We start from the raw sequence: 72,089 nt of genomic DNA, 5'->3' as shown, positions 1-72,089 counted from the left end.
TGTGTGTGTGTGTGTGTGTGTGTGCATGTGGAAGTATCTGTGTTCATTGCCAGACTAGTATCTCAATTTACAACAAAAACTGCAGTCGATATTTTAATTTTAGGATTCTTTTGCCTGCAGATGACCAAGAAAATCCTCCAAAATGAAGCTAAAATACATAGCAGCGGGTTATTTTGTAATTTGCATCTGCTCGTGTGTGCGATTTGGCATCCACAGGAGACACAGCTGCTGACGATATGACAAGTGTGACATTTACAAATAAATCTCTGGGGACTGTGAGAAAGCAGAGGCACATTTTCTTCCCCGACAAACTTTGATGAAAGCCAAGATGACACAATTGATCTTCTCCCGCTGCTTGTCTTGCCGTTTGTGTTGGCATCTGCTTTCTGTGTCAGTTTCCTTCTTGTCACTTCAAGTCTTAATGCGCAACCGTCAGGCAGGCGGACTGATCTTTGTCCATGTATGCATCCATCCTGCCAAAACAGCTGAGAACAAGGTCTTGATTGCTTGTGCTCTTTCCAGACCATGTTTCACCAGATGGGTCCCTATCCATTTTAACAGAAGCTCTGTCTTTAGTCTTCCAGTTATTTTTTTCCCCGTCTATTAATAGTTTTCAGTCACATGACCTGTGCAGCACCCTGGACAGCAAAAACATGATGGTCAGTTAAATTAACTGTACCACTTTAGCCTGTCAATTTTCCAGCTGTTTCAAACCAAAAATACTTAAATAGTTTTTTAACATGGTTGAAGGGTGCTTCTAACTTTTCTTTACCTCTAAAATGTTCATTTATTGGCCATTCTTCTTCTATCCACAGACTTCTGGCATCAGTAAAATCAGTTGTAAAGTTCTGCCAGAGCCATGTTTTATACGCATCTCGTGTACAAGTCCTCCCCTTGTCCATGCATTACTTGATATAATAATAATAATAATAAGTGCTGAACAGCTATTTGAAGAGAAAAAAGATAAATAAATGAAAACAATACAGTTTGAAAACTGATCAAACAAAAGGGAATAGCAGTAAGAACCAACAAAAAAAATAGAATTAAGACACATAGGATATGGTGAACAAGTGGGTCTTTTAAGGTAGCTTTAAAAACCTCCACAGAGCATGCCTGCCTAATATCTTGAGGGAGGTTCTTCCACAAAGATGGAGCACGAAAAGAAAAACCACGGTCCCCAACAGTTTTTTTTTTCTGGCTTTAGGAACTTTTAGAAGGACCAAGTGTCCTGATATCAGAGAGCATGGGATGGAACATAGAGGTGCTAAAGGTCAGAGATATGAAGGCGCCAAACTATTTAAAGCCTTGTAGGTGAGCAGCAGGACCTTAAAAGCTACTCAAACCTGACAAGGCAACCAGTGAAGAGATGTCAGTTCTGGGGTAATGTGCTCAAATTTCCCAGGTTTGGTTAAAATGCAGGCAGCTACATTTCGTAGTTCGTGTTTGTATCTTCAGCATGGACGAATAACTAATACTCCAATTTTTAAAGGTATAGCACGGGAAATTTTTAGTTGTAAAAGCAATGGTAACAAAAATAGTCTGACACTAGCTACCTACCAACTAAAATCCAAGACTGGTTAGTCTTTCTTGCAGACCAAGTCGACAGCCATTGGTGCATCCAGTGTAACAACTTCCAATGTGATTTTTGGTTGAACAATCCTGGTAGAAATACTAAAGGGAAGCACTGGAAGAAAGTCCTGTCAAGTGTAAATGGCATCTATATGGATTAAGCGTAAGAGTACTGGTACAGTAAGCTTTTATAATCCAACCTCCTGTTATATAAGGAAGATTTTTTTTCTACTCCTGCACATGCTTTAAACTGGGCCATTATATCCCATGAATGCAGTAAACCCAGTGGGTTGTGGTTAGCCTTGTGGGTGATCAAAAAATAAAACAGCCTTCACACGGAGTGTCCCTCAGAAATCCGTGATTGAAACCAAAAGAATAACATGCTTTCATAGCAATACTGGAATCCTTCAGGACTTTCCGGAAAGCAAAGAAACCTTTAAAGAACTTCACTTGCTGGGGAGAGTGGTTCATGTGCCTTGGAGCATGCTCTTACCCTGTAATTTCTTCAAAAAGCTTTTCTTTTCACATGTGGGGTCTTGTGGCCTATTGGCTGAGTTCACAGTAATTATGACTGCAGTAGAGAATGTCTGGAAATGCCTGAAAAGATCAGATTCATCAGTTTGAGGGCTGAAAAATAAGTAAAATTATATATCAGTAGAGGCAGAGGAGCAATTTCCTCCCAGCCCACATAAGCAGTTACACAGAGAACTGAAGCATCATTGATGCACTATGTATATGTAGTGCATCAATGTGTATTTTGAGAGAGAGAGAGAGAAAGTAAAATTAAATATCCCTCACATACCCGAGTCATGCTTGCAGAAGCACTAATCAGGAATCATCAGAAAACTGCTAAAACGTTGTTTTACATTTTCAGCCTTCTCTGTATCCCAAATATGGGATTAGTTCATTATAGTTATTTGTACTTTATGTAGACAGACTTCTTTCCCAACAATCTGTTACTGCTGACAGAAACCATACTGCCATCATCCTTGCAGCAAGGACTGTACGGAAAGATGCAGTCATGTGGCCGTGTCCCCTTGCCTGCTGCCATCTGGAGACGCTGTCAAATACAGACTGACTATCTGTGATTAGAGCTGGATCTGCAGCCAAACAGTCATATTCTTAGTGCACGGGTTGGACATGATGTTTGTCCGGATGTTCAGAGTTCATGTAGTGGGGCATTCTTAACCCAATCTGTCAGTTCCACAGTCCCATGAGCTCAGTCCTTTCACCTTTCCTGCCATGCTGTCAGCTCCGGGTACACAACAAGGCAGAACAAGTTTAGAGAACAGGAGACATTCCAGGTGGCCTTCTGTGTGTGTGTGAGTCTCCTTGTTTTTTCAGGTGTTTGCTTTTTCAACCTTAAAGCCAAAGCGCACTGACATGAGGCACAACTAATCATTGCTTATTCAAAGAAGTCACCAGAGAGGGGGGCTAATTATGAACTGTGTGACTAAAATACAAAAAGGGGAAAGAGGAAATTTAATTTAGGGAAGTAGCAAAATCATAAAGAGAGCTAAAAGGTCATGTATTAATACATCCAAGAAGGATGGACTTAAATCACCGTGCATTGTCTTTCATGTCATTGGTTATATTAGACATATATTAGTATTAGCTTATGAACAGTTGTTAGTTATTTAGTTTAAGTCCTGTAATATATTCTGTTGTATATCTTGAATTATCTGTAAGTAAACTTTTGAAGTACACAACTTCAAATCAAACAAGAGATAAATGCAGACTTTCAGCTTTACTTCAAGGGGTGTTGAACAATTATTGCATTACGTTTTTAGGAATTACAGCCATTTTTATGCACAGTCCCCCATTTTCACAGGCTCAAAATTAATTGGACAATAGACCGACAAACCATTGGCCAGGTAGGACCGGTTCCCTTGTCATCCCATAGCCAGTGAAACAAATTAAAGGTCAGAAGATTATTCCGAATGTTGAACTTGCATTTGCATTTGTTTTCACTGGTATTTTCAATAAGTGTGGCCAATTCTACAAACTGGTACAATCTTAAAAAAGAAGGACTGGACTAGAGATCCCCACACCAGCAGGCCTGAAAGACCACAGAAGAAGTAAAGTGGATGATTGCAGAAGAAAAACCCTTTACAACAAGTCAACAGCACTTTGGAGGAGGTAGGCGTATCATTGGAAAACAGTCTACAGTCTCTCTGCAATCTACAATCAAGAGATGCATTCATGAATGAAAATACCTGCAAAAACTATTTTACACTGCTCTTCTCTTATTGTCTTCAACTTCCTTTTTCAGCATTTTTTACCCCTCGGTTGTAAAAGGGTGATGAGTTCTTTCGTCACCCTGCTGAGTGGGCGGGTGAGCAGGCGGGCGGGTGGTGTGGACGCCTATGTTTGTGAATTTGATCATTTGAGAACGAGGCAACGTAGGAGCTTCAAATTTACATCTTAGGTGCATCTACTAAAACTCTTAGACGGGTTCAAATCTCAGTGACCTCCACCTCAAGGTCAAAGGTCAGGTTTTGTGAAAATCTTGTGAATGAGTCATAAAAGAGGTCACCTGGCTTTTCAACTGCATACTATAGGTGTGAGGCTGAGGAGTAGCACTGGCTGTTGTCAGTATTTTTTCTCTCATCCATTAGGAATGTTACTGATATCACTTACATAGTTAATTGGTTTTAATTTCTTCCAGCAGTTTGAAAAAGCAAAATGGTTTTTAAAAGAAAGACAAACATTAAGGTGGATGTAGATTGTTGGCATCTTGTCCTACCAGCTCTATTAGTGTCAACTGAAAAGCAACATGCCACTAAAAGAAAACATGATCAACTCATAATGAATACCTACTCCCTTCTGCAGGAGTTAACACTGATAGGAATTACAGCTCAGGGGCTCTGCCTATGAGAGCGCAGTTGGGGATAATGAGGATGTCTTGTTTAGAGGGAGTGTGGATAACACAGTCGAAAGAAATAAACACTGTAGGTATCATTAGTCCTCCCCCCAAAAGAACGCACCGCCAGGGGAACAACAGCATATGAAACAAAGAAGAAAGTGGCATCTAGTCATCAGATCCTCTGAGAACTATTGAAAGAACAAAAGTCTATAAATAGGAAAAGGTGAGGGTGAAGGAGCGCTCGGCTCAGTCTCTCTCCCCGTCTCCCTGTGCGTTTAGCCCCGAGGCTCAGATGTTTGAGTCCAAATCAGGGCAAATTACGATAAGCCTGGGGCTAATTTTGTACACGCACAGTTTCCTGCGTCTTTGTGGTTTTTAAACTGTGATTCTTTTTTTTTTAAATAGAATGAGAGAAATTGTGTGGTGAAAATAGGAAGGATTCAAATTCCTCTCAATAGTTGTTCATTTATTATTATCAGACAGGACTTAATTTTAGGTGGCCATCTGCCTCCCACTAATTAGTCATTTTCATTTTATCGTCTTGGAGGAAGACACCGATTGAGTCATCTTGGGTCAAAACCATCTATTTGTTCATGTTGAATGTGTCATTTCAGAGACTTCAAGAAGAAACACAGGAGAGCTTTTTGCCCCACAAACGTCTATCCACAGCTCTGTATGTGATTTCCCAAGGTTCCCTGATTTCCCTGTTCCTGAGCTGCACCGTGCCATTTGATTACAGCTTATCTAAGCTGCACAACAGAGCAAAAATCAAATTGGATTGGTTTGGTTCTTATTGTTTGCGCACAGTCCACCTGCTACACAGACAAACTACAGTGTAATTTGGCACTGACATACGATCCCTCTCCAAGTTGAGTGAGCGAGCATCTGAGCTCTTGTATTTGAGCGGTTCCAACAGTAGGAAACTTTTAATATAATAAGCCTTTGTGCTCCGGGAAGAACAGTGTCTTCTCTGATCTAGTCTTTACTTTAACAGTATGGAAAATAATTAGTTTTATGAGCCTCACTTGGATTACAGAATTTCAGGCATATTACCGAGAGAAGAAAAACACAGTTAAATGGGCGGCTGAATTCATGTATTCTGGCTTTAGCGACACTTATCCATGCAGTTAGTATTGATGTGAGCTGCACAGTTTGGGAAATTTAGCTGGGATTAATAGGGTTAAATGGCACGTGTCTTGTGCTGCTCAAAACTACAAAAAAAGAAAGAAAGAAATAAAAACAAAAAAATCCAAAACTTGGCCAGAAATTTTATGTAGGAACTATTTTTTTTCTACCAAACTTCATACACAAACTGTATCACTCTTCAGGAAAAGTGTGCTCTACCTGTAATGCGACACAGAATGAGAGAAACAGAATAACAGGAATCAACCATTAATTGTGATCTCTCTGAGCTGAACTGTAACATTAGTTGGCTATATGTGTATTTTGGTCGATGGGTGTAGATGGTAAAAAAGAAAATTGCTGCTACAGGAAAATGCTGGGTTTATAGAATCATTACTGATTCTGGAAAGAGACACCGACATCAGCTCTGTGGCACTTCGTGCACCACGTGTGCCATCTGGTTGCATTAAATTCAGGAGAAGGCAGACACTTCTACGGCTCATATCTTCCAATTCTTAGTCAACTCGCATCAAAACTCTGAAGGTGGATGGATAGCACTACAGGCAGAAGGAAAAAACTGTGAATTTGATTTTAGGGGGAACTGTTCCTTTATGGCCCCAGTCACGAAAGCCTAAAGAGAGGTCAGCAGAGGTGGCATAAAATCCAAATATATTCTTTACCAAAGCAGAAGTGCAGATACTTTAAAAATACTCTGGTAAAAATTCAAGAACTGGATGGAAGTCTTTACTCGAGTAAAGTAAAAGCTCTGAACTGTACTGTGTACTCAGTGTAAGAAAGTAAAAACAGCTCTGGAAGACGTTTCTACCATCTGTTTTGTGTTTTTTGCAAAACTAACTGAACCTTGTGCTATTTCAATAAAATAATAAAATAATAGCAGTACATGGGAATAAAACCTTTTTAACTTTACCTCCACGCCTTAATAGAAAATAAATACTGTTAGGGATTAAAGAAATAGAAATTTCCCTCAGATGCATTAAACCAAAAGTAACAATCCTGTTTTGAGTAGAAAGTACAAATACTTGAGTAAAAATGTGTGTTTGGGGTGGGGGGGAATAAAAAGTTGCCCAAAACTAAATACTTGAGTAAAGTAAAGGTACCTGAAAATTCAGTAAAGTACAGTAACAAAGTATTTGTACAGCAGTTCCTCCAACCAGTCAGCAAGTGGTTGCAAACAGGGCGATTGCTACCAGGCTGAAGCAGTCGCCTGTAGTTTATAAGGAACACACCAGCTACTTACTGGCTCGTAGTAAAAGTTCTAATTGCAACACAACTCAGAACTGGAGAAAATTTGCCTTCAGTATTAAAGCTGTGTCTTGCAGCTGCTGACAACTTGTTTGTGTTGCACATTTAACAAATTCATTACTGCTTGGAGAGTAGTTGGCAAGCGTTTGCAGATTAGGTTGGCATCTTCCACGCAAACTACAGGCAACCTTAGCAGTCTGCTATTAGTCGGAGCAACTGCAAGGTGATTTTCACCTTATACATCTTTACAATTTCATGTCATAGCAACCTTTTACCAACTCATCAGGCATACATCTTCTTCCCTAGTGAACTGCGGTTTCCAGGGGGTTGCTAGCGGGTTTGTAGGCCTGTGTGAGTGGAGCCTAAGAACACATCTTGCAAACAGACAATAAGAATCAGGAACTGAAAGAATCACCCTTACCACTTTGAAAACTTTCTTATATTTTGTTGTCACCGAGACGCACAAAGCAAGTAGTTATTATAATTTAATGCTTTAATGTCACTTTTAGGATTCCCCTCGGCGGTAGATCACTCAGACTTCATTCTCGTCTGTGGATGTGGCTACGTGACGAGACAAGCCCACAGTCCATTTTCTGCTTATTCTGGAACTTTCTGCATCAGATGCATCAATTAGATATGAAAGCTGATGCAGAAGTTTGTATCATGTACTTGTGTTTGTATTGCAATGAGATGAGCCCTTTTGGCAAATGTGCACCATATTTTAGAGTTGACAAATAAATGTACTTAATTAATATCCTAACCACTGTCGTTGTAACATCAGGCTGGGTGCCACATTACCCCGAGAGACCCGTAACCCACTCACCATGCATTATATGCTCCCAGACCGGCACCCTTAAACAGATGAGATGTTTGTTCCAGTGAACTGGCCAGCAGCCACCACAGCTCAGTGCTGCAGTGAAGAGGGAAAATAATGACATGTCATCTGATAATGGCTGCATTGCTGACGAACTAGGCCTTTTAATGGATTTATAATTAATGCTTGTGTGTTGGCCGATGCCGCTGATGGCTGCCGAGAGGCAGGATAATGTTCTGGAACTACAAAGTCGTTTTAGATCAGTGTGGATCAAGCTGGGGCCACAGAATCAGAGATAAGAGCTGCATTTTTATTCTGTGAGAGGTGCTGGGCTGGCAGTTGAAGCCCAGAGAGCTTTCTGTCCTTCTTCTATCCCCCCACCCGCCTTCCTCCGCCCTTAACCAGGACATTAGAGGCCAATGACTCCACAGGCTGCTCAATACTTATCACTTTAAGGACAGAGGGTCATTATGGCTCAGGTTTTTTAGGTCAGTGATTCATACCTGAACAACACAGTCACATAATTGGTCCACGCGGCCGGTGAAATTTTTCATTCAATAAACTTCAACATCCACATTTGTTACAATAGCCGAGTCAAGATAAGGGAGTTTGTGAATTGAAGTGTAAGGTTATATTTTGGACTGCACCCCCTTCAAAACTATCTTTTTAATGAGTTGGGATGAAACGCAGAGTCAGTCAAAGGTTTTTGTGGCTGTCTGGTCTCCTTTGCTACGGAGCGCTGCACAAAGAAATACTTGAGAGGATTGCTGATTCTTTGATATTTTTTTAACTGCTGTTGAGCATATTTAAATCATGGTTAATCAGAGGGTCCATACCCCTGCCAAAAAAAAAAAATGTCACAAAGTTTCATTTTAATTCATCTGGGATCTGTATCTAAGTAAACACATTTACGTCAACCAGACTTTAGTACATGCAAATAGCCAAATTATAAAGATTTATTTAATAATTATTTCTATTTGTGCTTCATGAAAGGTGATCTATTAATATTCATATGGTAGCAATTAGTCAGATTTTCTTCTGGCTATGACCCTGAACCAATAGTCAGACCTGTGTGATTTATGCCAACACAGAATTATGGATATGAGGATGGATGTAGCCTTCAATTTTGAAAGAAAAGCCCAGGCATGAATGATTTTCTTAGTGTAAAATAGGTATAAATGAGATAAACAAAGCTTTGCTTTATGATATATGGGACATCTGGCTTCAAAGGACCAGGATGGCCATGGCAGAAATGCTTAATATGAGGTTTTAAAATGGTAGACCAGTGGATAACATCATTTTATTAGAGTCTGTGTTGGCAAACTTCATTTACTTAGAAAACAGATGATGCTGGAAGTGGAATTCCACAATGATCCCTGTGGCTTGCAAAGCAGGTAAAAGTCAAGTTAATGCAGTACACATGTGTCTGTGCCTTTATAATCTAATCATGTCTAATGACTGGATGCAAACCTCTTCCTGTGAAGCAATTTAAAATCCAGCACATATAATGATTGCATGGAGTTGAGTCCTGCTACACTACTGCTACTTATCTAACATTTCCCTCTTCTTCTTCTGCTGGGAGATCATCTGCTTCCATCCACTAGCATCCTACCTCTACGTCACATCAACCCTCTGCATATCCTCCTTCACTACTCCATGAACCTCCTCTGAGGTCTTTTTCTCCTCCACCTGCCTGGCAGCTCCATATTTAACATCCTTTGCCCAATATATCCACTATCCCTCCTCTGCACATGTCTAAACCATCTACAACCTTGCCTCTCTTACTTAGTCTGCAAACCACTCACCCTGAGCAGTGCCTCCGATTTCTAATCCTGGAAGGAAGATCTCAGCACTCCTTACATCAATCAATCAATCAAAATTTATTTATATAGCACATTTTTAAAGACCGAAGTACACCAAAGTGCTTTCCAGTAAAATCATGATACAGATAAAAATCACAATATAAAATATAAATTACAGATATAAATAAAATATAAAATAATTACATAATCTAAATGCAAAGCCAGATGTAAATTACTCTAATTCGCCTTGAATGCCAGGTTAAACAAATACTGATTTAAAAGGCTGAATGGAATCTGATGCGCGAATATGAAGAGGAAGAGTATTCCATAACCTGGGTGCAGCAACAGCAAAGGCACGGCCTCCTCTGGTCTTCAGCCGAGACCTAGGTTGCACTAAGAGCAGTTGGCCCGATGATCTTAGTGCTCTCTGAGGGCTATACAGACAGAGGAGATCAGCTAAGTAGTCAGGTGCCATATTGTTTAGAATTTTATAAGTAAACAATAAAATTTTAAAATCAATTCGGTATTTAATAGGAAGCCAGTGTAAATTTGCCAGAACAGGGGTGATAGAATCGTACTTTCTAGTGCCGGTCAAGAGACGTGCTGCGGCATTTTGGACCAGCTGCAAACGCTGAAGAAGAGAAGATTGTAGGCCCAAGTAGAGAGAATTACAATAATCCAGTCTTGAAGTGATGAAAGCATGAATGAGTTTCTCCAGATCTTTGTGTGGTATGTAAGGTTTAGCCTTAGAAATTAGGCGTAGTTGGTGAAAACTGGTTTTTACCACAGTAGAGACCTGTTTATCTAGTTTGAAGGAACTATCCATGAAAACTCCAAGATTCCTAGCAGCATCAGTGAGGTGGTTAGCAACAGGCCCGAATGTGCCAGTCAGTTGTCCCAGAGGCATATTTCTATCAAAAACAATAATTTCTGTCTTCTTTTCATTTAAAGTAAGAAAGTTACGTGATAACCAGTCTTTAACATCGCTCAGACAATCAAACGGAGGATGTAGTGAAGATGAAACATCCCCAGTCAGGTGGAGGTAGATTTGAATATCATCAGCATAGCAGTGAAAAGAGACATACATACATCTTCACCTCTCCATCTGTCTCCCTCTCACTCACACACATGTATTCTGTCTTGCATCTTCTGGCTTTCTCGTCTCTCCAGAGCATACCTCCACCCCTCCAGGCTCTGACTGACCTCATCTGTCAATCCATCACCACTGCAATCAAGAATGCACTTGGAGAAAATCTCTGATGTAATCCTGCCCCCATCTGTCACTCCTACTGCACACCTCACCACTGTCTTGCTGTCGTAAAATACATGTCCTGCACCACCTTCAGGTACTTCTTTTCTCTCCTGAGTTCCTCGTGGACAGAGGAACTCTATCTTATGTTTTCTCTGGATCGACAGGGTTATCCATGAACACGCTCAAAGCAAACATCCCATCGGTAGAGCTCTTCTCAGCATGAATCCATGCTGCTGTTCACTAATCATCGCCTCTCTCTTTAAACAGGCTTCAACAACTCTTCCCTGTATCTTCATGGTGTGGATCATCAGCTTTATCCCTCAGCACCTACTACAGTTCTTCACTTCACTCTTGTTCTAGAAGCTACCATTTCCGTTGTACACAAAACAGGTTGCAAATACAAATTTCCACCACATCTGAAATCTGCACAAAACCAGCTCAGATTTATACACATGCAGTCCACTGGGAAAATCACCAATTCCAACAGTTCCACTGAATTTGACTAACTGTAATCCTTTCAATGCCATAAATGCAGATGTGACCCAGCACACGTTCCGTGCAGGCAGTTTCACAAAAACCGTATCTGTAGGAAGCAGAAACGTCCCGTGGAGAATAAAAGAGCTCCTTGGTGGAGGTAATAATTAATTTTGACAGGTGAGTCACTATAAAATTACAGGGAATCAAGAAAAACATGTTTTTATACATCAGTCGAACCATTCACCCGACACAAAATTTCAAACGATGGCGTAATTGCATCCCCAATTCTTAATTGAATAAGTGCACCAAGTTTACGGGCTAGTGGTGATATTTTGATTTATTTTGATTAAATTCCTGTCTTTCTGGTTTCACCATCTTTTCATTTAAGTTATGACAACCACAGTCATCGTAGAACACTTTACATTTTAGGCCTTCAAGATTATTATATATATTATTATATAAGATTCAAGATTATATAATAATTGTCACCAGCACTGTTTCAGGCTCAGGACGGGCAGCTATCTGTCTCACCCAATGGGAGTTCATTTCATTTGAAGGTTTACTTAATTAGTGAGATTAAGAGGAGACACAAATCAATGCGAGGGTGTGACACATCAATTTGTATTAGAAAGTCATGGTTTTTGGTAGTCTTTGATTTAAAAAAAAAAATGAAGGTAGCTTGATCAGGATTATGTATAAATTGTGTGCGTGTGTCTTTTATACTATAATCAGGTTTTTACAGTTGTGTTTTCTTCAAGTCACAAACACACTCTTTGTCTTAGCACACAAGCCCGCTCTGTGCCCGTGAATCTCAAACATCTCCTCCATCTCACATAAACTTACTTTCAGAGCTTTCGGATGCTGCGCCCTCCCTTGATGCACAGCAACACCCGGCTCCCCCTTTTTTTATGACTGAAGGAATGACAGATGTGCAAATCTTTTCCTCTCTCATCTGTCTTCGGCACATCACGACTGAACGAGGAGTTGCCAGTGTTGACGTCGGTCAGCGGAGCTCCGTGAATACTAGAGACACGTTCGCAGCCTTTTATCATGTGTTGTTGAAACAGTAATGTCAGCAGAAACCGTGCCCCAACATCTAAGAGAATATTTGTACTTCATCTACATGACTTGCCACATTTCAGCATTTGAGACGGAGGGTTGCATCACTTAACTTCGTCAAAACAGCTCAAAGCCAGGCATCTTTTGAGTGGCATAAAGATGCTGCTGCAAAGCACAGCAGTGACACAAGCTGTGATATAAGATGAGATGCCTGCTTGATGCTCATGAGCTGAGGCTTAGGGAAAGTCTAACTCCTTTGCTGGTCCTGGCCAAGTTTTAGAAAAGGCTAAGACTACACCTCTGGCTTCCCTCACCTTTAGGAGGGCGTCAGGCGTGTCTTCAGTTCATCATATCGCACTCCAACGCGTTCGTGAGCATCTCCCAGTGGAGATCCTTTCTAGGACACACACTCCGTCAGAGATCAAAAAGATTGCAATCATCGGTCCTGCAGCACGCACAGAGAACACTTTGGTTACATCTTCTCCCTGGTGATGAACAAGGAGCAAAAAAACAAGCGGGGCATTATTCCAATTTTAGACCTTCACATGTTTTTCACAGAACAAGAACCTTTTATTTCTGTAGTTTATTTCATTTGAAATGCATTTATTCAGTGACCAAGTGTTTTTTTGTTTTGTTTTTTGCACTTGTATTCTTTTGAGAAGCATAATACCGTGTATTCAAGGATAGGAGATGCTCAAACAACCATTTGCCGAAATGCACAAAGAATATGGCCCATTTAATTAGAATTTCTTTCAGTTATGTTATTTTTCATTTATTTATGTGAGCAGTTTTAAGTTATTCATATTTCAGCAGTGGAAACGGAAGGTTGAAAGAATAAAGCCTGCCTCATTTTAAAATGCCTGCTATGCTCGCAAATGCAATGCTATCAGTTAACTATAGCAGCATTAACTACTTGGTGTAATTTTACTCATTTACGGCTGCACCAGTGAATGATTTCAGTGAATGAAGCAATGGCGAGGAGAGAAACGGAGAGACAAAAACAGAAATTTATCACCCAAATCTGCTGTTCAAACTGTTTTAGCATCTTTCAGATGATTTCTTTCATTGTTTTGACTTACTCTCATTTTTTCTTGGTTCACCGTCTCTGCTCACAGCAGTGTTATTTCCAAGTGTAGCAGGCTAATGTTTTCAGCCAAAAAGCTGTAAATACAGATTGTACGCTATCTGCACAGCACGAAAACAGCAGACAGATAAAATGAGCAGACCTCAGGAGCCAAAAATAAGGTGGGAATATTGGATATCTATTCACAGGTAACAGCAGATTCTTCATAACTGTATTTTCCCTCTTTACAATCTGTTTTTTGGCCCTAAAGTGAGGGAAAAGTTCATCTAGGTATAAATATTGTTTCCCCTCTGTTTGGGTAAGAAGATGAAAAAATCACAATTTATTGTAAATCAAAAGTTCAGTGACATGTAGAATAATGGTCGCATAGTGTAATTAATTCATCTATTTTAGCTATTGTATAACACATCATAAATTCTGCCTGATGAATAATGACAAGCCTTCTATTAGAAAAGCTTAATTAATAAGTTTCTGATTGATGGAAACGATCTGTACTCCTATAAATCACGAGAAAAAATGAAACACTGTAAATTGCACATTTGACCTTTGAGGAACAGTTAAGTATTCGTGTTGGTTACAGATGCTGCACTCGTGCTTCTGCTTATATTACAGCCCTGTCGCAGTATCTTCATATCAAAACAGGTTTCTGAATTAATAAAAATAGCTTTAGAGCACAAACAGAGTGGAGCACACGCGGTAAAGTTTAATATGGAAGCTTGTTATCTGTTGTTGTTTACACTCAAAGGCTGATTCTGAAGAGTTAACTTACAGAGGATCAGTCTGGCTTGTTATCTCCCCTCAGTTTTCTGTGAGGAGAATCCAAAAAGGCCACGTGTGATAGAGGATCGGCAACCGCGGGAAACGGCAGGAAAGATTTATTGCAGTTTTGTTTTTGCTAGATGCGTAGATCACTTTAATTTGTGTAAGTGTGTGGTCAAACGCCGACAAGCTCTAAGTATAGGCTTCAGTTCAGGGAAGCGAGTTAATTTTTAAATCGGTCCGACCCAGTCGAACGGTCCTGCAAACACTATTGATTGCATGCAAAACGTGTCTTGTTTATCAGTTGTCAGAAAGTTGTGGCTGAAAATAAAAAAAGAAAAAGACATCGTATACTGATTTAGGTTAGAGCTGATCTATCGATTTCTCTCCCTTCTTCTGTCAGTGAGTGATATGGCTGCATTTTGAAGATCTTTGCAATTGATCTATTCCTCCTTCAGAAAAAAAAACACCTGAATTACTTATTCATTACTCAAGTGTTTGACTGACACACAGTTTGAAGTACTGACTAATTCACTTTGCCAAAAAATCTATTGGGCACAAACTGACATTTTCAGGATGAGTGGTCCGTGAGTGAGTCTTTTGAATTGAATAGAATGAATGTTCGAGGCTGAATGTTTTTCCTGCCTGTTAATTAGTTCTTATAACAGGAATGTGGGAAAGGAAGTGTGTCCTCTATCACACCGAGAGTTAATCCTTCTGAATATTAGGAGGGAGGTTCCTCGACAGGTCCCTCATGGGCTCACATGAATACCAAAGATGGACTTTTTTGAAGCTAAGAAGAATGTCTAACCTATCTAATTTCCTGTTTTTTGTGATAGCGGGTTTCTCCATTGAAAATAATTTGTGTTATAGAGCCAGGCTCCCCCTTCCCTGTATCACTCAGACACACACAAAAACACCGATACAAAGGAAAGCAAGAAATGCCAGAGTGATGCAAAAGTAATCAATTCATAAGAGAGAGGGTCTCTGCTCACTTATCCCAACTCTGAGGTACACAATTGGTAAACCACCCAATGCGTTGTTCTTTACCCTTGACTTAAAACAGACTGTGTCCTGAAGACAAACGAGGCTGGCTACTGGCACAGAATGAAAGGTATCGTTTAATCTCGGCCTCAAATACAATCTAAGTGGGTTAATTAAGGCAAAACACTGCTCCTTCCACCACAGGGAAGATGCTGTGTTGATACAGCTCAACGAGGGCACAGTCTGAGGTGCATGGTTATTGGGGAGATTTGCATAGATCTTTCCAAATTCAACATTTAATCTTAAAAATATTAAATTGCGCATTATATGCACACATGTCACGTCACTTGTCTGACTGTCTTTAAGGCTCATGGGCACCACAGTATAAATAGGAGGCAACTGACTCGCAACTGGGAAAATTTGGTGGTTGAACAGTGATTGCATGTTTTCGCATTCATATGATTGCAACTGTTCACCTAGAGGTTGAGCAACACCCTCAAAGGCAACCACTTATGCTCACAAGGGGACTGCACAGCTTACCTGGGGCAGGTACCAATCATGGTCTGATGTGGTAGCTGCACATCTTTTTGCAGTGGGGATTCAACTCAACTAATTACTAACCTGTTTGCATTCTGGTTATATTCCTATATAAAAGCAGGGTTGCTGAGCATCTATGAGATTTTGTTGTTGCATCTCTATTATAAAGGAATTACTATGAAGTTCTGGCTGCACTCACAATCTATGTAGTTTTTATGAATTTCTATGTATGTCACTGGCAATACTTATTCACCAATTTATCACAGTTAATTACCATATTACAACTATTGTTGGTTCTATGTAAATAAAACTCAATTGAATTGAATTATGATTACTCAAGAATCTACAACCATGTTCTTGTGTGCATTTCTCTATTAAACCGATGGTTGTAAATCTCCTGCCTGCTTTTTCTTTCACCATCCCACTGTCACATTCAGCTTGTCTTGATGCACTGCCTGGCCTTTTAACATCATTTTGTCAATATACAGGGTATGACCAAATGTGCCCTGCTGGTGTTGTCACTGTGGCAGGATAGATCACCATGGTAACCAAGGAAATAGCTGAAAAGCTGTTTGTTGTAGGTGGGGTCAAGTGGTTAACACTGCGAAGAGGTGATTTAAAATGAAACCTTGTAAAAATGTAAAACCGAACAAAAAGAAATGGAACAAAGATGACAATCGTGTCACAGCAACACCTGCTGTTTTATCTGCACTCAGCTGGTATGGAGGTCTGTGAACATGTAACACCAAGTGGTCCTGAGTAAGCATCAGTACAGGTGCACTTGTCATGTAAGTAAATGAAGCAAATTTAAAACTATAGTTTGTGAGTTATTGCAGTTATGGCTGACAGTCCATCAAGTAAATGTTCAGACATTTTAAGGAACGAGTGAAAATTCTGACCTGCTGTGGAGCTGACGGGGTCTCATTACAGCCACTATGATGTGAGTTACAGTGTGTATGTGAGGTTGACACTGACTCAAGCATTGAACATGTGTACGGTGAAGACTGCAGTTTTCTTTTACAGTTTGCTATGATGTGTTGTTTTAATAGATAAACCGCTAATGTGACTAAAAACATGCTAATATGAAACCACTCTTACAGACTAAGAAAGACCATTTGTCAGGGTCCTGAGTTTGGTGACTTGGTGTTTATGTTTTTGATCATTAATATTCTTTGTTTCGGTTAAATTCTTGTTATATCTTTTGGAGTTTTCTAATTCTTTGGTTTTGTCTCAATGCCTCCCCTGTGTTTCACGCCCCTTGTCTAGTTTCCTGTCTAGTGTCTCCTGTGTCTTTAAAGCCAGTCGTGTCCTTGTGTTGCAGTTTGTTACTCCTGTCTCTGTGCTCCTTGTTCGCTCTGTCTTCCCCGTCAGCCGTGTCCCCTTGTCAAATCTGCGTCTCTGTGCCTATCTCCTGTTTCCTGTTTTACTTTGATAGTCTGTGTCCTATATCAATGTATCCTGCTTTGCTTCCTGTGTCTGGTTATGTCAGATTAGCCCCAGCTGTGCTTACCTCCTGTTTTCCATTCCATCGTTACTCCCTGGTGTATTTAAGCCCCGTGTTGTCCTCTGTTGTTGTCTTCTATGCTTGCTGTGTTTTTCTGCTGTCATTCTGGTAATGTTCTGGTTCTCTGTTGCCTGGTTATGTTTTCTAGTTTGAGCTTCATGTTTTGAGTTTCAAACCACCTCTGTTGCCACCCAATATGACCCTATTCCTGCATGCATGCCAAAGAGACGAGCTGCCTAATTGGACTGTTTTGTAGATGAGCGGTGATGCAGATGAACATCAAGAAACCCTTGACAGGTAAACAGTGACAGTGCATCTTTGTTACAATTTTTTGAGCTAGTTCTCATCATAATAGTGGCCAGATTTAAAAAAAAAAAAAAAAAAGTATGGAAAAACAAACAAAGAAAAAGACTTGAGAACTGAGATTTGAGAACTTAAAGCTTACGAGTGGTACAAACAGGACTTTATGACTTTAGGGTGAAAATTGATGCATTTGCACAGAAGGAAACCCAAACGCAGCAAGAACATGATTTGTAAATAAATTCATATGAATAATTCATGAATTAAGTTTGTGTGTATTGCACTCATGTTGCTGTCGGGTTTGTCACTGTGGCTGCATATTAGAAATACATTGTTCTGTTCGAGCACTTGGGTGTGAATAATAAAATTTCCGAATATCGTTCAACATTTCGTGTGGAAAAATATGACTCTCCAGCTCCAGTATGGTGTTTTTCTAGTTGTAAACACACCTATAAATAACTTCCTTGCCTTTGTAGCAACCTAGAACCACATAATACCCTGTGTTAAGATTCAGCTGTGTCATATTTGTGAGTTCTTTGACGTCTACATCATCAGTGTGATTCTTTTTTTTCTTTTTCTTTTTAAATGAACTGCAAAAAATGAAAACACATATGTACAAATTTATAATTTTTGTCATAAGATTCATTAAATAGAATTTCAAAAATATTTAATTTGCTGGCAATTATTACATTGGTTCAGGCTTTACAGGGTTAAATACTCAACTACTCTTCAAAATGTCACAAATGACAAAATCATACTATTTGACTTAAATATATACAGCTGTAATCACACAGAACAGTGTTGCTGAGTGATTTCACTGCTTAGTTTAAAGCAACATTTTCCTTGACGATTTACTTCTTGGTGATGAGGGACTAGTGTTGGTAACATTTATGAATTAATTACAAACCAGAAATGAAGCATAGGACAAAAAGTATTCTGAGCTCATACGTTACACACATACATTACTTTGTTACATATTATACTCAAAAATATGGGTTCCAGTGGTGGTCGTGTACCGTAATGGTATGAGGGATATTTTCTTGGGTCCCTAGTCAGTAGTGTTGGTCACTTGAAAATAGCAATTAGTTACTGATTATTTCTCTAAGAAAGTAATCCAGCTACTTTACTGATTATGTATTTTCAAAAGTAATTAGTTACTTCATTACTTTTTAAAAACATGATACACAACCTGAATACCTAATGAAGCAAAACCTTTCAGCCCAATTCTTTTTTTTTTCTGCATTTTCCATCAATTAAAAATGAATCAAATGAAAATGTCTCTTGTTAAAACTTTTTAACAACTTTTTGTGTTTTATTAGTTTTAATCTTTTAACTTTATGCACATTGCATCAAGTAAAAAATTAAATTATATGCAACAGTCTTTGACTTGAAGAAATTTGTTTAACATTTAACCCTATTTTCTGCATATCCCAGCATATGAAATGAAATATTTTTGTATTTACACTCACTCTTTCAAATAGATGCAAGTAAAACACAGCGAAAAATAAATAAAATCAAAGATTCAGCAGCAGTGAGTCCTGTCTCTCTTAAGTAGATTTTCACCTGTTTAGCAGGAGTGGGGCTGTTGGAGGTTTGCCGGGTGCTTGGTCAGATTTGACGTTTTATTTTTCGCTGTAGAAAGAACTTTTCTTCCCACACAGAGTGTACAACAGACACTAGTGTTTTTGTCACTTTTTACGGAATCAAACTCAGAGTAATGTCAGTACTTCCCAGCTTTAAACGCTGCATGGTCGTACTCTCTCCAACACTCCATATTATCCATTGTTGATCTGCACACGTCTGTTGCTGCCAGAGACGTCGCACGCTCGCACGTCATTGTCATGAGACACTCTCATAAACAAAATCACGGTTTAGTAACGCAGTAACACAGCGTGTTTATGGAAAAGTAACAGTAATCTAATTACTTTTTTGTAATAGTAATCCCTTTACTCATTACTTGAAAAAAGTAATCAGATTACTGTAACACATTACTGCCCATCTCTGCTAGTCACCTCAGCCTACCTGAGTCCATCCCTTTGTGACCACAGTACACCCATCTTCTGACAGCTCCTTCCAGCAGGATCACGCAGTGTCACAGAGTCAAATCATCTCAAACTGGTTTCCTGAACATGACAATGAGCTCACTGCACTCAAATGGCCTCCACAGTCACCACATCACAATCCATCAGAGCACCTTTGGGATGTCGATGGAACAGGAGATTCGCATCATGGATGTGCATCTGTTGAATTTGCACCAACTGTGTGACGCTGTCATGCCAATATGGACTAAAACCTCTTTGGAATGTTTCCAGCACCTTGTTGAGTCCATGTCATGAAAAATTAATGCAGCTCTGAAGATAAAAGGAGGTCCAGCTCAGCACTAGCAAAGTGCACCTAATAAAGTGGTCGGTGAGTGGAGTGTCTGTCAGAGGCACTTGGGTAAAAACTTCAGTTGCACAATTTGATCCGATTTAAGTCTCTCGTTGTGTAATTGAAGTGCAGTTGATGTTGTTGTTAAAGCTGGAGTCATTGCTGAGTGAATTAGAGGCTGCACAGTAAACGATGATGAGCTGCCAGAGAACAAACGGTCACGTAGCATGTTGATAAATCAATAGGTGAAGATTGGTTCACGACTATCTGTTAAACAATGGAGGTAAGTTGTAAGGATCACTTTCTCCACAAGGACTTTCTTCAGCTACAGGACGATAATGACCCGTTCATTCCTCATTACTGAATCAATATTTACTCTTTCCGCGCACCCCCAAGAGATACATAATACTGAGAAGCTTTTAAAGTTGTGCCTCATTACTTCATGACCTCTGAGTTATTGCCTTTCCACGCAGCTCCATGGCCAAATCTTATTATGGACTAGCATTTACATTTAGTCTTATTTATACTGAAGGCCACTTTCACCTATCCACATGCACATTAAACACAGTTTTATGCTGCAAAAACAGCACTTTATATTTATCGATCTCACGCCCACCCGCCATCAATGAGCACGCGTGCCATCTTCCTCCACAGTACTCTCAGCCAGACTATGACGGGGACGGGAATATTAATAGGCTGTAAGCGCTCTGAGTATGACAGTTCAAATGCCTTCTTTTACAGTCAGCCTGATCCCCAGCTAAAACCTGGAATGTGGTTACACCGCTTCACTTCAAGGGGCACAAAAATCGTTAAGCGCTGAGGTACGACTTCAAAAAACCTCAAACGCCTTACTTTGTGTCACTGACATTATGTTGTTCAGCAACTCTTAATGATTCTGTAACTTTCATATTGAATCATAAGTACAAGCATTTTTGTGTACTGTACCAAAATGTATTACTGGGAAAGGACTCAGCTTTGACTGACATTAGCAGCCGAAATCTCGTGATCATAACAGACCGAGGAAAGCTGGAGCAGCGCGTGTGACTGCGATGAATTGAGTAAGGATGTGATTTATGTAAAATTTCATTTGTTAGGTAACAAAAGTCGTATGTCTTCTCTCAAAAGTTACAGCGCTAATGTACTTTTAAATGTACTTTAATGAGATAACTATTTTACTTACCCTGAGAAAGCTCACTTAGTGTGTTGCATGGTGGGAATTAATATCCATTCATTTTCTGTCCTTTCTTATCTCATGCAGGCTTACAGGGGGTTTGCTGGAGCCTGTCCCAGCATGCATTCAGCTATACCCTACTACACTCTCAACAGGTTGGCAGTCTATTTCAAGAACACATACGCACACACACACGCTATTTCTCTACTTCACCTAACCTTCATGTTTTTAGACTGTAGGAGGGCATATTATGTCTCTCTGTGAGTGCCTATGCTTTGTTTCCCAGTCTTTCAGGTGTGTAAAGTGTCCCCAGTATTCCATGGTCAGCTTCTGAAGGACATATTTAAGGGCACTTTGCTTTCACCATTACTCCTTTTCTCTTCTATTCACATTCTCATGTCCTCACCCAATTGAGAGGCTCCAAATCCTCATGCTTCCATTTAAGAGCCTCATTCTTTAACCTCCAGCCAACTGTGCCTGTATGTGCTTTATTTAAAAGAACTTCTTCCTGCCATACTCAGCTTTACTCCAGCCTTGAAAACAGCAGATTTTTTAGTATCAAACGCAGTGCATTATCAAACTGGAGGTGCACTGCACGCTGTGTGAAGATGCACAAAGGGACGGAATAAATGGCATGAGGTAGAAGTGGCGAATATTGCACAGACAGAAAGTAGCTTTTTGTGTCATGGTTATATATATTCACATCATCTCTTGGTATTTAATTAATTAGTTTTGATTTCAAGAACATTTACTTGTAAAAGCTAAGGAAATGAAAGCAGAAAGGTCTTTTTAATATTTAATGTGACTTACTGAAAACGACAGGCTTACACATTCTGCGCCTCACCGCGTTCTTGAAAGTTGCTAATTTAAACAAATTAAACGGAGTCATATCTAACAGCATTAGTGTCAGGTCAGTGACTATTTAATACTCGTAATATAAATAAGAATATATTCATATTTGACAGGGCCGTGGATATGTACACATGGTAACCATGGTAATTTGCAAGCATTTTATTTTAATGAAAAATCACAAGTCATTAAATCTGCTAATTATTTTCGACACACACTCTGAGTCACAGTAACTGAATCTATATATTAATGACCACCACCGCAGTTTTTCTTTCTTTTCCCTTTGTAATAAAGTTTTTAAAGCTATTTGCTTTATGTAGCATATATTTGCAACACGTCAAATTGTAAATGGGCCATATTTAACTTGGTGTGGTTTTTTTTTTTTTTTTTTTTTTGAGGGTTTTTTTTTTTTTTAGGTTTTCCAAACAACTTTGTCCAGATTCATGATAATCAGCCAGCATCAGCCTACACTTTGATGGCTGGTGATTCTAATGATGTTCTAAATCATTATAGGTCACTACCGGAGCACATTAAGTCACTTCTTTATTCATCAAAAACACTTTAATGAGACCCAAATGAATTGTGCTAACTAGAGCACGAGCTATTTGGAATAACTAATAAGATTTAGGACTGTATCATGGGCTGGAAAAAGCCAACAAACTACACTGTAAACATTATGATGAGCTCTATAACCTAATGAGGTAAGCTGCTATGTGGTCTTCGTGGTGGACATTAAGGTTTACAAGCTCAATGTAAACACCACTGATGAGCTTTGAGCGTTCACTTTGATGAAGGAACCATTTTTCCCCATGACTTTTTATTTCAGTTTTGATTTGTGAACTCAATTCAGTCTCCCACACATATGATGATTGCTGTTATAGATCACTTTTTATTATTTATTTATGAATTTTTTAGGCAGACAAAAGCAGCATCCTTTGGTTTTTTCTGACGATTGCTAATTTTGCTTAAGTATAGGAGATTTTTTTCAACATTCAGCTGTAGCTAGGTAGTCAGCCAATCTCAGAATAGCCTCTCTGAGTTCATTCAAAGGCTATGTCTGGTTTTGAGATTATGCTGCAATACAAATACAAAGCAGGTCGAAACAAGCTCATTTAACCCAAACGGCATCCAAGTGTGCTAGTCATTGTGCTTTTTTAAAATAAATAGGTAGTGAGATGGACAAGCTGTTATTTATTCTTATTATTCTGTTATTTATTTATTCTTATATTTATATTTTTGCACTTTTCTGTTTTCATTTTGGTTCACAATTAGCTAAGATCTGATGGAGCTAGACACAGCAACTACTGAGATGCTTTGTTTACAAGAGCTGGTTTTCACATTAGGTACTGAAACAACCTCTCAAGAGTGAAATCTAAAGAACATGTCCAAGTAGAACTGTGACTCCAAAAAGGCCGTACAGAGAAGCCACACACCGAGGAAATCCTCAAGACAGTGTGATGAATAATGGTCGTCAGGTGTGCGCATCCAGCTCTTTCATGAACTTAATTACTGTCACGCCTCCTGAGGCGGTAACCTGCCATGCACATACCCATTCTCACGAGATAAGAGAGAGAGAGAACACAAGAAAGGTGACACTGAAGACATGCGGACCACGACATGGACCTGCTTTTCCTCATTTATCCTGTCACTGTCATATATACACTGACTCACTGGCCACTTAATTAGGCACCCCTCTTCAACTGCTCATTAACGCATATATTTTAATGAGCCAATCACATGGCAGCAACTCTACATTTACACATGCAGACATTGTTCAAACTGAGCGTCAGAATGGAGAAGATTTAAGTGATTTCAAATGCAGCATGGTTGTTGGTGTCAGACAGCATGATCTGAGCATGTCACAAACTGCTGATCTGCTGTGATTTTCCCACACAGCCATTTCAAAGGTCTGCAGAGAATGGTCCGAAAAAGTGAAAATATCCAGTGAAGGACAGCTCTCGGAGCAAAAATGCCTTGTTGCCAGAGGTCAGAGGAGACTGACCAGGCTGCTACAAGATGATAGAAAAGCAACAGTACCTCAAATAACCACTCATTACAACAAAGGTATATAGAAGAGAATCTCTGAACACAGAATAAATGGAACCTTGAAGCAGATGGGCTACAGCAGCAGAAGACCAAACCAGGTGGCTCTCCTGCCAATTAAGAACAGGACAGAGGCTACGATTCACACTGGCTTACCAAAATTGGACACTAGAAAACTGTAAAAATGTAACCCAAATGCTGTGACATTCGGATGGCAGGTTCAGAATTTGGTGTAAACAACATGAAAGCATGAATATTCTTTGCCTTGTATTTATGCTTCAGACTGTTGGTGCTGTAACAGTGTAAGGGATATTTTCTCTGCACACTTTCAGTACAAACTGAGCATCAGCCCAGCTGAGTATGTTCATCCCTTTATGAGCCCAGTGTACCCATCTTCTTATGGCTGACAAACCATGTCACAAACCTGAAATCATCTCAAACTAGTTTCTTGAACACGACAGTGTGTCCATTGTACTCAAACAACCTCCACCATCACCAGATATCAATCCAACAGAGCACCTTTGGGATGTGGTGATTCACATCATGGATGTGCAGCAGCTGCGTGATGCTATCGTGTGAATATGGACCAAAATCCCCAAAACCAAAAATGTTTCAAACATCTTATTGAATCCAGGCAGTTTTGAAGGCAAACAGGTTCAAATGCATTACGAGCATGGTGTACCTAATAAAGTGTCCATTGAGTGTATGTCTGTGAAGGTTCTCAGTCATCCAGGTCATCGTAGTCAAAGGAGCTAGCAAAGAAAAGCGTCTGGACTTCTTTAAGTTGCTTGAAGACGTTTCACCTCTCATCCGAGAAGCTTCTTCAGTTCTAAGGTCAAATGGTGGAGAGTCCCAGATATAAACCGAGTGGGAGTAACCCCCCACAGAGGGACAAAAGGACCCCCTGATGATCCTCTAATCGCCTGAGCCAAGGTGTGAAACTGGGTGTGGGTCCCAATCAGCCAGAGTTTCGGGTGTGTTCATTGTGAGCGACCATCTTTGAACAGAGGCGGGGGTTTACGACACCAACTCTCTGCCATCTATAATCCAGTTTTGAGATCCCTTCCCAGACGCCTTAACGCCCACTCACATCCTGGGCCATCTGACCTCAGGAATTCGCATGATAAGGTGGGGCCAGGTTTCACAATGAACACACCCGAAACTCTGGCTGATTGGGACCCACACCCAGTTTCACACCTTGGCTCAGGCGATTAGAGGATCATCAGGGGGTCCTTTCGTCCCTCTGTGGGGGGTCACTCCCACTAGGTTTATATCTGGGACTCTCCCCCATTTGACCTTAGAACTGAAGAAGCTTCTCGGATGAGAGGTGAAACGTCTTCAAGCAACTTAAAGAAGTCCAGACGCTTTTCTTTGCAAGCTCCTTTGACTCCATTGAGTGTAGATTGTATGGTGGCTGCTTATTTTCTGCTTAATTTCAGATCAGCATATGTGCAAGTATTCACAACGAGCCAGAATCTCAGGATCCATATGACTCTCAATCTGGAAGTTTTTTCCATCCTTAAATGTGTTTGATTTAAAAAAAAAGGGAATTAATATGGTCTTGTATTGATCAGCAGAGTATATATAATAGCTTACTATGTTATATAATAGACTGAAAGCACAGCATAAAAGATGTATTTAGCTAAGCTGTAATTTATAATTCTACACAGGTTTTCAAGCTGTTTTGTATTTGAGAAAGCTATTATAAGCCACAGTACAGGGAGCTACCAGTCACCACCACATCAGATAATATTCAATATTTCCAGACAGCAGAAGTTCTCAATTTTAACCTTTTTGGTGCATTTCCCTCGTGTGTGCTGATTAACTGAGATCATATCAATACTGTCTAAATGTAATTAAAAGACTAAATCCAACATTAGCTCTCAAAATGAGCAGGTAATGGGCCTCTGTAATATTAATTGCTGTGGATGTTTGGGCTGTATGCTCTCATAGTTTGGATCAGATTTGGTAATGTAGTGTATTTTGAGAAAGGTGAAGAGGTACTCAGAAACACCAGGTTGTGTTTGGGGCCATGATGAGGATGGGCACTAAAAGGGCTTATTTCAGGCAATGGGTGAGCTGATGACCTGAGGGGGCTTCACCAGGGCTTTGTATAAGTTCAATAAGGATTTTGTTAACTGTGAATAATGATTCTTTTTTAGACACAGAATAAGAATATAGAACTGGAAATTGGTGTAATTTAAATGTCAGGGATCACTCGAACTACAGCCCCATAGACATGTAAGAAGTCAAAGGCTTGACTCACCTCTGAAGCAGTGATTGGATGATTGGATGATGACTGTTCAGGGCAGGCAGCCAGCAGACATTAGCTGAATGACTCCTGCAACACAACTCCAGTAATAGTGTTTACTGTAATAGAAAGATGACTTTTATCATTTGTGGACTAACTCCTAAAAGGTGCAGCCTGGTGACACTAGTAATACTAATTTTCATAAGTACACCACAATGTTTAGTTGGGCCATATATAAATCATATATATACCACATATAAATCAAGACTGAAGAAGGAGGGTGTTTGTGGTGCGGACCCAAGAGCAGGAAAACAGGAGAGAACAGGATTTTAACAAAAAGCGAGCTTTTAATTATGGCTGATAGAGGAACATAGAAAGGCAATGGCGAAACTAAACTATAAGCTGAACTGGGGAAGCTATAGGATTAACTATGTAAACTGTGACTTGAAACAGAAACATGAATATGAACCTAAGCTTGAAAATAATCCTGCGACTTGAAGTACATGACGCTAGACAACCCGACACTGAACAGAGGAAGACAGAGGACTTAAACACACAAGGTTAATGAGGGAAGTGGAAACACCTGGGGAAACACAGCTGACACAAACATGACACGACAGGGGAAGTAAAACTAAACACACTGAACATGGAAGGCTTTCAAAATAAAACAAGAAACATAATGGACATGACAAGACAAGCTTGACAATAGACATGGAAACACACACACGTGACACAAGAAACACAAGGAGAGACACATGGGAACAGATAAGGGAGGCGAAAGCACGGGCATAACTAAACATTAAACATAGAGGACAAGACAGACTAACACAGAAGACAGGAAAAGACTCATAAACACGGAGACATGAAAGAAACATAAACTGGAATAAATCACTCAACTAAACCTTAACTAATTGACACAAAAACTTAACATAAATGCAATCTAACATGAGAAAAACAAAAATACAAAATAAACTCAAAACGCCGGGTCACAGACCTGGGCCCTAACAACAAACAGGAATGGCATCATAGTTAATGAGTCGTTCATTAACAGTAATAACTCCTAATACAGGAATTTCAAGCATACGCGCATTGTTTAACAAAAGATAATACTGTAGTGATCATTAGGGAAAAAATTACAGCTCCATTTACACAACAACAAAAAAAGTTGTCACATTGCTGCCTAAACAAAAACAAATTGCAGTAATGTTAAAATCATTAAAGTCTTATATTTAATTGAGAGTCACTTAAAAACAACACAATAATGGCTGAAATTGATACATTTGACAGTCTATTTTTTTTGTTTTGGATATAGAAGGAGGACCCAAGATGCAGGCAGTGGATGAGATACCGGTGGTTTATTTACAGAGGTGTAGTGGCAAACAAACAGTGGGGCATAACAAACAACTAAAGACACCTAAACTGGGAGAACTAAAATAACAGACCTGGGAGCATATGACAACGGATGATGAATAGCAGAGAGACGCAGACGAGGAACAGGACACCGTGGAACACAGGGTAACAGACTGACACAGACTGACACAGACTGACACGGAGGAACACAGACGAACCGGCAACAGGCAGGAGAACACACAGGGCTTAAATACACACACCAGTAATCAGGGGATGAGAGACAGGAGGGCAACACAGCTGGGAGGAATCTGGGCTGACGGGACAGGGGAAACGTAAACTGATCACACTCACATATGACACGGACCTTCACAATAAAACAGGAAACTCAGATACATGGAACCAGACAAGACATTGAACTAAACAGACAGATTCACAAACAGATGGGGAGACACCATAGACAGACAGGTACAGACGCAGACTCAGAGGCAGATCGAAAATAACACAGAACTTAAACAATCATCATCTAGAAAATGATAACAAACTAAAAGCGCTGGGTCACCGACCCAGGACCATGACAATATGCTTATTTTATGAAAGATGGGGCAGAAGCATGTCTATCATTGTGTTGCATCACCTGTTCTTAAGGAAATATTCTCCTTTATTTCTGAATGTGTGAATGTTTTCAGCGGGCGAGAGGTCTGCGGTCAGGTCAGGTCATCTCCTGGACACTGTTTAGACGGCATCATGCTGCTGAATCAATTCATAAGAATTCCTGATTAACACTGATGTGTACTATTTATTCCAACCATTACTCTTTTTGTGCCACCTGAATCATCATACTTTAATTCGGTCATTATTTCAGAATTACTCATCATTACCTTCTGTGTCTGTGTCCCCTCAAGTAAAGTGAAGCATGACATTTGTATCATTTTAATCAGGAGAGACACATGAAAAAAAGGTGATGAGCGATATCGATTTATGTTAATTATGAACCGATAATTACCCAATGATTCACTAATGTAATATCCTCCAGCTGGTTACTTAGTAAATAATCATTACCGGCTATAACGTCCCGGGTCAGGCGTTATTAGGGAAGCGCTGATGAATGACTAATTAACCGTCCTGCCCATTTGTATTTCACTCCTCCCTCGTTCTCTGGTCACCAAGTTTTTGTGTCGTTTATTGCAAAGTTTGACTGTAAATTCAATGTTGGCTGTTAAGCCATCTTAACTAATTCTCTCCTTCAGTGACAGATGGTGAGGTTTTTTCTAAACAGATGGTTTCTGTTACTAAATCAAATGCAGGATTCATGTAATCATCAATTAAACACAAGTACTATACAGTCTAATGTTTACTTACTACAGTGTAATGTTTCTGTATAAAATGCTATCCTTTAATGACTGAAAAAGACTTCTTGTATTTAGTAAAAGTAATATCCTGAGAATAATATCAGCTAAAGTACCAAAAGATGTAAATTAACTGTGAGATGTGGGATGAAAAAAAATGCTTCCAAATGAAAATGCAGAGTACACAGTCGTGCCAGTGTAGGAGTCTACTCTTTGGCCAGTGGATAGTTTTATCTGTGACCTGGTTTCCTTGCATTTTAATTATGCTTCCATCTCCATGCACTCGCAAGCAGAGGGATTTCACTGATAACGGTCTGTTTGTAGTGCACCGATCGTGGCCGCAATGTGCTTCACAGACCATTGGCCAAATAATTCAACGTAATTAGACTTGCGTCATGCAAAGACGAACAGGAGGGAAGAACTTTTTAGAGATTGTGTGTTCTTTTGCAGACAGGATGAGATGCAGAGAGGACTGGAGAAAGGGAACGAATGAGTCATGACAATACTTCTGACAGAGACATGGGGAGAGAGGATGGCAAGAACGCAGGTGGCATTTCATTTTTTTCTTTTTCTTTTCTTTTTTACCATAAATAGTCTAAATGAAAACATGATAATGTGTAATTACAGATACAATAACGCAGAATGGGATGAATGTGACTCGCATTCTCCAACGTGACAAAGAACAGATCGGGACTCAGAGGAGAGCTTTCTGCACAGCAATAATGTTCAATTAGGCCTTGTATTGATTTACAGCTGACATAACAACTGCTATAGGAATGAACATTACCACAGATACTTTGCAAAAGAATTTTTGTATTATTACTGTTCATGCATTTTATTTATGCTGTCTGTTTGGAGGACATATTGGGCTGCGAGGTAGCACATTGAGCAGGTTACTGACCTTTGCATCAGAAGACTCGGCAAGAAACCTTCTCACCATAACGTCCTTGAGCTTGACACCGAATCCCTACCTGCTCCAGGACTAGCGGCCTGTAGCTGACTCTGACCTCTGACCTTCCCACAGAGGTAAGTAAGTGAATAAAAAACATTTTTTTAAAAATCTCCTCGCCTTCAGGCGTTAAACACTATCTCCTTTTTGCCCCTGCATGAGTAAGATAGCAGCGCCAGGAAAAAACTGATTTGGTAAGAAGTAGGAACGTTCAATCAGAATTAAATATGTGAGAGATTAGCATTCATTTAAAAACAGCTAAAGTGTGTCTGTCTGTGGAGGCTAAATTGAAACGCATTAGTATTCATACCTAAAGTAAAAAAAAAATGACAGACAAATACAAAAAAAAATATCTGGCTACAACCAGTCCAACTTAGTGGTGTTACATTATCATTCTAGGAAGGCACATGAATATGTTATTTTTACATAAAAAGCAAATGGTACATGTAGGACGGCAGAGGACTGCACAAACTGACGGTCCAGCAGAAAAACTCTTCGCAACTTCAATCTGAGTCACAGCATGAGTCTGTTCTCTCATCGTCAGGCAGTCAAACGTGTATTACATTTCTAGCCATGGAGACGTGCTGAGGTCGCATGTGAAATATCAAACATCTGACTGCAAGGATTTAGTAGTCCAGCAGTGTCCAGGCATGCTCCAGCATCTGTCATGGCTGAAATAGGAAGGCATCCTCTTCATCCAACCAAAGCAAGCCCTGCCATTTGTTGCTCCTCTCTCCGGCTTAATCAGTGAAGCAAAATGCTCTCAGTTAATTGATTAAAATGATCTCTGTCTCTTAGGAGCAATGTCATCAGCATCCTTGTAATTTGTGTGTCCCTGCCAGAATTTGCTTTAGGTCTGATTTCATTAGCGCCCTATGTAACAGTTTGGCATCCTGAGGTGAGAAAACCCTGTTCTGTTTACGTACACTGACAGAAAGTACGTGACAAAAGTACTGAGAGGTCACCCCATTTATGCATTTTCTCATTTTTCAATACAAAAGGTTGATCTGATTACGACGACAGGCTCGCAGATGGAGACTCTCCTCAGGAGTAAATGTTTATTGATCAAGAAAGACTTGGGCATGTAAATTCTGATTTGTATGTGCGTGTTGTCTGCAGGGTAGCTGCAGAGCAGAATCCATCACTATTGGCATGTGGACCTGATTACTGGAGAGACTCTGAAAGTCTCATAGACCTATGATAAAGAACTCTGTCCGGGCCTCTTTACAACCGCATCACTCAGAGTGTCTGCACAAAGGAACAGTGCATAGCAAAAAAATAAAAAAATAAAAAAATCTTACATTCAGCACAATTGCCTTAATTCAGCTCTATGCTGGCACAGTTTCTTGTATCTGGACTGCAGGAATACATTTAACGCCCTCAGTAAAAAGGATGGCCACAGAATATTTTTAACAAAGAAAATCAGCTTGAATTGGGGTGGGGGGGTGGAGGGGTATTTAAATTTAAAATCACATTAAAAGATTAATGGCTTCAAAATGTGTTGCCGTAAACAAAACAGATGTAATATTTATGGGGCGGCAAGTGTGGTGGAAAGTGACTTGCATTTGATTGTCATTTGAAATGGTAGAAGGATTCAGCAGAGACTTGTTGGTGAGAGTAGGTGGGATGATCCATTTTGATTTCAAGCACCACACCGGCAAAAGAGAAAAAGAATATATAATGTGAAAAACAATCACTCGGGATGAGGTTAGCATTTTGCAGCTGCAGGCAGAAAAACCCCGTCTGACTAAGTTCCTGGTGCACGAATATTACATCTTTTATGTGTCATGTGATAAACGGTAACTTCTTCAGTATATCTACCAAGTGTGTAGCAATTTTATGTTTTTTATATAAAACAAAATGTTAGACTTTTACATGTTGTGATGATGCTCAGCTGGTTTTATTTTGATTCCCCAACACATCATGGGGAGGCAGCACTGAGTCTGCTTTGACAGTCAAAGCTCTTTATGTTGCGCTCATGTGCAAACTGGATGCAAGATGATGGCCTGTGTTGGCTAGCAGGTAAACAGATGCCCGTCCAGTGGCCAACAGATAGGTGGGTGTACATTTTTTTAAAAGACTGACTTTGGGTAACATAGTAATTATTTCCTTTTGTTTGAAAAATAACTTTACTGAACATGATCTGATCATACAGACACAGACACAAGTGCTTTTAATCACGTGAGGGTTATAGCTTCATATTACTTAAAAGTCAGCAAAATGGTGATGAAGTCATGATGTAAAACTTCCAAGCTGGTTCAAATTAATTTTATGAAAGACTTACAGTAATGTTTAAGAAAAAAAGCGAAAACATTACCAGGTAAAATCCTCATTTAGATGCTGTTTCAGGCAAACATTCTGAATTTCATGCTGAGAAATTTCCCTGACCACAGCCGCTTCATGTTAAGCTACGTAGTGTCAAACTTTTTTCTCACTTCTGTACATTCCCCTTTTACTTACCGAGGCAAGCCAGTGATTTGCGCTGAAACGCAGTACGCCTTTCATCTGTGAAGAGCGCACCTGTATGACTCACTACAGGAAAATTATGTCACCAGATCAGAGCGCTGTTCCTGTGTACGGCCTCTGTTGCCTTTGCAGCTAATTTCCCGGAAACTCACAACGTTCTTGTAAAGTCTAATAAGGGAGATCCCACGCCTTCATAAAGCTGTGAACTGCGCAGACTTATGAAAGTGTTTTAAAATGGACAGCGTGACTTTATCCTGTGAGTCTATATCACAGCGACTTAGAGCAGATAAAAACAGATCAACAAAATCTGAGCGCACAACTGATCTTATTATTTAGACTAAAAAGCATTTATGAGTTGATAAGGATCCCTACAATCTGCTCATACACAAGCTGTAAAGCTAAAAAATATAAACAGCATTCTGTAATAGTGAATTAACTGAATAATGTGACATATGAACGTGCAGCCCATTATTTTATAAATCTTGAACCTTTGACCCCAACTGTAAGAGGAAAGAGTTCAAACCTTTACTTTAATATGTCACATGTCTGTACTTTGGAGGACACTGTATATTTAAATAAGACCCCTGAGGCGCCTTATTAGATCCAGCAACTGAAACTAACATGTTCATGTGAATTGTCCCATCTGTAAAGTGGCTAATGGCCTGGACAAGTTGGTTCCAGAGGCACTATCAAGTGGGTCGCATGGACCACGTCTGTGTGAATTTAATTAAACTCGTGAGACAAGACAGGTTCAGTTTTGCCCGTCAGGTTATATATATAACCTGTGACTCTTTGTTCTGCATTCACTGCACAAGCAACCCTGCCACCAAGCAGGAGTGATTAGTGCAGCAAAGCCATCTGCACAACTGCAAGCGCAAAGCTGAACAGCACCTCAGCTGCGTATTGGATTCAGTTTTCTGCAGTGGTGGGCAAATGCTCTTGTTCCACACCGCACACAGGCGCCAACCATAAGAAGGCTGACTATTACTCAGTAATCGGTATTAAATAACATACTGGATGGGAGTGGCGGGGAATTGCAAATAATGACTGATTTACAATTTAGATTCAGCTGCAGGCCGGCTCATGTTTAACCCACACAGTAACCAAGTGACCCACATAGGAAAGAAGACGTGTATGTTTTTATTAGGTACATCTGTACAGCCTATCTGATGCATTTTTTTAATATATCATAAAGCCTACTTGCATTATGCTTGTTATCTTTACTTCAGACACTGTTACTGAGATGGTTATTTAATAGTTATATTAGAGTGAGGTGTTAATGGTCTTCTTAAGCCTTTCATCTATATAAACATGTAAGAGCGACAGACAAAAAAGAAAAAGAAAGCTCTTTCATTTTTATGTAATCAAATGTAACACCACCTTTACATGTGGGTCACCTGATGTGTAAAATAAGTTACCATGTGAATGTACCATATGTACAATTATTGAACTGGATCTAAGCCTGGATCTAGGTGCTCCCTGTGTGAAGGGGGAAGCTGATGATGACTTTCCTGCTAGGGGAATTGTAGACTTAATGCCTATAGGAGGATTTGGCCAGTGAGTGTAGCAGCAGACTTCATTTATGAGGAAAAGGGGGAAATCTGTCTCATTTAAATACATTGTTGAACAAAAGCTTTAATAGTGGAATAATGCACATTCTGCACTTTTGTTCCATATCTGGAAGTACAAAAAGGTTTAAGCACAAGGAAAGATTGTGGTATCGGCAAGGAAAATATATGCAACTAACTACGCTTTCCTTAGTTATTATCAGATATAAATCAGATTGTGAGGTGCTCAATATTGCTCAGTATCAACAAGGCTGCATTTGTTCTCAGCCTAAATGTCTTTAGCTTAAAATTTCTACATAATCATTCATAATCTCATTCAAAAAATCTACTCTGTTTGGTGTAACCAGGGCCGCCAACACCAGAGGGCAAATTAAACTCATGGTTCTCTAGTGATTTTGTATAGCTAATGTAAAGGTGCTTCCTTGTCTGCTAACAATGAAATGGCTGAAAGCTGCTGTGCGGTGGGATACAATATTACAGATGCTACAAAGATTGAGATAGCTTCGGAAAAATAAAGCTGGCCTCAAACCTGCATTCTGTCTGAAGACCAGCAAAAAGACTGGATTATAAAGAAGTCTACAAAACAGCTCTCTAGCTTGATCACTGTAAACACTTTCCTGATGAGTTTATGGGCTCAGGCACTTTTTTGTTTATGATTTGTGACATTAGCCACTCGCTCATTGGCTAACAACCTATTCAGTCACAAGCCACTGGCCAATAACTGAGCGGTTTTACAGTCAGACCGGCCTCTACTTTTCACATCGGTTACCGTTTTTTGCAACAAAGGCAGAGATGGCAAAATCGCTCATCTTCATATCAGAACTACAAAAACAAGCATGTGGCATCACAGTAGCTACCTCCATCTGTTATATGGTCTATGCACATTTACCAACAGCCAACAAGGTGGAAGTAACTTTAGTATTTTACCCTGTGTGTTTTACATGGTGCAGAAAACTTTTATTATTCTATAGTTTACATATTTTTATTTACTTTTTATTTGCATGTTTTTATTTTGAAAGTTTAGTGTTAACTTCCGATCCATATCTCTCCAGTTAAGACAACGATCTATACCTACTCAATGACCTGCTATAAAAATGCAGGGAGACACAGCAGAGCAGAGAAACCAACAGAAATATATGGCTGCAAATATTACTTAGAGCTCCTGTGAGCAAACCATGCTGTTTGTCTGTTTTATAAAATACTCAAGCACTGCAGGCAGATAGCCAGAAGCGATCGGGTCCTTGTGAAGTGCAACAAGAACGGTAAAAGAACGACTGGCAGACAGGTGGAACTCGGTTTCAGTCGTTCTTCTGCATGGCACGTCAGAGTGGGAAGTGTTAGAGTATTTTAGAACTTGTTTGTACTTGTTTTTGTGCCTAGTCTGGCTTTTATGTAGTAAATTCTTTTTTTAATTACTAATCAGTCACCCCTCTTCCTTTATATTCAGGGGTATAATTTCCAGGGGGGTTAGGGGGGTTATTACCCCTCCCATAATCAGACCCAACGAATATAACCCCCCAACCCAATAAAATTATGAATTATCTTGCATAAATAGGCTGTAGATTCTCTTAACTCATTTCAGGTATTACCAGCAAAATAGTTGCATGTTTAATCATCTAGGAATTTATTTATTTAGACAGAGATCTTGACCCCCCCAATGTTCAGCACAAAGTTATGCCGATGTTTATGTTCTCCACCCGATTAAAAAAGTCCTCATTCAAAATGTAGAATTCATTTTTGTTTGCATTATTGTTTTGTTTTTTCCTTTTTTTAAAATTATTTTTTAAGCTGCAAATAGGAATGTGGTTAGCAGTGTAGCTAATGTAGCTTGCAACATTAGCTAGCTAACAGCTAATAACAATTGGAGCTAAAAATTCCTTTGATGTAAATGAATCTAGTATTTTTAACCTGCTAGAGGCATTTTGTCACAGTTTTATCTCAGGGCCAAGTATTTAAACCTCTAGTGTGCGTGCTTTTCAGATTATGACATGTTGAGCTCTGTGCTGGTGAAATATGAGTTTTGAATTCCATAAAATGAAACTTGGCTCTTATCTTTTTGTGAATGATTAATGAAATAATGAGTGGCTAGCACAATTCTGATATCACAAATGGGAAAGAAGAATAATGATTCAAAACTGATGTCATTAAACAGAATGTTTTATATGGTAGATGATGAAAAGAAGTGGAAAGTCTTCAGTCATCTGTCCTGGATTGACATATTGTACCCTTGTAGAAAAGATCAAGGCCTGGCCTCTCCTCTCCAATGAGCACCCAAATGTCTCTTTTCCTCATTCTTGCATGCCCTATTTTTGGATAAAAGCAATTCCAGTGAGGCATATTGTTATGAAAATAGGAGCATGACGAGAATGTTGAAAATAATTTTCAAGCCTTAGCACTATTGTTGTGTTTGTTGTGCTTGCTTGCGGTCTGTAAGGGGGTTCCTGCTGATTCACTGAAGTCCGTTATACTCTGACACGTCTGTTGATTCATTTTGTTGTCTGACTTCGCTTTGTTTTCAGCCAATGTAGAGACACAAAGTACAGACTGAACTTGACGTGAAAAGGCGCTTTCAGGCAGGAAGTAACAACACCCCTTCTTCCCCCCTCACCCATGTCAGCACTTTGCAGTTTCGGTTCAATCGCTTCCCTTTTTACCAAGCGACATCCAAAATGCACTCTTAAATGTCCATTTGCATATCATCATTGTCCACACATGCACAGCTCTGTATGTTTGCACTGCAGCACAAAAACAACAGGTGGGGGGAGACTCTTGCGGTGTTGGTTGTACGTATGAATTTTGCCAAATATACCTCAACCAGACATCACGTGGTTTCATATCAGTTTCGCCGCTGTGAGCCGATAATGTTATTTGTTTAGTTCGGTGATACTTTAAACACTTCTTCTCTGACAAGAAATACAGAAGCGCAGTCTTCCCCCTGTTTATTAACAGATCACTGCATGAAATAACTGCTACAATACTCCGGTGAACCAGTTACATAATTACAACTGTAAATAGGAATATTATTTCAAAATGATCAAATGAAACAGTTCTAATCTTTTGTCTCCAGCTGGCAGCAGAATCTTCTTGGCTCAGTGTGTGTATTGATTTTGTTGGTTCTCTCATCTGGTATGTTGACAAGAGGCAAATGCATACAGAGAAGCTAAATGACAGCTATTTAATTTGGTTTCAGTGATTGTGCAGGCTGCTGTTACCTGAAGAGAAAGGATGCTGCAGGTTCTATTTATAGGACTCATATGCATTTCCAGAAATTGTGTCTTTCATTCAACAGGTTTTCTGTTGTTGTTTTAGTTGTTTTGGGGTTGTTGTTTTTTTAATGTGAGAATAGAAAAAGGTTTTGATATAGCTTGGTGCAAGTTTCAAGGGTTTTACAAATAGACTGTGTTTACCATTGCGTTCCTTTGATTTCTTTCTAGGCTGGATAGTTAAACCTTAACTACAAACCAAGTATCAAGGTTGAATGTGCCTTTATTGCAACTTTATGCAGGGGCAGAGCTAACCGGTGGCTAGCGACTGAAATTTGGCTACCGCTTTGGTCAACCTACACCACCAATGCTGAAACATGTTAGGGGGTTTGTACCCACCACAGAGCTGCTAGCAGAAAGGCTGAACACAGAATATGGGGGAGATCAACAGGATGTAAACAATGCCACTTTTGCCAATTTGCTGCTGTGGTTTCTGCGAAATGCTGACAAAGTCATCACAGACATGTGATTTTCATCACACCAGAAGGAAAACAAAGCCAAAAGCATGATCACGGCCGGCCCCTGTGACTGATGTGTAGTGAGTAGTCATGACTTTGGGGTGTCACTGTTGCCGGTGGTATCAGTAAATTCTGGGTTGTAGAGGCTCTTGAGAAGATTTATCGCGTCACTTGTGCAGGAGGAGCTGAGTCTACTTTTCTGCTCGACAGATGTGCAGTTTACATCTGCAAATTTTGTGGTCTATCAGAACTTGTCCGGGGTCCACAGTTCCCGCTAACTGTCAGCTGTAATTGACATTTGGAAGCTGGAAGCGCTTTGATATCTTTGTACAGCCTTGCCGATCAAGTAGCTGCAGTTTAGACCCTCAGACAGCTACTTAGAGGGGCCCACGATGGGTGGGAGATAAGGTTAGAGGATTTATCAGCTCTGAACCTGTTATTGACTGACAACTTCAGAAGGCTTGTTCATTTTCCAATTACGTTTAATTAGGACCTTGTTCTTTCCTTTCAACTTCTGTTCAAACTAAAGAAACACATCCTCTGCCGCTATGCTGAAAGGCAGCTTCACACTCTCTCCAGCACAGACGTTGCACTTGTCTCCATCTCCATCTAAAACACATCTATTCCCTGTTGCTCTCTACTGTGTCACAATGAATTCGTCCTCCTTCTTTAAGGCTCTCATGTTCGGGAACGAGCTAAGGTCAGCCTCAGCGCATACGCATTTTATTATTCATTACATTGTATTCTTTCCAGCACTGCAGTGTCTGGCCTTGCTGGCGGTACAAGTGGAATCACAGAACAAGTGACCTCTTTTATAATTCACACTCTTAAACGTTTTCTATGTGTTCAAGGTTGATATTATTCATGCAATGTCGAACACGTAATCAAACACGAGACAGTATAAACACAGATATTCAAATTGATATTGATATTCGGACAACATCAGAGTTTTTCTTAAATATTGGGTCCAAATTGCTTAAGTGCAATGCGTCACAGTGTGAAAACGATTGTTACAAAAAATCAAGACAAAAATATCACCTCAAGTCAAAACAAACAGAACTAATGAATGATACAAGTGAACGTAATGAACATAATCACAGGTGTCTTTTTCAAGTTTCCTAGTAAATAGTTACAGCAGGATGTTGAACCCAGAGGGGTTTTCTATATCACAGATCAAGCTGATGGCAGTAAGCTGTTATACCGTTACAGGAAGTAGAGCGAGCATGGGAAATGAAACGCGAGCGCCGTTTATAAAAGACGAGGTGGTTCAACGAGTGATGGGTTAAACATTTTTCAGAGAGTTATTTGTGGCCTGCTGCTTTGCACGCCACAGACAGCATGGAGACGCTTCTTCTTCTATTTCCTCAATTCAGCTACATGCCCCCAAAGGAGGAAGCATATTTCAAAATGTTTGGTCCAGTAGGCTTACAGACACCAAAGATGAAGGACGACAGTAGCAGGTTGGTGTGTGATTTTCCGTCATTTTTAAATGTTTACCTGTTTTCTGAAGTTGAATATTTTCAGGGGGCTTTAGCAATTTCTAACAGCTATTACAAGAAATTGGAGCAGTACAACTTTAATCAACCAGAAATAGATTCAGCAAGCGTTTTTGTACAAAGAAGAAATATTTTAATCTGTAATATTCACGACATGTCTCCGTACCTTGTAGATTTGCCTTTTCTGTGCTGCTCAAAGCTGCTATAGCTGACACCATATAAGGCTGTTGAACTTAAAAGCTGCCGTCTTCCCTCATAAGGGTCTCCACGCTTTTCTTAAAAAACACGTCAGCTTATGTGACTGAACTTGCAATCTGTACTATGCTGCAGAGCTGTTGTGCAATTCATATTGTGCCATGAAAGCCACTTCAGAAAGTGTGCCTTTAAGGAGAAAAGTTTGCTGCAATTGTAAGTGCACCTTCTGGTCTTTTATATTTGTTCTCCCTTGTTTGCAGGCAGAAAGACAAAGAGAGGAAGAGTCGGCTTAGCCTTTTTCTCACCAAGTCAGGCTCTCACGAAAACGTCAGTCCCAGTAAAAAGACAGCTACGACACCCAGCAAGTGAGAAAGAAAAAAAAAAATCCATTAACTTCTCATGCAGGCCGTGGTATTTTGCACAAGCGTTATCCCTTTTTAACCTCAGATTTCTGTACCCTCCATGACTCATTACACACTCACAGATACATGACATCTAGTACGTCTCTGTGAGAATCCAAGACATTTTTTTTTTGCTGCATCATTAGAGGAGAGCTGACTGCATCTCTGATTTGTTTCACAGCATCTCAACGGAGGCAGCTTTGCAATGGAGCGACTCCTTTGAAGAACTACTAAAGCACTCAGGTCAGATTAATGCCTGAAACTTTTCAAAAATGTTGTGTCGAATTGCCGTCTAAAACCGTTTCTTGTGCTGTCAAACGCTTTGCTTCATTTGAATTGTAAACTGTAACACAGTGTTCGAAGCGCTAAATAGTTAATGGGGAGTGCTGTGAGAGTTTCACTACATCTTTTAATGTTTGTTAACACAGATAGTAATACAGAAACTGTGCAACTTCCTCCCCTCGTCACAGATGCCGCACAGAAACACTGTGACCTGCTGTCGTTTTGGCACGGTTAACAGATCCATGTAATAACATCCACACTTTTGAGCACACTCACACATATTATGGTTAAGCTGTTTCGGGATAGTTAAACTGACTATAGAGCTGAGACTCATAGATTATGAAGTTTTGGCAGGTTTCCACAACACACTGAAATGTGGAAGCTACATGTCCTTAAACAGCTGTAGTTACAGGAGCGTGACTAACAGTGTTTCTCTGTTTCTCTGTTTCTGTTTCTTTACATCAGATGGGGTGGAAACCTTCTCTCAGTTCCTCAGGACAGAGTTCAGTGAAGAAAACATTGAGTTCTGGTTGGCCTGTGAAGAATACAAGACCACTGATTCTGAGACAAAGCTGCTGTCCAAAGCCAAATATATTTATACAATTTTTATTGAATCCGATGCCCCTAAAGAGGTATGACATATGCCTTTTTTTACATCACAAACGGCATGGATGTTGTGTTGCTAAGCTGGGCTTCAAAAGCTTAACCCCCCCTGGAGTGCAGTTTACCGTTTTTCTTGGCTTATTTGTCAGTGAGGGCTGTTGACAACTTGAAATATTTATATTATCGTAATAAAAAAATAACAGTAGGCGAATTCTAAAGTGCTGTGTAGACAGGAGCCCGCAGCAACTTGACCTTTGCGAACAATCATTAGGAGCAGCAGCTCGTCGAGGTCATGTGTTTAGCGCTTACACGGCTGCAAAGCAGGTTGAGTTATTTCTGTGCGAGACAGTTGTGGTTTAAAAGGTTTCCACTCACTTTGCAAAGATGATGCGACCACCATCTGATATGCTTTCAGGGCCCATAGCATATTTGACCGTTAAAGAGTTCTGCGTCTGGTTTGAGGTTTTCACATTCCTCTGCAAGAGTGGAGAGAGCATCTCCCACACACTTTCAGTCTAAGATGAGTGCATATGTAAATCTGAAAGAGGGTTTTCAGAGCAGCGCTGCAGTGGCATTATTGCACACAAGTACACAGCTCGAGCGATTTGAAGGGAGAAACAAATGTAAATGAATGCAACCTTCAATACTGATGGTAGACGATAGCGTAGTTTCACACGCATGCATATTTATTTTGAAAGCTGCTGGTAGTTTTTCAAAGGAAAGTATCTTAAGAATATTTCAGTCTATAAAGGGCATAAATATGGTTTTGCCGCCAGTAATTAAACATTAAAAAGCCAGTCACGAGAGTAGGAGGCAGAAAATTTACCTCTATCTGTGATGATATCTAAGAAACTGATGTGTGTCAGTGACTGTTTAAACTCAGATTATCTAGAGTTGAAATATAGTGTCAACAAAAACACGCACGGGGAAAGAAAACTCACGCTCTGAGCGCAGTTATGAATAACTCACATTTTGGCTTTGGAAAGCGATCCATTAATGTCAAGGTGAGGTTTGACATTCTTAACCTTTTTTAAAAGATCCTCTAAAGCAGGCACAGCAGAATTATTTTCTCTTAAGAAGAGCATCTTGACATTCTGAAATTGACTTTTATTTGGTGTCGCGTGTGTGTGTAACCTTCTGAAACATCGAGATGTGGAGTTTCTCCATTGTTGTAAACGACTCCACGCAGCGCTCACTGCGGGTTTCGGGGTTTCCCCTCTCTTATCAGTAACTTGCATATCTACTCAGGCCTTTGTCTAACCCACTGTCTGCCCCTGCTGCAAACCTACGCAAAAATCCCAAACTCGGGTTGAAATGTACGTGGGCAAGTGTAGAGTTAACATGTGTCCCTATTTTTCATTCAGATCAACATTGACTATCACACCAAGACGGCCATCCAGAACAACATGGCAAAGCCCACAAAGAGCTGTTTTGAAGCAGCTCAGATAAAAGTCTACAGCCTGATGAAAAAGGACTCCTACCCCAGGTTCCTGCAATCTGACATTTATCTGCGACTCACCAGGAGGAAAGGGCCCGGAGCCACCATGTTTCGCAGAAGGTCACGCTCCTGTGTATTCAACGACAGAGGGGAGGCCACGACCGAACCCTCAGCCTGGTAGCTTGGAGGAGCAGTAGCTCACTCTGTGCGATGGATTAATTATTATATTGCAGCACAACTGCTGAAATATAAAGTGTGGTGCGGAAGTTTATTATTTTCCACAGGTTTGCTTCTGCAGAGTGCATTATTTTTTTATAACCACCGTTGCCACAGTGGATTACTCCACATGCACAGCACTGTGACAGCATGCCAGCAATAGTAATCTGAATAACATTTTGGGAAGTACATTTGTTTGCTTTCTTGAATGCACAGACTGCTACAAATCTTAAACGCGTGTGCGGTAAATGCGTGGCTACAGCTAGAAGCTGGCTAGTTTAGCTTAGCATAAAGGCCGTTAACAGGAGATTATAGGCACAGAAGCTCTGTTTCAGAGTCACAAAATTCAAGCGCAGTTCCTCTAAAGCTAATTTTGAAAGCTTTAAGCTTTATATGTTAACAGTTCATTCTGTGGAGAGAAAAAAAGATAGTATTTAAAGAAGTTTCACTTCATTCTGAGTCTTTGTGATGGGATACGCTAACGGGCTGCGGGCGGTAGCTTTATGTCATGCAGATAGGAGAGTTCACAGGATTAACCTTCAGCTACAAGAATAATCTCAAAGGTTACGTCACAGCCATGTGGTTATCTGAAAATAATGGACGCCCCCTGGTCAATCAGAATTGAATATTCTCAGTGGCCATTGTATGAAACCAGGTTACTCCGCAGCATCTGTGGATTGATCTATTATCCATTCTTTTCCTCAGAGGCGCTTTACTTGTGGATTCAATCTTTATTGATGATTTTTAGATATATTTTTTTTAAATCTCACAAAACTTGAATGACAATGTGATAGCTAGCTGGAGACAGAATCTCAGATGAGACGCCTCCTCCCCACTGACAGTATCCAGCCAGCCGTACAGGCAACCACACTGAGGCAGCCCTCGTGACTTCAGACTGGGTATACTTCATTTGGTTTGTTTTCCGATCCAACAACAGCACCTTAAAACACCATTAATGCAGTCAATGCAGCATACGAGCCAATTTGAATGTGTCTCATTAAAAGGAATTCATGAATTTATCCTTCTATCGCACTGCCCACCTGTCTCAATACTAACTTGCAGTGACAGCCTGCTGTAAAAGTACAGAAACCTTTTGTTTTTTTTACAGATCTCTTATTTCTGCTGTTAATCAAAGACTCATTTTTTTCACACCAAGAAAATGTATCTGTGCTATTTGAATACTAATATTATAAATTATGATTGCCTTTTTTTCCGTTTGCTACCACCTAATAATTTATGTATTATTCATATGTCATCATACGTGTTGACTTGCTGTAAATGATGTGGAGTAACTCAAATAAACACTTTCTTATAAAGCACTTTTAATGAGGCCTTCAGTGGCATTAATTACTCTGAATGACCGCATCTAAATGTGAAAAATCGAGCTGTAGCGTGTGCATATTACACTAGTGGGGGAAATTGTGATCTTGTGTAGCTCCCTATTCCAAATCACTGAAAAATTAACAGTCCGTATCAGGTCCCACCACTCTAGCACGAAATTATTCATGTTACTGTATATGTATGCACAAGCTATACTTCTTGTAAAGACAAATGTGTATTAATTCAGAATTGTTGCCCCTGAACTCTTGAATATGCATGCAGACAGACTACATCTAAGTACTTAAAGCGGTACATACACACATAGTGCTGGTTTAGCTCATTAACACAGATGTCAAGGATTCAAGAATGCTTTAAAGGGATAAAGTCAATCTCAGCCCAAGTACCTGTCACTCTATAAAACCTGTGCAGAATACCTCACATTTCCCATTAATTATGCATCCATCTAGATGGCAGCAGCAGCAGCATGCATACACTGCAGTTCCTGCTGTCTTCTCATACCAATAGTCAAAGAAGGAGTGTGGGGTGTGGGATTTATTGTAATGGTCTTTTAACAAAGGTAGTAGCTCTGCTGCCCTCCCAAATACATCACAGCATAAGATTAGTTGCCCACTAAGACTTTGCTGGCAGATTCCGTGTTTCTTTCCCCATTGGCATTTAAATTCGAAGCTCTGTCTATGCTAAAAAGCCTCTAAAGTCACCCACAAGTTAAAGATGTATTGTGGAACTGCTGAAGGGAAACAAAAGAGTAAGAAAGCAGTTTGCCTGGAGATATGAGGCTTGTAAAACACAATGAATACCAGTCTAAGAGGAGTTTAAAATGAAAAAGATGTGTTATAAGGTGGCTAACAGTGGATTTTACAGACACTTTCTCCAGTATGTTTTTGTTTTAAAAGATTACTCAATGTAGACCGAAGAGCGTCAGCAGTTTATGTACCTGCCGGGCTCTTGTCTCCTTTTTGAGAACAAGTTTGTCCCGTCTCCGGAGCCTGTGTGGCTCAAATTTAGCAAGAGATTTGCTGACACCCAGGCTCACATATTGAGTTGCGAAATCTTCCCCCGTTAGAAATCCATTTGCACTTGATGTGGTTGACCTGCAAAGATATTGACACACTTCAGTATATTTCACTGCAAACAGAGGGCCATGTCGAGTTTAAAAATCTTGAGGTGAGAGTTTGTATTTTGTATTAAACCTCCACTGAAGTAACAGAAGCAGCGAGGCACCCATTTATGCTGGGAAAAATCAGCACTGCTGATTCTTAAAGTGGCTCCATGTTTATCAGTGGACTGGGGGCAGGTTTCTGGAGGAAGTAGCCTAAATCGTTTTTAGGAATAATGTCAGACTGAAGGCAAAATGAAACATTGAAACACACGTTGTCAAAAAACATGTCAGTTGCATAAGATCTATAGGAGCAGGCTGAAATAAGTAGCAACTGTACGTATAAGTGGGAATGTAACATTTAACAATTAATAAAAGAAAAATACATAACATGTTTCACCACGGACAAGTCGATGCTCTGTCAAGATTTTTACTGTTGTTTATAGAACAGTTACATTTGAAGGTACATGAGCAAGAAAGAAAGGCAGAAAGCCTGCTGCTGTCTTTTAATATCATGTAAGTCAAAAGTCATCACCTTCAAGAGTTCGAAATCTAATTTAAATCAAGTGCTGATCGCATCTTCGCTCTGCACCAATCTCTACCCCACAGTCTTGAGGAGAACAGACAAACCCCCCGTTCGAGTTCAAATGAATAAAGCAAGCGGAGCGCACAACAAAGGGAGACAGGCTGAATCAGAGCCGTCAGTAATTATACAGGATGGTTGACACAAATGTAAAGATAGGACAACTAGAGTGCCCCCATGTGTATGGTGAAAAAACTGCATCTCTACTTGCTGTGGGAGTAGTGAGACGCTGCATACATTCTAGGCCAATTTATTAGGTACACATTACTACTGGTGGGTCAGGCCCCCTTTTGCTTTTGGAACTGGCTTACTTCTTTGTGACGGAGATTCAACAAGGTGATGGATGTGGTCAGCAATGGTACTCTGTGATGTTTAAAAGATGCTCAGATGGTACTAAGGGACCCAGAGTGTGCTAAGATCTCCTTCATCACCCTCAACCGCTGATACAAAGCAGGATGGATCCATGCTCTCATGTAATTTATGTTAAATTCTGATCCTACCATCTGAATGAAAGACTCACTGGACCAGCAACAGTTTTCCAGTCTCCTGTTGTCCATCTATCCAAACTATAGCCTCTGTTTCCTGTTCTTAGTTGACAGCAGTGGTACCTGTTGCGGTCTTTTGCTGCTGTAGTCCATCTGCTCTTCTGCATATCTTCATTGTAGCCAGTGGTCACTGGGATTAATGTTGCCTTTCTATCAGCTCGAAGCAGTCTGGTCATTCTCCTCTGACATCTGACATCAGCAAGTCATTTTCACAGAAAGAACTACTCCACACTGGCTATTTTCTCATTTTCTATAAACCCTAGAGATGGTTAAGTAGGAAAATCTCAGTAAATTAACAGTTCCCGAAGCATTCACACCAGCCTAGCATCACCTTTTAAGTCTATGTTAACGAGCAGCTGAATAGGTGTGCTTAATAAAACGGCGAGCTGGTGAGCTAGTCAGTATTGCATTATTGATGAACTACCCATTAGTACCTATTAATATCTTAACAATAACATAGGGCACATTGAATTTCTTTCCCGTCGATGCCTTTTATTCAGTCATCTATCCTCTGGGTTAATGCTGCTGTCAAACAGCACCTTTGTATTTACATGGTGATATATTAGATTTATAACTTTGGATTTAGATTTTATTATGTTTTGTTTTATGATATTTTAGTGATTATGGTTATATTCTAACACGGAGTGGAAAAATGTCTTTATTTTATTAAGTTATTTATGTAAAAATTAGACAGAGAACTTCTCTATTGCACCACTGCATTTTCCTTTTCAAATATAAACTTCAATTTAAAAAGACTTTTCATGTTTTAATGGATACCATTTCTCAAAGAGTTTTACTGCAGAAATGAATAGTCCACAGTTCCACTGGCTCAGGATGAAATGTACCTGTTTTCCTAAAGGATGGTACCAATCTAACTCTTCGTCCCATTGCTTCAGTTTGCATGTTTTCCTCCATCTGTTCTAGTATCTGTATCTCTGTTTTGAAAAAAGATTTGTTTTGTTAAATATAATTGCAATTTTTGTGTGGTCCATACTTATAACATATGAATATTCCAATTTAAAATCCTGGTTTTCACCTTCGGGGCTCTGTATGGTAATCACCTGCCTGCTTCACAGGGTTAGGGTCTTGCAGCCTGTGCTTGTTATCATCTCAAAATCCAGACTAAAAGCTAAAGTAATGAAGTCTTCGCAGCTCTAAGGACTCGTGAATGTGAAAACTTGTCTTGTTAAACCAGCATTTTTGTAGCTTTTTACTTTGTTTCTGTCTTATTTCAGTTGTTTTTTTTTTTTCCTTTTGATGTCCTGGTGTTTTTTTTCTGACATACAGCATTTTGTGATTTATGTCTTGGAAACTGCTCAATGAATATAATTTACTTACTTCCTTAGTTACATGTAAATACTGCAATGTAATACGTCAGCCTTTTTTTTAACTGTTTCCTTGCTTCGCTCCTTCCTTCTTTGATATGTTTTCTTTGCAGCATGTAAGGAGTTTTAAAACATCTCACATTTTGCTTTTTGACTTAATTAATAAAATACAATTTCAACAAAGGAATTGTTCTTTGTAATAAAAAAGAAAAACATTTGAAGACTTCTCCACAGCGTTATTTCTGGCCGCATTTTGGACCTTTTTTTTTTTTATCCTTTCTGTGTCTGGTAATTATTTATCAGTAACTAAATCACTGTAGCTCACGGCAATTGAAATGGCTTTTCAGCACAAGTGGCCAACTTTTTAAAAAATCTCATCAACACAAGAGGGTGTTTTTTTTAGCATATTGTAACAAATGCGTTCTCTTTTACTAAAAGAGCCTTTTTAGGCTTGCGTTGAGCCCTTTTATTCTTGGATTCTCTTAACTTTTCAGAACTAGAAAAAACATCCTGGATGCAGTGAATGCGCAATGAGAGCACACCTCAGTATAGTCCACACGTCTTTCAGGCCATGGGCTCTTTTGAAAAACAAATTCCTCAACCTGGTGTGTCTACACACATGCAAATAAGGGCAGCCTGGGTGTTTTCCATCACCTGTGTGATCACCTTGTCATTTACATTCTTGGTTTGTTTCGGCCCATCACATTTGAGCCAGTGGTCAACAAGGTCAGCAGGCTAAAGCATTCTAGAAATACTTATGATGACATCTATATGTATGACTTGTATGCAAGCAACAAAGTCAAATGAGAAGAGGACTCCTCCATATATAGCTCCTGGTCCGTCATGCTGTTCTTTGATGCATTAGAAAGTGAGAATGACCGCCCTGGGGTTGATGGGTTTGAACACACAGCAAAATACATTCATACAGCTGCCAAATGCTATTATTTACATTAAGTGAGATGCATCATGGAAATGTAAAATATGAAAAACATTCTCCCTCAAACAACAAAGTAGATATTAAATGAAAAGCTTAAACATTCTATTTGTGAAAGACGAAAAGTATGTAATGGACCCAATGTGAAAACAAACCTCTTGGGGTAGTTTATCACACTGTTAATGTGTGAGGGTGAAAAACTAATTAGAATTGTTTGCCCCCGATTTGTTAATTGGTTGTTTTTTAAGACTTCTCCAAGTTTTAGAGCTAGAAACGTCAATGCAAACTTGCACACACGGTTGACCAAATTAGCTACATCCCCCCAAAAATGTGTCTAAAATACGACACTGTTTGCAGTGTGTAAGTCAATATTTTGTATAGCCGTCTTTATTCTTCAACACAGCCTCTTCTTTGGATGTTGGCAGGATGTGGGGCTCGTGTTCCAGATGAGATAGAAGACAACGTTCTTTTAAACCGTGTTAAAAGTCATTGTGGTTTTGATTTGACGTATGTATATATTCTGTCGGTGACGTATGAAGGGGCGTCATTAATTCAAACCCTGATGCTATAAAAATCTGTGTATGCTTTGATTAAGTCGAAGATTAATTCCTGTCTGCGTACAGAGTGGTCTTCCCACGCGTGTATTCATTAAAATCAATTGTTTGACCAAGATCTTCTGGACCAATGGTTGTTTGTACTCTCCTTCCTCAATATTTGAACCTTAACACTGTCTTTTGTATTCTTCCCTGTTAATGTGATCCCACATTGCTTCAATAATATTGAGGTTCGGGCTCTGGGGAGGCCAATCCATGACTGTTAGTGTTCCACTGTTTTTCTATCCTGTTATGCTTTTTCTGCATATACTGTGTTTGTCATGTCATTGTCATGCTGACAAATGAAGCTTTTCAATCAGTTGCTTTCCAGATGCTATTTTTGTGTTAATAATTTCAATTTTGACAAGCTCTCCAGCACTCCTGGCTAAAATGCAGCCCTAAACCATGAGACAACCTCTGCCACATTTTACAGATGGCTGTAGACATCCCCAAGAGTTGGGAGTTTGCCTTGTAATCAGAAGGTTGCCAGTTCGAGCCCCAGCTCGGACAGTCTCGGTCGTTGTGTCCTTGGGCAAGACACTGCCTACTGGTGGTGGTCAGAGGGCCCGGCGGCGCCAGTGTCCAGCAGCCTCGCCTCTGTCAGTGCGCCCCAGGGTGGCTGTGGCTACAATGTAGCTTGCCGTCACCTGTGTGTGAATGTGTGTGTGAGTGGGTGGATGACTGGATGTGTAAAGCGCTTTGGGGTCTTTAGGGACTAGTAAAGCGCTATACAAATACAGGCCATTTACCACCATTGTATCTCTCTCCTGACCTCCTCTGTCACCAATGATGACAGTTTAACCAAAATTTTCAGTTTTGGATTTACCACTAAATTTTCAGTGCAGGTCTTGTGTGATCGTTAAAAATGGCTTCTTGACAGCCACCCTTACACTTAGACCTTTCTGATGAGGTTTCAGTGAACAGCAAATGAATCAACTGAAAGGCCAGATGACTCTCTTGGGTCCTTTGTCAGGTCTTTATTGGATTGTTTTCCTATTTCTTAAGGACACAGCTCTCAGATACTTTTCATCTGCCACCTCTTCTTTTGTCCTCTACTTGTCCATTTTCCTCAGATTTTTAAGTAAACACTGCACACCATGCTCAGATAGGCCACTTTTTGGTTAATAGCTCTTTGGGAATCATTTTTTTATTGCAAAAATACTATTTTATTGCTGTAAACTGTGTTATCTTTGGCATTTTTTCACAGAAAGTAATGAAAACAAACTGTGTATTTTGGCTCTTTGCTAAATATGATAAGTTATGTTATGTAATATGTTAAGTACCTCTTTCATGGTTGAATGATTCATAAGTCAGTGTTATGTACTGTAAAAAAAAAAACAAAAAAAAAACAAACAATGAAAAAAATCCTCTGAAAATTATCAGGTAAAAGGAGTGAATTGAAATATCCAAAGAAAAATTTAAAAGGGCCATCATAAAGCCTGGAAATGTATTTCTCGGACTGCATTGGGAAAATCACGCGGGACTCTGGCTTCTTGGAAGCATAATATGAAGAAATGAGGGGTAGCTCAAGACTTTTGCACAACACAATATAGTAATGGTTACACAGCATCTGCCCAACACCAGCATGTTAGCGTTCCCACTGTTGGCATTCCAGGCTAGCATTAGCATTTAGATTGAGACTTTAATTTTCTGTCAGCACAGATTGGCTCTTGCGGTAGACTAATCTAAGAACATAAAACATTTCTATCACAACACTTGAAGGCATACCAATAAATCAGAGCTGACTTGTGCTATTGTCACATAACACTGCTAATTTGCAAATGGAAGGATGACGAGGCTTCTCCTTAACAGCAGATTTGTTTATGGATATTTGCATATGGCCAGGATCTTCCAGAGCTTCCTGATCACCGATCATTAGTTTAGTTAAATCATATTCTAAATCTCGCATGTTGTGCTTTGCCACAGCAGGCCCTGTATCCTATATTCTTAATTAGGCTCATTTTTGTTTTTTTGTTTTTTTTTGTAAAGAAAAGAAAAGAAAAGAAAAACAACTTGATTGCAGTTCTTACTAAGCAGCAAATAAATGACTGTAAGAAATTCATGTGCTGGAATTATTTATTTATTCAGCCTTGGTGTGATGCAAGTATCTCCCATGTCTAGGTTAATGTTGGTCAACAGTTAGTAGAATTGAAATCACAGTCAAGCTCTCTCTTCCTCAAGGTACCGCAGACATGGACGGATGCCCTGTCTCTCCCAACAATAACAATTTGCATACAGATTTCCATATATTCCACTCGTGCTGGGCGTGGGTCATTTAGATTTGTTCACTCACTCGACTCTCTCATTTCCAAACAATCACAACCCCATCTTCAGTCTGGCAGGATCTTATCTCTGTCTCCCTTTGTAGAGGACGAGGAGATGGCGATAAAGTGAGTTACTGCATATTTGATTATTCGGCCTTTACCATTTTCAGCAGGAAACAACTTACAGCAGCCATGTGGAAAATGCCAAAAGGCTTTCCATTCACTGCAAGTCTAACTTTGGACTGTGTCTATTTCTGAAGGGGTCTTGTATTGATAGGAGGTTGCTCTCAGGTGCTTGATGCATTTAACAAATCTTTGAGATGTCTTAAAAAGACCCTTTGCAGGTACGGTTTGCAGGCGGGGTGTTGTAATGTGGGGGGTCACAGACATTTGGGCTAGTGATAGATCTTAATGCTCTTTTCAAGGGTAGATTCTGTTGCTTTCCCACGGATCCACTTGGGGATGTTGAGACTTGGAGTGAGTCTGTGGACAAAGTCCTCAGCTGTAAAGGTGAGAGTCTCTTCTGATTCTGTATGATATATATTTGCTTGCATGTGCATGGTTCCCACTCGCTTACTCTGGTCTGTGACTTTTAGCCGGGCAGATAGCTTTCCGGGAGTTCCTGAAGTCAGAGTACAGCGAGGAGAATATACTGTTTTGGCTCGACTGCGAGGAGTACAAAAAGATTAAGACAGTCCCAGAGATGATCTCCTCCGCCAACCGGATCTACTCTGAGTTTGTCCAAACAGAAGCACCAAGACAGGTAAATAATCTGAGCATATAAAACAGGATTTTGCTGGAATTAAATTTTCATATTAATTTTTTAGCAGTTAGTAGATCTATAGTCGCATAGCATCTGCAATAAAACTGTGCATTTCATGGTGGTAAAATTGCAGAAATGTAAGCAGATTTCTGTGCAGACAGACAGCAGGTGATGATGGAAGGAACAGCTGTAATGTAGTTTTTGTATGACATTGCTTGATTCCAGATCAACATAGACTGCAGTACAAGAGAAAGCATTACAAATAACATCTCCAAGCCGACCCTGACTTCGTTTGATACAGCTCAGAAGCACATTTACAGCCTGTTGGCCAGGGATTGCTACCCGCGGTTCCTAAAATCTGACATCTATCAGGGACTCCTGAGGAGAAACGATTCAAGGTGACTGTATTAAAAATGACAGCCTCTCAGGCCGAGGCTCATGATGTCTTCAGCTCAATTCTGATCTGCTGTAGCACTCTTTGATTTCAGCGTGGATAACAGGTTTATCCTATACAATCCAGATCCTTAGTCTAGTGGAGGTGGGGGGTTTTCTTAGTCTGTGTGATTTAGTAGCTTAAGTTGAATTTACAGCTTGTATTATACTTTATCCCTTAATTAAGTAAAAAAAAAAGTGCCTATAAGTCTTTTCTTTTGTTTTCTCCCCTCCCACATACAGTTAATAATGAAGATAATTCCTTTATTGTAAAGTATTATCAACGCTTTATATAACACTTCGTGCAAATATAAACTGTCTTACGCTCTGAGAACTTCCACTTTCTTATGCGAATAAATATTGTTACATTTCTGCCTCAGTTTTGTGTTCTATGGAACGTTTTCTTGTCTGCTTTGCATGCACTTCTTGAAATATCAAAAAACAAAACCTGACATCCGGGTGTGGTCTTTTTGTATGCAATGCAAATCACCTGGGTTACTGTAATGTGGTCATTTGTCACACAAACAGCAGATGGCAACAGAGTTCTTTACATCCTTCATTAAACAAGAAGCACAGCCTGGGGACAATGAAATACTTGAGACTTCCACTAAAGTTTGTGTGTCATCTGCTCGGCAGTTTTAAGAAGTCAGAGCGTTTACGTGAAGAGGAACTGCATGAATCAGGAGTCTGAATCTACATTTGCCTCATCAGACGCGGGCTTGTGGGTGTGCACTTTCAGTCACAACTAAGTTAGTTTCATGTTATCCCTAAAAAGTATTTTATATCCCTTCAAAATGTTGTGAGGCAGTACAGTTTTTAGAAAGTATGACACAGTTCTCCTCTGCGTTTGTTTATTTCTGGCAGGGACAGGGTGAACTTTACTAGCTCATATAATAGTCTATGCAAAAATAATGCAAATGGAAGAGAGCACACTAAAAAACAGGCTCTCTATTACTTTGTATTTAGACATAATGTTCAGGTCCACAAAAACAAGATAAAAAAGAGAAAATGTTCATATGAAGGTAATATGAATCAACATAATGAATGTCAAGTACAAAATACCACTTTTTCACTGATGTCCCTTTTTTTGTTTGGAAAGTGGATGTGGGCGCAGCATGGTTTCTCCGTGTGACTACTCAGTGGTGGATGGACATTTTTTTTTCAGTTTCTGTTGGTGGTACTGAGTGTGAGGGCTGGCGGGGGGATTTATTTTAAGAGCTGTTTCAGATGTTTGAAAGACAGCGTTCTGTTTTGTGCAGACATATTGCCGCAACTTCCTCTTCTTTGAGACAACGCTGGTGGCTTTCACCTCTTTGTGGGAGGAAGACTAAGTTCACTGCGTTTGAAAAACAGGGTGTTTGCTCTACACACGCATTCATGAAGAAATGTGTAGCCGAGCAAAAACTGCAGGATACTGAGCGCAGGAAGTGATAAAGACAAAAACGAAAGGTTCTGAAGAAGGTTTGGGTTCTCACAGTCACAACATTTGGAGGAAATTCACGGATGGGTGTTGCGACCGGTAAAGAAAATGAGATAACAATAACAGTAATGTCACCACAGGCACATCTGCATTTTGACAGAAAGTGTTTCCTGTCACTCACAAGAAAAGTACAGACAAAGCACTGTATACCTCAGGAGAAACTGATTACATTTACCGCTACACATGAATGAGGTTATGTACAGCTCCTTTTTTTTTTCACAGACAAGACTGTTGTTAGTTGCTCTTTTCCCCTCCATGCATTCTTAACATGTTCTTAACATTTGTTAACTCTTCAGCAGCCAGCGGCTTTCAGTTAATTTCACAACAGAGGGAATCTTGTGAAATCGTGCGAACATCTAATGTCAGCCTAATGTCATTATGGCTGCCATAAAGACATTAGGATTCATTATTTTAGCTGAGAGCGTAGATTTACTGAAACTTTACAGGAAAACATTACAAGTGAGTGAGGTGAAAGAGTAGTATGACGCTGAAATCAAAAGCAGATGATGAAAACAAATGAAAAGTTATCGTTAAAAATCTCCAATAGCAGACTACCAGGTACAGTAAAGCAGCTGAGAGAGGCTTTTTGCTATAAGCCAGGCTGCTACATCAGTACTAAACTAAAATGCTTCAGCAACTGCTGGGTGATTTTTTATTTTATTCATTTGTTGATGCTTGTTGATGATTTCCAGACAATAAATTCAACTCTATCTTTCTTCCCACGTTAGCTTTCTGTCTTAAGAACACACGAACGACAACAGATTAAAATTAGCTTGTAATGCTAACCTTTTCTTTTCTTTGGCGCTATCATTAGTCATATGAGCAAATAAATGAACTTAAAGTGCCCCAATGGCACGGCATGTTTTTCAATACTGCTAGACAGACTGCTGTGGGAACAGACAAGAGCCATATTTGTAGCATACTGAATAGCATTAGCATTGCAGTCATGCTAGGATGCTGAAAGTGGCACTCTTGGTTCAAACACCATGGGTCCTGATGACTGTCACTTTGTCTTTGCCCTTAAATGTGGCTTTTAAACAAGTGAAACAGCAAAGGGGTGTACCAAGAAACTAACCAACAGTGTTCATCTGTCAAGCACGCTTATATCTGCTGAGTCATTTTACAAGATACAAAAGGAAGACAGAGAGCAACGCTGACCCATTTTTTAGAGCAGCTAGAACCCTTAATAACTGGTTTCCAAGTAAAAAGGATTTTAGAGTCAATTAGTGAATGACAGCTGTAAGGAAACCTCAACTCTTCTCAGAGATGCAGGGTTAGCAGCTGTTTGGCCTTCTCCTTGTTGAGGATTTAGTTATACACTACAAGAACTATGATGCAATATGATGAGGCATAACTGGAGCATAAGTGGACAATCTTCATTCATACATTTTTTGTACATTTCACAATAAAATCTCATCTGTTTAATGATAATAATAAGCTAATAATAGAAAGTACTACTATTTAATATTTGACACACCAAGTGGCTCCAGAAATTAAAACATACATGAATTGTCCAAAGAAAAAGAAAGAAAAACAGGAAACAACTGTTAAAGCAGTTCATAAAATGTTATTAAGGTCTCATAAAGGTGTAACCTAACTGACTAGTATTTCATTGTAAAGTTAACAGTCATTAAAAAGGGGGGGGGAAGAAGAAGAAGAAGAAGTTGACCTACATCTCCCACATGAAGTGCTTATCTATGTTATCTGTTGCTTACATCACTGGGATTAAACTGGGGCACAAAAAGAGAGGAACTAAAACTGAAATGTATATAAATTTATGAATACAAAGGGGTTACTGGAATTTTAAAAACACTTTAGACCTCCAGAGAACAGATGAAAGGTTCCTGTCAACAAAGAAGCAGGAAGTAAAGAGTGAAACAGTTTCACGACTTGTTGTCTCTTAAGAGGTTTTGTTGGAAGACAGGGGAAAGCCAAACTGTCACAGCTCACAGGCCTGGGGAAGGATTAAGGATGCTAATCGAGGACGTTAGTAGTTTTTCCTCCATGATGTTGACCGATGTCAGGTTTTAGATCAAAATGTTTCCCGAGCTTTACGTTTCTAAAACAGAGATTGTGTTATACTTTCTGTGCCTGAGCTTCAATTGTGTCTAAAATGGAAACACTGAGGGGGCTTAGTGGTCTAAGCATCACACCACATAACCCACACTGTCCGTGGTTTGGTTCCGACATGTGACCTTTGTCGTCCCCCTCTCTTTCCCCCATGTTTCCTCTCTGCCTCCACCGGCAAGAGATTGTAAACAGAAACAAAACCCGTATTACAAAAGTCTGCCAAAAGACACAAGAGAAATTTACCACAAAGTGGTGCATAATATATGAGGCAGTGTTTGAGCCGCAGTTAAAGTAGATACAAAAGAGGCAGCATGTCAGCTGTTCTTGCATCATCTGACATTGAATCTTGAATTTTTTCACCATATGGGCATTAAAATACTCATTTATAGAAAGGTTAGGTGTCATGTGGGAGATTTATGAAACCATATAACATAGCTGGTTTGATTTTATTGCACAATCAGCTGCAAACACCAAAGGGGGGGGATAAACTTTTACTAAGTAACTCCCACAATGGCAAATTCAGTTCAGTTTGGTTCAGTTTAATAAAACTTGCTTTAAGGTGCTTTGTATTGTAATATAGAGACCCCACAATAATAGAGAGAAACCCCATCAATCAAGCGAGCCCCTCTGTGCAAGTATAGTGCGAGTATAATAACTTCAGTTTTATCTGAATTTAGAAGCAAGTTTGCTTAGGCTTCTGCCCCCGCAACCCAGCCTCGGATAAAGCGGATGAAGATGGATGGATGGATGGATGGATGGATGGATGGATGGATGGATGGATGGATGGATGGATGGATGGATGGATGGATAGAAGCAAGTAGCAAATGCTACTAAAGAACGAAGGTCTTCAGTTAGCTTTGACAAATTTACAAATAGCCAAAGCAGAACTATGATATTGCGTCAGGTCAATTTATGTTTATTTAAGATTTAGCAAATAGAGCCGTGGTGTCAAAGTCACTTTGGTTCCTGGTTTAGATGTACCCCAATTTGATATTAAGTGGGCAGATCAGTAAAAGAGCTGCACAATAACCTAACTTTCTTTTCATGTGATGCAGTACAAGGAAAGTTCACATTTAATAAGCCATTCATATTAAATGTGAGATATCTTATTACCTGTAGTTTAAGGAGCTTGAAAAAGAGAGCAACTTGACTTCTTCAAGCTTTTGTGAAGACATTTCAGCTCTCATCCAAAAGGCTTCTTCAGTTGTAAAACAAAAGGTAGAGGGTCACAGGTATTTAATACCTAGTGGCGGCTGTCCCTAAGAGGTACTCACTATTAATCACATGAGCCAAGGTTTGAACAAAGGCGTGGGTGATACCACTGGAGGTTTCAGGTGTAACCACTGTGAGATCTCGCGCTTCTCTATCATGTGACCTGTTGAGGTCACCTGATGCAAGATGTGACTTGGGGTTGAGACACCTGGGAAGCGAGCTCATGACTGCACTGTAGGTGGCAGGCAGTTGGTGACATAATCCACTCCTTCTGTTCAATAATGGTCGTTCACAGGGATGTAGATGGCCTCTTTTACTTGTCTTTCTCTGTCCAAAATGTGAACGTTGGCGTCCTTAAAAGAGTGACCTTTGTCAGTTGGGTGCAGATGTTCAACTGAGTCTTGTACTGTTGAAGTGGCTGACCGCTTGGTTTCTACAGTGTAGAGGTCCGAGCACTCCTTGACGCACTGCACAGCGTGGACTGGATTCCTTAACTTGTGTTTGGAAGTTTTGTCCTTGGGATAAACCAGTTTTTGTCTGAGTATGTGGCTGGGTCCGAAGTGCACTGAGACGTCGTGCTTAGAGAAAACTCACCTGAGTTTCTCTGATGAACCTGATGCATAAGGGATGACAACATTGTTCTGCTTGTCACTCTGTTTCTTGCTAGTTGTTGTCTGACCTTTACTGTGGATCATTACTGATTTGATGAAGGCCCAGTTGAAATTACGACATGTTGTAAGTGTTTTCTTTAGGTGTGTGTTTCTTTTTGTTTCCTTCGGGCTCAGAGGTAATGTTTTCTGCCCGGTGTTGCAGGGTCCTGATAACCCCAAGTTTGTATTCCAGAGGGTGGTGGCAGTCAAAGAGTAGCTACTGGTCTGTATGTGTGTTGGCTTCCCGTAAACTTCAGTGTTGAGGCTTACATCCAACTTTTTTCACACCTTGCCTCATGTGATGAGGCAAGGTGTCAAAAGGGACAGCCCCCACTTAGAACTTCCATGTCCTGGATGACTGAGAATCTACAGAGACTTATTAACCATACATAAGAAAAGTACAAACCTTCACATGTGTTGTAAAACTATTCTTTTACTTTTTATGATTGAAACAGTTTGTCAAGATCTAGACATATCTTTTTATTCTTTCCATGCATTTTCATAACCATGCTACAAGATCATTTTTACACTTGCAAAGCCAATGGGCTGAGTTTCACTCTTTGTCCATGTTTGACATTCCTGTATTAGAGGCTAGAGCTCATGGTGGTGTACGCACAATTGTAGCGCCAGACTCTCTGACTGTAGTAAACTCAGAGGTTATCATTTTCAAATGCAGGAACGTGTTTCTTCTTTAAAAAATACAATATATATTTCAAGAGAGCAGAGGAATTTCTGCATTTAACTGGACACCGCTGCTTTAGCTAATGCAAAGATGCAGTCTTTCGTTATCTCAGTGGATAGCAAGAACATGCTATGTTTAAATTTGACTGTGAGAGCTGAAATAGCCTCAGCATCTAGTTCACTAATGTTTCCAAAAGTTAGAACAGTGGTACTGGCTCTCGAGGCAAAGTGGAATAGAGATTAAAGCATTTGCTTATCTGCTGCAGAAATTTCCACTGGCCTATTTGCATCCACTGACTTTAAACCAAACAAGTAATGATGCACGTTTGAGTACAGTATGAACAGAAACCTGTAGCTATTTGCTGTCTGTCTGTTTGCTCGTTTGCGTCATTCCCCAACTTCCTCTTTGTCGTGTGGTTGCTGCAGAATGTGACGTTCGTCTCTGCAGATATATAAAGGCAACGCTGCGCGGGCTCGTCAAACAGACGCAGTTAGAGATCTCATAACTCTCTAAGAGCCCAACATTTAGTCATACATGTGCAAAGAATTGTTGCCATGCCAGGTTTAGTCACATCTCCAACAAAGGAGCTTCAGCAAATCAACATGGACACTGACAACAAGAAGACAGAGAAATACAGGTAAAATTTATTCTGGCCAATCAATATCATTACATCTTGTCTTGTTTTTGTTTGAATATAAGTAAAATAACTTTTGTTCGTTTCTGTTTGATTAACCAGAGGGGGAAACCTGAAGTATCGGCTGCAGCGTAAATCATCCCAAGCCACAAAAACTGAGGGGTAAGTGAGAAAAAACTCAACTACAAGCTAAAAGCAAACCCTGCTCATATTTTATGCTTCATGTATGGATAACTGTGCTAACTTTATTCTCCTCGTTTACAGGCTTTGTTTTGAAGATATGTCTCAGTGGTCACAATCACTTGAGAGGCTTCTTTCATCCAAATGTAAGTTAATCAATACACTGTCTCAGACTCATCTTAGTCACTAAATGTCGAAAAACAATGGCTAACTGCAGATCTTTTTTTTTACCATCTTTAGATGGAATGAAGATATTCCAGGCATTCCTGAAGTCGGAGTTCAGTGATGAAAACATTGAGTTTTGGGTGGTTTGTGAGGAGTTTAAGAAGATAAGAAATTCCTTCAGGATGTCATCCAGGGCGAAAAAGATCTTCAAACGCTACATTCAAGCTGAATCTCCCAGAGAGGTATGTAGCTCTTGATAATCCAGACAGATTTATGGCACTTTACAGAACAAGGAGCGCTGGCTGCTTTAGTTTTTCTTCATTGGTCCTCATTATGTTTCCTCTGCTTCCAGATCAACATTGATCAAAAGACGAGGGAAAGGATCCAGCAGAACATAGAGGCGCCTTCTACAGTGTGTTTTGATGACGCTCAAAAGATCGTCTACGGGTTAATGGAGAGGGACTCTTACCCACGTTTCCTCAAGTCTGACATTTACAGGACTTTAACGGACTCCACATCACAATCGGTGAACATGTAAAAAGAAGTGGAGCCTGAGACTTTGTGTGTGTAAAAGCTGGACTTTGACGCTACGCCCAGTACTGGACTACCTGAGAGGAGCCGTGACGTCTGCTTGTTTGTCCTGAGACTGGTGGTGATGGACACCAAAACTAAACCCAGTTTATTTCCATTACATTCATACTTTTCTAAAGAGTTGGAAAATAAATTGGGAGTGGCCTCATCTGAACTTGTTAAAAAGACTTAGCCGGCACTTTAGTGAAAATCTGTGAGAAGAGTTTGCTAAGAAGCAGACAGTGTGCTTGGAAATGCTGTGTACAGGTCACGACTGCTTTCCCAAAACGCCACAGTTCTCTAAAGAGAATGCTGGGGACTTTCTGAGTGAGGCACCAGGAAGCATGTGTGGTCAACGCCATCCACACAAAATGAAACTGCACAATCCGATATCTGCACATGCACATCATCTGAAGTTTATTGTTATTTCACTAAAGCAATAAAAAAGTAGATGTATCTAGATGTGGATATTATGCACAGCCTTGTGAATTTAACATTTTTTACATAGTGACATCAGTGCTGACACAGTAAGCCGATACATTGTAATGATAGTAATCTATTATAAGCTATATGTTAAAAAAAATGTATTCCAGTTTGCGAATGTGAATAATAAATGGGTTTGTGACAAATAATAAAAACAAACTGTTTTAAATGTACATTGTGACTACATGGTTTTTTTGAGACACAAAGAAGAGCCGCTTAAGCTTTAGTTAAACACCTTTTTAAGAATACAGGAAGTGACTTAGTCAGCAGTTCATTCATTTCTTTTTCTCAGTCATTCATAAACTGTCTCACAGTTATAGTATTTACTACCCAGTGGGTTTATGATATGTAGAACAGCACAACGTACCAGGACACCTAATCTTGAAACTGTGGCCTCATTTCTTTTCCATGTTATATAAGTAATTCTTTTTAACTGTTTTTAAGAAAAAATCCTTTGCACAGGATGTAAACAGGAAGCAGCTGGCCTCATATAACTACGTTAGCTTAGTTTAGCTCAATGCAAACACACTGAAAATTAGGAGGACCTCGAGAGCCTAATCGTTTTGTTTGTTTCCTTTGTTTTGCTTTTTTGACAATTATTTTAAAGTAGCAAGTTTAGTAATCATGTTTTGCTGAGCCAGCAGGGTTTTTAAAAAATCCCTTTAAACTCCTTAATATACATTTTTCCCCAGTGAAAAGGGGATACCATCACAAAGAACTATTCATTTTAAACTGTCCATATAAAAAGCATTCTATATTGTATCAGCCTGTTGCAGCTGCACTATGGATTGTTTACACTGACTGAAGAATGCCGGCCATGCCATTAAACCAATAGAAGCCTTGCACGTTTTTTTGTGCAGCCGAGGATCTTTGGTGTCTTTGAGACTGCCAAAGTTACTACTATAGTTCAAAATCATGATATGCATCGAGCATCAGTGAGGTTTCAGCAATTTCGAGTGCTACGTGAGCAGACAGGTTGTTACAAAATTCTTCCACCTACACACGGTCTGTTCTTACATCAGCCTTTCATGTGTCATCGGCCTTTCATGTTCTTAAACGGGTTATCGTCCCACCATCCTGCAAGTCGCTCAGCCTTTCGCCACCCAGTGTCTCATTCCTTAGTGTACCAGATGTTGCCGTTGCATGTTCCTGTTAATGCAGCTAAAAGTTTTAAACTGAAACTGGATTTGTCGGGGCTTTTTTTTAAAAAAGAAATTTTGGCTTTTTTTCTTTTTTTTTAAAAAAAGGAAGTTTATCTGTGAGAACACATCAGGTATCACTCTGCTAAAGGTTACAGAAATTAGGAAGATCTGTTTAGGCCTAACTGCTCCACCACATCCTCTTTTAATCTCACTTGTGTACTTTTGAATTTGCGCAGACACACAATGAGAGAGAGAGAGAGAAAGAGAGAGAGAGAGGCATATATGTAAGCAGTCATGACCCTGAAACACCTTTTGGGTTGTCAGGTGAGTAAAACACAACAAACTAAAGGTTAAGCACCACTAATGCCATGTTGTGTTTTTGTCAAATAAACTTTCAAAAGGATCTGAACTTTTTGAAAAATTCTTCTAACTATTATTTTAATCTTTAGTCAGTCATGGCTGACATGGATGGACCGCTGTCTGCTAGTCATTTCCCTTTTTACACTGGTCTGTGTGTTGGCAACAAGATGATCCGGTGATACGTCAGTCATATGATTATAAGCCACTATCAGAAAAAGTGAGTTAGGGTGCTTTTTTAACCACCCTGAGATACTAATCACCAATGCGTTATTGATGACTATCTACTACCCATTAAGAATACTACTCAGCAACTAAGACTAAAAGTCACCAATGAAACTCTTAGCCACCATATGTGTCATTAGATGGAAGCGATCATGCTTTCAGCACGTGACAGATCTTGCTCAACCAGTTCAACAAAGAAGGCTTTGTTTTACATCTATTTTAATGACATGTAAACATGTTCCACAGAGGAAACATTCTGCCAGGTGCAAAAATTTGCTTTTACCAAACGTGATGCATAGCCCTCCTGCCATCCTTTAAAAAACTCACACCCATCACCCTAGGGACCATTCTCAGCCACGCCATAAAAAGACCATATATCCATATTTTATTCCACTTTAAATTAGCCAACCTTGTAAAACTACTTCTCCCTGAAATATTCATGTAAAGTTTTAATTATATTTTCGTTGTTTTAACCCTTCAAATCCCAGTGTTATTACATGAGCGCCCTGTGTTATAAGCCCCAAAAACCAAAAAACGAAACTAAATATTTCCACAAAAAACCAGTTGAAGTAATATGTGATTGTCATTATAAGTAGGCCTTTAGATGGACCAAAGATTGGCACCAACATACATTTTGACCTGCCATTATTTTTTTTGCATTTTTTTTGCAATTTAAAAATTAAAACTTCAAGGCCCTGAGTCTTCATTGACATCCAAGAAAAGAAGAAAAAATAAAATCATATGATGATAATTTGGGGTTGAAAAATAGCGTTTATAATGGAAGTCAATGGGCAGAAAATGGTCCCCAGGGTGATGGGTGTGGGGATTTCTGCTGCTCAGCCATTTTAGGCTGATTTAAGGAATTCACACTGGAATATTAACATTGACAGGTAAAAACTATCCTGTGGCAAGTTTGGTTATATTCCACTGAACACAGTGGAAATGGCAGCCATTTAACACATAGCAGTGGCACAAAAAGGTCCCAAGAAGGCAGGAAGGTTAAAAATAATCTGCGCTTGGAGGACGACAGTGAACCTCACGGTACAAAAGTCAACTCACCTGAAGTGGCTTACAGACTTTAATTAAAGCTAATTCAAAAGACAGTGAGCTGAGCTGATACTGGCCTCCTTAAGATCATGCTGCTAAGATAAGATAAGATAAGATAGAACTTTATTAATCCCTCGGGTGGGTTCCTCTGGGAAATTCGATTTCCAAATAAGCACAGCACCGACAGAAGTTACAGAGTTATACACACACACATATATATAAATACAGAGACAATATAAATAAAATATACGAAGGGGATAAATAGAATAAATAGGAATAAAAATAAAAATACAAGTGAATTGCACATTTCAAGTATTGAGTCTATTGCACCGTTGACTATTTACAAAAGTATTGCACAAAAGGTATTGCACAGTGAGGTGAAGAGGCACTACAGCTTAGTTGTTCCCTCCTTTGTCCTCCTGTCTCCCCTCCCTCTCCCCTCCAGAGAGGAGTTAAACAGTCTGATGGCGTGTGGGACAAAGGAGTTTTTAAGTCTGTTAGTTCTTGTCTTTGGGAGAAGCAACCTGTCACTGAACAGACTCTTCTGGTTGTTAATGGCCGTGTGCAGAGGATGCCTGGCATTGTCCATAATGTCCATCAGTTTCTTGCTAACATGACTAAAAGACAGAAGTATATGTTCAGCTCATTTTTCATTTTTTGTTTAAATCCAAAGCAGGCCACACTGTGCATATGCACACACACATTCATACATATATATATATATATATATATATATATATATATATATATATATATATATATATATATATGTGTGTGTGTGTGTGTGTGTGTGTGTGTGTGTGTGCTGTCAGCGTTAATCTCGTTAAAATGACGTTAACGCCATAACCGCATTAACGCGGCAAATCTCCGTTAGCGAGTTAGCGCGGATCACCCCGTATGTGGGGCTGCACGGCGTCAACGCGTTAGCATGGTTAGCTTGTTAACGCGTTAGTGCCGTCCAACCCAACGCACCAGGTGATCCGTGCTAACTCACTAACGGAGATTCGCCGCGTTAATGCGGTTATGGCGTTAACGTCATTTTAACGAGATTAATGCTGACAGCACACACACACACACACATTATATAAATTTAAAAAAAAAACACCCAGCACGCCCCTGCGGGTGGTTTATCCTTCAAGCTCGGGTCCTCTACCAGAGGCCTGGGAGCTTGAGGGTCCTGCGCAGTATCTTAGCTGTTCCCAGGACTGCGCTCTTCCGGACAGAGATCTCTGATGTTATTCCCGGGATCTGCTGGAGCCACTCGCCTAGCTTGGGAGTCACCGCACCTAGTGCTCCGATTACCACGAGGACCACTGTTACCTTCACCCTCCACATTCTCTCGAGCTCTTTTCTGAGCCCTTGGTATTTCTCCAGCTTCTCGTGTTCCTTATATATATATATATATATTTCTCCAGCTTCTTGTGTTCCTTATATATATATATATATATATATATATATATATATATATATATATATATATATAAGGAACACGAGAAGCTGGAGAAATATATATATATATATATATATATATATATATATATATATATATATATATATATATATATATATATATATATATGTATATTTCCTCATCCCCACAAACATTGCAAATCTAAAGAATATAAACGTAGACACAGACAGTTGATGTGATAGGCTTTTTTAAACTCAGTAACAGTAAGGGTGAAGTCTTAAATCTATTAAATCTGCCCTAGTTCGCATCAGCCAACTCATACAAAAACCAAATTTGAGGCACAAAATGTCTCAGGTTATTCTGACCTGCAGGTCAATGGACCGCGAAAGAAAACAATAACCCACCGCTATCTCACTGTGCTGATGTGAATTGCAAATAAAAACTTGTAAAACTTTTTTCATCTTCCATACTTTCCACTGCTGCACTATGTAAAACAATAACAATTAAACACTGCTGACCATGACCCTGCCATTCAAATGAAGGCCCCATGTTTAGATCTGGACCATAAGAAGGTTATATATAACTTTTTTTACAACAGGTGTTAAAGAAATTTGCAGAATTATCTGTGAGTGGCTTGCACAACAGAAAAGCTTTCAGGGACTGTGATGTCTGTAACTAATGGAGTTTTACTCATATGTGAAGCAGTCACAGTTTTGTGTATTCTGCAATCAACGTACACATTTGTGTCCTAAATACGTGTGAATTAACTGCTTTTATGTAGATAATGGTGTAACACGCAGGCGAGGGCAGACCTGGTTATGCTGTTTTGCTCGCCTACTCTGCTTCTGTTTACATACTTCCCCAGTAATGACCTTAATAAAAAATCATCTGCCCCACAAAGCATCCATATTTAGTCATGTGGTCCTGTTCTTGATTTTCATGTCAACCATGTAAGTAGGTAAGATCATTTAATCTCTCTTCTTTTGGGTTCTTTTATTAAAATAAATGTCTATTAGTTTAAACAAATTGTTGAAAGCACACTGAGTTAGCTGCTTTCTCTCTGTCAGCTACTTCCTGGTCACAAAAGCACACTCTGGTCAGGCAGACCACACGCAGATAACGTGCATCATGTCCTAGTTTCAGTCACAAGTTCAACTTTAAACTTGTCTGTACCGGTTTGTGTTTGATATGTCTGGTCTTTCAGGTCTCTTATTTACAGCGTATTAACTGTTCATACAATCATTCCCTGATAAACAAATGCAAGCTGTTTTTTTATTATTCTCTGTTAAAGGAACCTTTACATCTACATTTTATCATACTGACGGCTAGTTGAACTTAAAGAAAAAGTTAAAGAAAAAAAGAGGAGCTAATTAGTTAGAGATAGCTAAGTTAGTTAAAGGGGACATGAAATGCTACACATATAACAGCTAATATACACCATTGAGCCCTGCTCTCAAAAACTGACATAGATGTTAGACTGTCTGTGAAGCTGGATTTAAGAAATCAGAGCTAGAAGTTAAAGTTTGGCTGTCTTCTGTCAGTACTCAAACTAATAGACTCAAACAGGCTCTCCTCTACACAATCCTCATTTATAAAGTGCTTTACAAACAGCATTTTGATTTTTAGTTTTAGTGTTGTTATTTTCCTCTGAGTCAGCGAATCTGTCTCTAGTTAGCTAACATAAGCTAATGTAAGTCTATTAGCTGCAACAGACCAACCGCATGACGTTACGTACCGTACTGACAGAAGATGGCGCTAAACATGTTTTTCAAACTTGAACTTTGAGCCTCGATTTCTTAAATCCAGTGTTACATCTATGTCAGTATTTGAGAGCAGGGCTCAGTGGTGTATATTAGCTTGTGTGTGTCTAGCATTTCATGTTCTCTTTAAGAGTCAATGTTGTAGTTTTTGTTAGTAAATGTATTTTCATGAAACCTATTGTGTACTTTCACTGTGTCCATATGAATGTGTTGCTCTGCTCTGACGTTTCCTCCACCAGCAAACCAATATTTCTGCTTTCAAATGTAATGCCTGTTAAATAGATTGTAATGGCTAAAATGATGTAAACATGCTACAATCATGTTTTCACAGGATTCTGTGCAGACCTCTGAATAACTAAGTGCATCCCTGTCATGCTCCGGGGTCTGTTTTCTGATCTTGCTGCGTTTTGGGACTTACCGATTTAGTTATTTGAATATTATGAGATTCCTGCATTGCCTAGTCTTAATGTGTTTCTTATTTTTGTACTATTCTGTGAACATAGTCTTGTTCTTGGTTTCCAGTTGGTTTAGTTTTTCCTCCCTTTCTGTTCCTCTTTCTCTCATGTCACTTCCTTTCGTATTTAGTCCTTTTGCATGTATGTTTTCCTTATCTACTTATTTCCCTTCCTGTTTCCTTCGTCTCTTCCCTGTTTTTCGCCCTTTTGTATTTCCTTGTGAAGTCAGTCTCATCTCCCTGTTGATTCAAGACCAGAGACCTGGAGCTGCAAAACATGCCCAAATCAAATTTTGAATGCATAAATGTGATCACAGAGTTGTATAGTGGTGCATGTTTCACACCTCAGTGGTTGTCATCAGCAAACCATCTGACATCCAGTAATAGAAGAATATGTCACACCAGTCATGCCACTGCTGTGTTATTCTGACTGCGCATGTAAACTTGAACCTGCATGTAAGGAAACGTTCCAGCCAGTATGACATCAATGGTTTAAATGCATGCACTGCCATCATTTGCTGTTTGTACATATTTTGAAAAACATGTCCATTTGAGAATTCAAATATTATTTGAATGACTAAGCAAGTTTAAAACAGACGTATCCAGAGTAACTTGCTCCCATGCTGTCAATGAGTATACTCTATTCAAACTCAAAGTCATATTGTCCTAATTAGAGTAAGTACATTTTAAAAGCAACCCCCTTGCCTGCTAACAAACTTCTACATAATCACAAAAGAAGGCATCCCCTGCCTCAGTATGACAGTATGATATACTATATATATTAGACTGTTCCCCCCATTCCATGCAAGGCCACCTGGGTTGGCTGGAAGACTGTTTACTTAGCCTGGCAGGGCGAAGGGCACTGTCTCAGCTGAACTCTGGACACACACACACACATACACTGATATGCACACACTGATCCCCCCTCCCTTTCCAAACGTCTTCGATGCTTGTGCCCTACTGGGGAAGATGGCAGTTGACTGGACCAGCGCAGACATGCTGCAGGACCGGATGCGCTGTCTACACCGGCTCTCTCTTACTCCTTACCCGCCCCTGTTGCTTGTCTTGTGTTTCTATGGTGTATTGATAGTCATGTGCTTTTTGTGCTCAGGTGTTTTTTTCTGTTATCAAACTGTTCTCCCACTAGGAGCTCAGTCTGAGTGGAGTTTTTTTTCTCCTCCTCTTACCTCATGTTATGTATTTTCGTTGTTTTTTTTCCTATCAGCCTACCTTTCTGACATGTCTCCCCAATGTGATGTTTGTGTAAAGTTGGTCAGAAGGTTCCTTTGTAAGTGCGCATGCGCCATTAGCGTGCTGCCTGCTGTAACCCTAATTTCCTTCGGGATTAATAAAGTATTCTGATTCTGATTCTGATGATATGGCAGCTGCACAGCACAGGACAGAAAGGACTTGGCCCCGGGTAGTGAGAATAGTACAGGGGATTTTGGGAATTTCTTTCCGAGATCTGAACTCAAACTATGCTCGCCGTGTCCAGAAAAAGGCTACCTGTGTTGATGTGGACTCCATCCACCTGGGTAATAAACTGTCCCTCTGCCTTCTGGAAGAAGCTATAGGACTATAAAAACAAGAACCACCAGACAGCATAAATACACACCTTTAAAGAGCAGGCGTGTGTCAATTTCACCATGTGAGTGCACAATGACATTAAGGAATCTTTGAACCTTTATCAGTATAGCACTGGTATCACTCCAGGACTTGACAATCAGTGCATCCCCAGTGCTCTGTGTATATTATCTGTATTTGTTGTTTATTTATGATAAATGTGATCATTTTGTAAAGGAAATCATCACTTCCATTATCCTTTCAGTGTTTCTGATGCACATGCTTTCAGCCGAGTTCTTCCTCTCTGCTTAAGTGATGCTATGCTTTAAAATTCTAAAGAGGTACTTCAGTTCAGTGAAAAAGTAATTTGAGTGTTCCCATACTAATTATTCTGGTGAGGAAGAGCGTGCATTGAAATATAAAATCTCTAATTTAGCTTTTTTTTTTCTGTTCTCTGCTAGTTGAAATAACACCAGTTCATTCCATGTTATTATTTTACATATATACCAAATAACCAAGATTTTATTTTTATTGAAAATATTAATTCAGCCCAAGTTTCTCCTGCTGATATTAAAGCGTCCCTTCCAAGTTTTAATCTCTTGATCATCTGATGTTTCACTCCAACTATGTCACTTCTTTAATCTTTTCTGACACAAACACATTTGTTTGATGCTAACAAATTACACAAGACAACGCAGTAAACAGTAAAGATAGATAGATAGGAGGAACTGCTGTAAAACTGATAAACGAAACTTGATCTGTAACAGTATCAGCACTGACGTGAGTTGTGCGATGTAGTGACTGAACAACTTTTAGCCGGAAAATGTGGTAAAAATGTGAGCGTGGGGGTAAAGAAAAACAATTTGCTGTATTCTGAGCATTCATGTGACTCCTTCTTATGTAACAATTCAAGAGACAAGGTGCAGCAGGGTGACAACGTCAGAGAGCAGCGTCAGTTGTTTACTTGTTCCACTCTGATCCTGACTTTCATCATGAGGATGGAGAAGCCAGGATCCAACAGAAAAGCTGTGAATGTGAAGACCATTCCTCAGGATGTACTCTACCTCGAATGAAATTAAAGTTGTCTCATTTGTAATACAATGAGGAGGGTTTTTAAGGCTTTTTCTGCAACTGATACCGAGTACACCATTTAAATATTCCAGCTGTTATCCTCTCTAGTTTTTCCTTCATGACCTCAGACTGCATTTTAATATTGCCGTATCTGATGTTTTCTTTAAAATGCAAACAAATCCAAATCATGTGCTGTTCTCTTGTCAGCAGACAGGAAACAAATGAAGTAAGCCTCTCCTGGGACACTATTTGAGCACAAAAGTAATTCTGACTTGCATTCAAGTCAGTTTTGTTTGTAGTGACTGTTTTGTTTATAATGAAGTTATGTTTTCTCCGTAAAATTTGGACAAATAGCATTTCATTCTGAAGTCAGAGCTCTTTGAAAAAGGCCTGGACATCCAACCCGCCTGTCAAGAGTTCCAGACGTTTGACAGTCCAGAGGAAAGACAGAAAGCAGCCAGTATTTACTGAATTCGTCCAGGCTGAGTCACCTAAATCAATAAAAACCGTGTTCATGAAAAGCCTGGAAAGCAAGCGTGAGCACTACCCTGTATAATCTGCACGTACAACAACCGCAACACCTAGAAATTGAAACTGCAATCACAGTGTAGGTGGCTGGATGCGATACATTATCTTCTGCATGAGGGAACACTATGTTCAGATATATTATCCGTGTGTTATTGCTATCCAATTTTTGTGATTTGGATTTCTAGTCAATGGAAGCCATTAGTCATTGCTTCCTTCTTCCTGTGGCACATGAGATAATCGCAGCCCACTAGAGAATGCTACTTTCTCATGTTTCATTCAATCTAAGCAATACAAAGACCTTTTTGATGCAGCCTCTAAACAGAGAGGCTCTGGAAAGCACTGCGAGGTCTTGAGGATAAAGAGCACTGGAAACATAATACAACATGATTCCGGCCCATCTAGTCTGCAGAGTGACCTCTGTGTCTGGCACAAACTGACATCATTTGTGTTGTTGACAGTGGAAAGTGTTGCACAGACAGACTGGGGAAGTGTTGCTGATGGGCACCATGCAGACACTTCCCCTTCTCTCAAAATATCCCAACAGACTGATGGCCGTGCCACTGAAACTTCCACACTACAGGGAGTACCATCTGGTGCACAGATAACACTTGGATGGAACTAAAAGTAAAACTCTGCTTTTCAATAATGTGATGCTTCTGGGTGATATAGCCATTGTTTCAAGTGTGAAATTCAATATTTATTGATCGATACAAGTGAAATGTAGATGGCCAGAGGGCTGTTGCATGTATTCTTGCACAATCTTCTCATGTGTGCATCATAAAGCATTGCGATCCCCGAGAGTTTATTGTGATAGCGATATATTTAAATTGTTCAAGCGTTGCAAAAACGGAACAAAAACCCCCATCTGTGTTTTCATGGGTGTAAAAAGTGCATCACGTCTCTTTGCAGTTGGTGTGCTACTGCCACACAGTGGCGACTTGAAAGACGTGCAGGCAAAATTTAAATTTGAGCCACTGAAAAACACCAAAAATGATGCAGCGAAGAGTAAACATTAAATTAACCTTTATGTTTAAACTGTAAATGATTATATATCATCAACCAGATCAGCAATTTTGTTATAAAAAATGTGCCTCCTTCCATGCGGTGTCCAGTTGGTTGCAATTCAATTAATTTTGGAAATGATGATTAGAATTTGTCCATCAGCAGAATAAGTTGTCAGGAAATCATTAAAGTGCATAAAGGGCCAGTTGAAACACTTGTTGGAGGATGTGGAAGAATCCAACTGCATGTGATAACCAGTGATGGGAGACAACAGGAACGTTTATGTCAGGCGCAGTGGCCCGTGGACATGGGATGGACTCAAGTGCAGATTCAAAACCGGAGGCCAGGGGTGAGGTGTAACGAAAAGAGATTTATTTTTACAATGCTCAGAGGCTAACAGAAAGTGCAGACTGAATCAATGAACATAAACTAGGTGTCTGAGGCGAGAGAAAAATACTGTGGTGATAACTAGATGGCAGGGATAACTGGGTGCAGGTACTGGGCAGGGGAAACTGTGGCGGGCCAGGGCACTGAAACAGAGGACAGAGCAGTCAGGGGAATCCCACAGAGGTTTGCGAGTGAATCCAAGGATAGTACACTGAGCTGTCTTACAAGCTTGCAGGTGGGGGTTGCGTGGAGGGGGGAGGCAGGAGAGGTCCAGGCGGGTGCTGCATGCAATGCAGGGAGGCAGGCAGCAACTGGTATCCAGGAGAGCTTGGTAGGTGGGTTTCAGAGGCTGACGAGAAAAAACAGAGATTCGGTTAACACACACGATTAGTCACCAAGGAACGGACGTGAGGCCGAGAACTGACTAAAGTTGGCAGATAATCTGGCGAAGACCAGTTGAGTGCGCCGGTCATAAATACTGCTGGTACGATTGCCATCAGGTGAGGAGCAACAAAGACTCCACCCAGTGGGGAGGAGCTGATGCTGTGGAAAACCACCCAGACCACGACAGTTTAGGTATCTAGGCAAACATCTGTCAAGAAAAACACAATTAGTGTGCCAAGTGGTGGGAGGTATTCTATCTTGTTATTTCTATAGTACACAACTACTGTACTGTGCAAAAGTCCTGGGCCACCCCTCATTTATATTTTGCTTTCAAGGTGTTAGGTTTTCTGAAGGTCTTTTGTTGTGGATTTTCGGATGACATGTATACCTATATACACTATATATCTATCTGGACTGAACAGATAGATATATAGGGGCGATCGTGGCTCAGGGGGTTGGGAAGCGCATCTGTAACCGGAAGGTCGCCGGTTTGATCCCTGGTCGTTGTGCCCTTGGGCAAGACACTTTACCCTACTGCCTACTGGTGTTGGCCAGAGGGGCCGAGGGCGCGATATGGCAGCCTCACTTCTGTCAGTCTGCCCCAGGGCAGCTGTGGCTACAACCGTAGCTTGCCTCCACCAGTGTATGA

General features: G+C 39.9%; 3 protein-coding genes across 3 annotated transcripts; all 3 read left to right on the top strand.

The window, feature by feature from the left end:
• The first annotated feature begins 38,705 nt into the window (after positions 1 to 38,705).
• rgs18 (regulator of G protein signaling 18) lies at positions 38,706 to 43,433 on the top strand. Its single transcript, XM_082513787.1, has 5 exons — positions 38,706 to 38,936; positions 39,428 to 39,532; positions 39,750 to 39,811; positions 40,316 to 40,482; positions 41,818 to 43,433. Exons 1-5 carry the CDS (start codon positions 38,815 to 38,817, stop codon positions 42,070 to 42,072), a joined length of 711 nt encoding a protein of 236 aa, XP_082369913.1. The 5' UTR covers positions 38,706 to 38,814; the 3' UTR covers positions 42,073 to 43,433.
• A 7,396-nt stretch (positions 43,434 to 50,829) lies between these two features.
• Positions 50,830 to 52,362, top strand: rgs1 (regulator of G protein signaling 1). The gene is made up of 4 exons (XM_082514454.1): positions 50,830 to 50,914; positions 51,219 to 51,298; positions 51,385 to 51,551; positions 51,777 to 52,362. The coding sequence occupies exons 1-4, from the start codon at positions 50,904 to 50,906 to the stop codon at positions 51,951 to 51,953; spliced, it is 435 nt and encodes a 144-aa protein (XP_082370580.1). The 5' UTR covers positions 50,830 to 50,903; the 3' UTR covers positions 51,954 to 52,362.
• Positions 52,363 to 58,546: 6,184 nt separating this feature from the next.
• On the top strand, positions 58,547 to 60,282 carry rgs13a (regulator of G protein signaling 13a). The gene is made up of 5 exons (XM_082513068.1): positions 58,547 to 58,714; positions 58,814 to 58,873; positions 58,976 to 59,037; positions 59,132 to 59,298; positions 59,409 to 60,282. Exons 1-5 carry the CDS (start codon positions 58,632 to 58,634, stop codon positions 59,592 to 59,594), a joined length of 558 nt encoding a protein of 185 aa, XP_082369194.1. The 5' UTR covers positions 58,547 to 58,631; the 3' UTR covers positions 59,595 to 60,282.
• The last annotated feature ends 11,807 nt before the right edge of the window (positions 60,283 to 72,089 follow it).

Source organism: Aulonocara stuartgranti (genome assembly GCF_965226115.1).
Source record: "Aulonocara stuartgranti genome assembly, chromosome: 18".
Taxonomy (NCBI): Eukaryota; Metazoa; Chordata; class Actinopteri; order Cichliformes; family Cichlidae; genus Aulonocara; species Aulonocara stuartgranti.
Note: the sequence above shows the minus strand (reverse complement) of the source record. Positions and strands in the feature narration are given on the sequence as shown.

Coding starts and splice junctions, on each gene's coding strand:
- rgs18 (XM_082513787.1), top strand. CDS start 38,815: ATGGAGACGCTTCTTCTTCTATTTCCTCAATTCAGCTACATGCCCCCA. Junction 39,533..39,749: donor ACAGCTACGACACCCAGCAA/GTGAGAAAGAAA, acceptor TTTGTTTCACAG/CATCTCAACGGAGGCAGCTT. Junction 39,812..40,315: donor AGAACTACTAAAGCACTCAG/GTCAGATTAATG, acceptor TCTTTACATCAG/ATGGGGTGGAAACCTTCTCT.
- rgs13a (XM_082513068.1), top strand. CDS start 58,632: ATGCCAGGTTTAGTCACATCTCCAACAAAGGAGCTTCAGCAAATCAAC. Junction 58,715..58,813: donor AAGAAGACAGAGAAATACAG/GTAAAATTTATT, acceptor TTGATTAACCAG/AGGGGGAAACCTGAAGTATC. Junction 59,299..59,408: donor AAGCTGAATCTCCCAGAGAG/GTATGTAGCTCT, acceptor CTCTGCTTCCAG/ATCAACATTGATCAAAAGAC.
- rgs1 (XM_082514454.1), top strand. Junction 51,299..51,384: donor CAAAGTCCTCAGCTGTAAAG/GTGAGAGTCTCT, acceptor TGTGACTTTTAG/CCGGGCAGATAGCTTTCCGG. Junction 51,552..51,776: donor AAACAGAAGCACCAAGACAG/GTAAATAATCTG, acceptor GCTTGATTCCAG/ATCAACATAGACTGCAGTAC.